The sequence below is a fragment of the Adiantum capillus-veneris genome, chromosome 24 (assembly GCF_014529385.1).
Source record: "Adiantum capillus-veneris isolate H3 chromosome 24, ASM1452938v2, whole genome shotgun sequence".
Taxonomy (NCBI): domain Eukaryota; kingdom Viridiplantae; phylum Streptophyta; class Polypodiopsida; order Polypodiales; family Pteridaceae; genus Adiantum; species Adiantum capillus-veneris.
This window is the reverse complement of record NC_140954.1, coordinates 41,709,119-41,781,207: the sequence shown is the minus strand read 5'-3', so window position 1 is coordinate 41,781,207 and position 72,089 is coordinate 41,709,119. Positions and strand designations below refer to the sequence as shown.

The 72,089-nt window shown below is 41.6% G+C and overlaps 1 protein-coding gene across 2 annotated transcripts; it reads left to right on the top strand.

The window, feature by feature from the left end:
* The first annotated feature begins 41,994 nt into the window (after positions 1-41,994).
* On the top strand, positions 41,995-69,483 carry LOC147426268 (UPF0235 protein At5g63440). 2 transcript variants are annotated; one of them, XR_015186107.1, is made up of 7 exons: positions 41,995-42,237; positions 66,486-66,600; positions 67,178-67,334; positions 67,450-67,546; positions 68,511-68,599; positions 68,669-68,730; positions 68,836-68,907. XR_015186107.1 is itself a non-coding variant. In XM_086497907.1 (7 exons), exons 1-7 carry the CDS (start codon positions 42,123-42,125, stop codon positions 68,899-68,901), a joined length of 708 nt encoding a protein of 235 aa, XP_086354033.1. In that variant the 5' UTR covers positions 42,000-42,122; the 3' UTR covers positions 68,902-69,483. The 2 variants fall into 2 exon arrangements, 1 of the variants encoding a protein (XP_086354033.1); XM_086497907.1 differs by having other exon boundaries at positions 42,000-42,237; positions 68,662-68,730; positions 68,836-69,483.
* The last annotated feature ends 2,606 nt before the right edge of the window (positions 69,484-72,089 follow it).

Genomic DNA, 72,089 nt, shown 5'->3' with positions numbered 1-72,089 from the left:
TTAGGAATCTATTCTAATGAAATGCCCACTATGTTCATGCTAATTTCCGCTACACATAAGTTTTTAGGCCATTAAATGTTACAAGACATATACTTCCCCCCTCGACCGGAACGGAGGGTGCCCATAGTACATTTTGATACATTTTCAGCCATAGCCAGAAATTGTTTGAAGCACATAAAAACTTCGGACTTCGTTTTAAGCGGAAATAGCCATGCATGCATGGAGTAATCATCAATGAAATTCACGAAGTATAGGTAATTGCCCAAGGACAAAGTTTGCATGGGCCCACAAACATCACTATGCACAAGTTGAAACTTGCATGTGGCCCTAACTGAACCATCTTTTGGAAACTTAGAACGCTACATTTTACCCAAAATACAAGTTTCACAAACATGTTTTACAGGTGCTTCAAGAGGCGGCAAAGAAGCAACTATATCAGATATCTACAAACGCAGCAAAGTGGCAAAATTCAGATGACCAAAATGTGCATGCCAGAGTTTTGTATCTGATATAGCCCTTGAATCACCAACTGCATTTGCAAAATTTTGTCCACACTTGTCATACACAGTGAGCTTATACAGCCCATGGCACAAAAGCCCAGATGTAAGAATTTCATCACCAAAATTGAGATCATGAACTGTACATCTGTCATCCACAAATTTGACTACAAGTCCAAGTCTAGCAAGTGCAGATATAGACAAAAGATTCTTCTTGATCCCACGTACATAAAGTGCATCAACAAGTGTGAAAGAACTACCATTTGCAGCAGTAAGCACAATCTTTCCAATTCCCTGAAATGGATAAGAGGTATTGTTGGCACAAGTGATTGAATTCCCATGAGGGACAGACTCGAGAGAGGTGAACAATTCACGATGTGAGGTAATGTGCTTTGTAGCACCACTATCGAAATACCACACATGTGAATGTATAGCAACTGACAAGCATGCATCATGGACAGCAAGATTGTAAGTGCACTCTATTCTAAAAGCCCATTCTGCATCAACATCAACATCACAGTCTCCTTTCATAGAAGACTCAACAATGGCTGTATTTGAGGTGGAACCAGCATTTGTAGTGGAACCACCATTTACAGTGGAACCACCCTCTTTCTTCTTAGCCTCTTTGGCCTTCAACTTAGGACACTGCTTGATCAAGTGATCATTAGCTTTACAATAATAGCAATGCATCTTCTTTTTTCCCTTATCACCATAATTTCCAGACGAATTATTGCCAGCAGAAGCATTAGGAACAAAAATTTTGCTACTCGCAGCAGAACCATAAGAAGTGGCTGCATTGTTGTTACCACCCTTTCTTTGAGAAGCAATAAAAGCATGTTCAATTGCACGCTGTCTAGTCCTGTTTTTCTGGAAAGTGACTCTTGCAACAGCAATGTGCATAATGCATCAAACTTGACAACTTCTAGATTTTCTTGGGTCATAAGTCTCCAAGTACTAGCAAAAGTCTGCTAAGAATCTGGTAAGGCATCAAGAATGGTTTGCACAAAGGAGCTGTCTGAAATTACTTCACCTGCAGAAATAAGTTGCTCATTGATATCCTTGACACCAGCAAGAAAAGTGTCCATATCATCTTCCTCATGCATAATCTTCGACTCCAGCTCTTTACGCAGCAAAGCAATTTTAGCCTCATTGCGGCTTGCATAAAGACCTGCTATAATATCCCAAGCCTATTTTGCAGATTTTGCTGAACGGATGCGAGGAACAATGGTGCGTTTCACAGACAACCCAATCGATGCATGACCCTGCGCATTCTTTACATCCCAATGAGATTGTCCTGCCATAGGCAAAACAACTCTAATAGCAGTAATCCTTGTAGCAAGCCATGCCACATCCTCAACATCGCCTACATCCTCAAAACTAGGACGTATATCAATGCCTTGCACAATATTCCAGACGCCCTTTGAAACAAGAAAATGTTGCATCATGTAAGCCCACATAGGGTAATTGTCCCCATCCAATCTGTCCTCAACAGCAAACATCTTGAACACATCTGTGTTGTTGTCAGCCATGGTAAATGTTGCACCTGATGTGAAAACTGCCCGAAAAGAGGAGAAATGAAGCGGGAACAACACGTACTATATAGCACAAACCGTAGAAAACTATAAGGCACCTGTTATGCAAAAAATGGCATTGACAGAAATTGTGCACAAAATGACGAAATAGCCTGTGCAATACTGCGTGTTGTGGAAATGGAGGCCGAAATGTGCTCGAATCAAAAATCTGAGCAGACTCAGCTCTATGAGCCCGCTTGAAATTTTTGTCGATCTGCAAACACTCGCCAAAGCTCACAAAAATCAAAGAAAGTGAGCAGGCGTGTGCTGGAGCTGTTGGCGACTGAGCCCGAGAGGATGCAACCTACTGTGATACCAATTGTTGGAATTAGGGTTGCAGAGAAACACACACAGCTTTGAGAAGACAAAGGAAGCTCAAGGCACACAATAGAGAGTGTGTTACTTAGTGTGCAATGGAAAGATAGATAGCCCTAGAGTGATGGGCATATATACATTGCACGGGGGAGAAAACCTCCTGAAGAGGGGAAAAATATCCCGGCAGTCCTAGTGTGTTCACATACATCACTACCACATATATATGGTAACAACCATTTCATTCATCCTTTTGAGCATGTCTTCTATGGTTGTAAGCGGTGTTGCAGCAGTTGTTCCCACTTGTGCTGGTTTGGTAGATGTTGTTTTCTCACTTTTATTATCCTTAGGGACATCTTCTTCATTGAAAATATCACAATTGTCTCCCAAGTCAATTTTGCATCCGATACACACTCTTCTAGGGTCATATGTTTCTTTCTATACAATATAGCATGAAGTTCTTTGTTTAGCAATCCCTCTAGAAACAATGATACTAATCTTTCTTCTGTTGCATGTATTTCTAGTTCTGGGCATCTTGCAATGTATTGCTTCATTCCAGTTGCACAATCCCTAATAGACTCACCTTGTTTCTATTTGAAGCTATATATTTGAGCTACCGTATTATGTTTGATCCCCATTTTGAAACATGAAGCTACAAATCCTTGAGCTAATGTATTTAAGTCCGTGATTGACCTCGGTGAAATGTTTTGGAACCACGTCAGTTTTTTTCCTTCTAATGTCATTCCAAATCTCTCAAATTGAGTATGGAAATCAAATATGCGTTTTGCTCTTAGCACTTGCTTAAAGCTTGTTAAGTGGTCATATGGATCCCCATATCCACTGTATTTTTTGACCCATTTTTGAAAATCAGATGGTCTGACACGTCTATTTGGTTCAACCCCTGGTCTCCTGGCAGTTGGTTTTGTCCCGAGTCCTTCAAACCAATCTATTGGAAATAGTGACTCATGTAGCCCTAGACTGACTTTAGTGTTACACGATTTTCTTTGTGATGAGGTAGGTTCAGGTTTTCTAACATTTCTCCCAAATGATCTCTCGCGGAGTTCCTCTCTTGGAATAGTTTCTGGTCCTTGGCCCAATATCCAATCTCTTACGGAGTACCCTTGGTATTTGGTTTGTTCTACCTCCTCATGACTCATCATAACAAAGTTATTGTCATAAAAATCCCTAAATAGGTAGGTTGGTAGATCTGTTGAACCCTTGTCTTTGATTTTGAAGGTATAGATGATCGTCATGAGTGTTAACTGTCCTGATTTGGCATGAGAATTCAATAGAAGATCTTTGACGTTTCTATCCTCCTAACAATAGACTCTAATCCTAGGATTATTTGTGCTAAGCCGTTTCAAAGGCTTCAAATCAACTTGATCGTATCCCTCGAATTCTAAAGTCGGTGGTCCTTCTTTTTCTGCCATATCTGAAATTATGATATTTACTTCTAACCCCCATTTGTCTATCACATCAGGGTTTTCAACTTGTAAATACAGAGTTTCGTTTTTATCCATATACATTTTTCCTTGTTTATTTGCCCTGATTTCCTCTTTAAACTCTATGTCATGGTCATCAATGCGAATGGCATACTCTTCATTAGGATCCAGGTAAACCTGAGCTCCATAGCCATTAGTCATACAAAATGTGAGTATGTGCTTATACCGCACTATTGTTCCAGTTCCTAAATGAGTCAAATAGGAAGACATTTCAGATGTTGATTAGACTTCTTCGAAGAGAGTGTCCAAGTGATCACCTTGATTCACACTCTCTTCGGTGGATACTCTACTAGCGGTCTCTCCAAATATGCCTTGGTTTGCTAGTATACGACCAGATCTAAGGTTCATATAGACTTGTGAAGCCCTGATAAAGTATTTATCGTCGGATTGACTTGTTATTAGTTTCTTCCACTTGACTTGATTGCAAATCTTGTCAAGCTTTCAATTCCTTGTCTGCAACCTGATTCCTATATCAGTGTTAATCAAATTAGCAATTCTTTCACAACGATTGTACAACTTTTTGCTAACTATTGTGACTGGTCTATGTATATCACTTCAATTTGAGCTAAGTGAGTTAGCAATTGAGACTTTCATATTCTACTTTTGCAAAAAGCCAGAGGACTAATCTGCAATCTGGAAACTGAGAGAACATGTACTAATTTGGATCCGATTGAACCCAAAATTGACCGGTGGTCTTGTATTATGTTGTTCTAACACCGTACAAGCTCAAAAGTCCAAAATTCTGTCTCTGCTATCAGAAGTAAATAATTGTGATTATTTACTTTTCTCTGTTTTTTGTACTTTTTGGCCAAGTATTCAACTTGTTAAGGTCTTTGGACACGTTTCATTGAGTTTGAACAAAATTTGTTTCAGTTATCAAACTGTTTTGTGTCCGTAGACTCATTTTTTTAGAATTTGGCTTAAGTCTCACTTTTGTGATCCAAATTCCACCAAATTTGATTTGTGTGGTCTAGTTGATATGCTTGACCTTGTGGTATACTCAAATGTGCAAAAATGTTTAATTTTGTAGCAGATGTAAATAATCGCGATTATTTACTTCTGATATTTTTGTGCAACTTTAAGCCACAATGTTGACATAGAATGGTTAAGCAACTCAACTTAAGCTTCCTAACCAAGTTTCATCAAGTTTGGATAATCCCTGTTCAAATGGTCAACAGTTTTGTGTCTTCAGACTGACTTTACATATTTGGCCACAATTTTCACTCCAATGATCCAAATCATACCAAATTTGATTTGTGGGCTTTCTATAACATGCTAAAACTAGTGATATATTGGGTTGGTCAAAAAAGTTGAAAAATGGGACAAAAGTAAATAATCGTGATTATTTACTTTTCTCAAATTTTTGCACCTTTTTGGTAAACAAATCATGCACACTTGTTCAACAGTTTAATATAAGCCTCTGGGTCAAGTTTCACTAAGTTTGAACAAAAATTTTCCAAGTCACACTCAAGTTCTCGACAATCAATACATATTTCAGTTTTTACCAAGGTTTTGGTCAATTTGGTGATCCAAATTCAATGGGCCTTTACAAAAGTTGTTTGTACACATGCATAGAGTCTCTGGTATCAACCTTGCTCACTTTTAAGCTAAAAGTAAATAATTGCGATTATTTACTTTTGGCCTAAAATGAGCACTTTTTTCAACTTTTTCAGTGGACGTTCTTTTTACGATCTATTTTAAGCCTCTGAGTCAAGTCAAAACTTAATTTTGCCTAAAATATTAAGAAAAAGTAAATAATATGAGTTTTTACAAACTCTTGAAAATTTACCTTAAATACATCCTTAAGCTTATCCACTGGTTCATACAACTTTTAAAGCATAATCTTCAGTTGAATTCAATGGTTCACAGTCTTTTGGTGTTGTTTCCAGCCATAGACCTAAAATTCTGCAGCTTCACATAAACAACTCACAATTGATTCTTCTAGAGAGCAATGTTCTAAACTCCCACCTCGGATTGTACTTACCTACTCCTAGATTCTACTACAATGGGGTTGTGGAAAGTGTCCACAAACACTTGTTTTCTTGTTTTTAACGATTTTTTGAGCCTTGGCCTTAAGACTTGTCTCGTCCATCAATCATTCTCAAAATCCAATCTAATCCTACAATCCTATAAGGTACTTAGCAAGTACACTTACTTCCAAGCTACCTTTACACAACAAAAGACAACAATCTTAAGCTATGCGATTTTAAAAAGAAAGTTTTCACTCTAGGTGATTCTAGAATAAGTTAAAGGACAACTACACAAGACGCTCGTGTTTTCCCTAGTATAGGTCTCTTCGAGCCCCCGTAGCGGCGCCAAATGTGGGACGGGTGTCTAACCTCACTCCTATCTTATTGCAGGCATAGCAAGAACCATGAATATAATTGTCAATCCATGGGACAAAGTTGACTCGACTAGTACATAGAGGCTACAAGAGAAAACAACAAACAACTCGCATCTAACTCAAGCTACACTCAAATGACCGAAATCACCAAAATCTAGTTGCTAATCGGCAAGCAAATCATAACCATTACAGCATCAAACAACATCCAAACATTATGAAACTTCTAGGACATGTTTATAAGACCTAAGCACACATGCTTATGGTCTCAAATCTTACATTAGGTCAAGTACAAAAATCGCGATTAATAACAGCAGTGAGTTTTTGACTTAGTTGTTTTCGACCCAGAATGCATCTAAATGTTTAGCAATGATGTCCCAATATCCTACCTATACTTATTTTATGATTTTTAAGCTTAAATTCCTACTTATGATAATTTTAGACCGCGGGTCGGTAACACCAAAAACTACATATTACCATGAAATGCTTACTTCAATGCGTAGAGCTCTTACTTGCGGTTGCAACGCAACAGTCGGCACTGCAATGTGACAATCGAGAAGGGAGTAGGAAGCACGAGAAGGAGAGAAGTGAGCATCATTAGCTCATGCTGTGTTCTATTATCCAAAAACTTACAAAATACTTACAAAAATTGGCTTTTATACCTTAGCCAAGGTTTTTGTGGTCAAAACTGATAATATGGGAGCTCTAACTAAAGATAGGTTGATACAATCTGGAAGCTTGTAGCCTCGGCTCATCAATTACATTATTTATTTGGAAAGTAGGAGTTACAACATTCCCAATTTATCAAAATAATAAGTGTTTTTACAATAAAAAGCTCCGAAAAATGTTATCTGAATTAGGTTGCTGCTAACACATGTGGTGGGTGTATGATGTTTGCATTTGTCTATGGGATATAGGTTGGACAAGTGGTGAACCATTGGACTTTAAGGACCTCCAAACAATGCCTTGTATACTAAATCATTCTTGGTATGTAGGTTGGACCTTGTTTGAATACAACTTGCTTTGATATTGTAGCAATTTTTAGGTGGAATAACTTGAAATCTAAAAAGACTAGTGTCAATTTAGACTCATTATTTTCAATTTGGGAGGGATAATCCAAATTCAAGCAACATAATTAAATCTAGGCGGTATTGTTTGAATTTAGGTTCAGCTATGTGATTCAAGATTAGTCACTTTGAATTTAGGCGGGATAATTTGTTTAAACATGGCTTGAATTTAGGTAGGATATTTTGGATTTGGGCGGGATAATCACATCTTATTTAGCAAACTTAAATTTGAATTTGAATTTGGGTGGAATATTTTAGGTTTAGGTGGTCAAATTAGAATTTTGGCGGGAATGTTAAATTTTGGCAAAAAAATCAATTTTAGGCGGCTAAATTTGAATTTGGACAGGATATTTTAAGTTTAGGTCGTTAGATTTGAATTTGAGTGATAAATTTTGAATTTGAACAAATATTTAGGTGGGAAAGTTTTGAATCTCAAACCCAAAATCTCCATAATACAATGTAGTGTAGGTTGAACAACTAGTGGACCTTTAGGCCAAACCATCCATGCTACTAGACATAATTGGTGGAGTGTTGTCTACATCAATGTTCAAATATAGCTTGTCTCAGCAAAAGGTGGGACTTACAACTTGGACAAGTGATTGTTGGTGAAACAAAGCTCATCATGTGTACAACATATATTTGGGTTTTCCATGTTTCCCTCAAGCTTAGCTTGAAGAAATAATGTAGCCTTCTTCTCTCTAGGTTTTCTCTCTAGGTTTACCTGCAACCTAGCTTGGCCAAGTGGTTGATCTTATCTACTCTCCATGCTTCAATGGAGTCTACTTTGGACAAGTGGTAAAGCTCGCTTCTCTCCACGTTTCAATGGAGCATGGATGGAGCAGGTTGTGGAGCTTTATATAGTCTAATAGATTGGACAAGTGGTCAATGTTAAAACCAAATTCTCCATATTTTAGTAATGTAAAGGTCAATTATATCTTGATACCAAACCACCCATGCTACAAGATACTAGGTTGGCAAGTGGTGACTTTCTATTATTTTTCCATGTCCAACTTACAAAATGCGTACACCTTTCATCTATAGATCAATGGACCTTCAACGCAAACCACATATTATCAATGTACCCTACCTTGAAAAAGTGGTTGAGAGTTGCTTCTCTCCATGCTCCAATGGATCCTAGCTTGGACAAGTGGTGGACCTTGGAACCAAATTCCAATGTAGAATAAATCCATCATGGGGCTTAGCTTGGAAAAATGGTTAAACCTACTTCTCTTTGTCTTTCAATGGAGCTTGGCTTAGACAAGTGGAGGACCTTTGCTTCTCCCCATGTTCCAATGGAGATAAGTTGAAAAAAAATAAAATCCTTGAAATTGAAAACAATTGGGGTTTTCCATGGTTAGTTGGAGCTTTCTTCTCTTCATGTTTCAATTGATCCAAGCTTAGACAAGTGGTAGAGCTTATCTTCTTTCCATGTCTTAATGATTCTTGAGACCAAACATCCCCATTCCTAGCTTAGATAACTAGCTTTCCTTGCACCTCTCTCTAGAGGTTAGGCAAGTGTTGGATCTTTGAACTAAATGAACTACTATCTATGAAGGTTGGGTTGGACAGGTGGTGAAGCTTTTCTTCACACCATGCTTCAATAGAGATTATCTTAAACAAGTGGTGGATCTTTAAACAAAACTCCCCATGAACAACATATATCTTGTTTCTCCATGTTTCAACAGATCTTAGCTTGGACAAGTGGTGGACCTTGAAACAAAACTCCACATGTACAACATATATCTAGTTTCTCCATGTTTCTATAGAGCGTAGCAGCTTGGACAAGTGGTGGACCTTGAAACAAAACTCCCCATGTACACCATATATATATGGTTTTTTCATATTTCAATAAAACTTAGATTTGAGAAGTAGTGGAGCTTTTTGTTGTCAACTTTTCAACAAATCCTAGCTTGGATGCGTGGTGGATCTCAGTTGCTCTCCATTCTTCAATAGACAAGTGGTGGACCCTGGAACCAAAATCCCATGTAGATAAAAACATCATGGACTTTTCACGTTTTTTGTTAAACTTTCGTCTCTTTGTCTTTCAATGGAGCTTGGCTTAGACAAGTGGTGGGCCTTTTGTTATCCCCATGTTCCAATGGAGCTAAGTTAAAAATAAATAAAATCCTTGATATTGAAAATAGCTAGGGTTTTCCATGGTTCAAATGGATCCCAGTTTGGACATTTAGTGGAGCTTATCTCCTCTCCATGTTTGAATGATTAATGAGACTAAAAATACCCATTCCTAGCTTAGATAACTAGATTTCCTTCCACCTCTCTCTAGAGGTTAGGAAAAGTGTAACTTGGATCTTTGAACTAAACGAACTACTATCTATGAAGATTTTGTTGGACAAGTGGTAGAGCATTTCTTCACACCATGAGTCAATAGAGATTAGCTTAGACAAGTGGTGGATCTTTAAACGAAACTCCCCACGTACAACATATATCTTATTTTTCCATGTTTCAATAGATCCTAACTTGGACAAGTGGTGGACCTTGACAATAAAACTCCCCATGTAAAACATATATCTAGTTTTTCCATATTTCAATAGAGCCTAGCTTGGACAAGTGGCGAACCTTGAAACAAAACTCTCCATGTACAACATATATATGGTTTTTTCATGTTTCAATAAAACTTAGATTTAAGAAGTGGTGGATGCATTACTTGAGGAGCTAGAAGCTTCATGGGACTCCCCCCTTCCTGAGCTAGGTGGAATAATTTGGTTTTGCCTTGGAACCCAAACTAGCTCTAGAATAGGTGTGTAGAATTCTGTGATCTTTCCCTTTCCACGGTCTGCCATTGGCTTTGGAGTTACACTGATTGACTCACATGGTTTTGTAGGTGATAGGGAAAGACACATTTTACGTTTAGGTACCCAAATTTGATCATTTCCATCGTATTAGTCTTGGGCTTCTAATAGTCATTTTGGAATCCATCGTGATTTGGTCTTGACTCTCGTAGAGCACGCTCTTGGTTTTCCATGAGAAGTTTCTCTTGAAATGGATGGAATGGTTGAGGTATTTGGAAGTAAGGCCTTGGGGACCCATTGATATATACTCTTAGGTCGTGCAGGTTGAGTACTTGCAATATTACTGCTTGCTACAACTACAAGGGTTGAAGTGCTAGGTTCATGGGCAGCTTACAAGGACGAGTTAACCACTTTTGAATCTTGGCTATCCTACAACTTCGCTAGAGTCTGCAACATGTAGGTGACTTTGCTTCAAGGATAGGGGTAAGAGTCGGTGGTCGCATCGTGACGCTACCAGTACCCCAATCAATAGTGCATTTGGTTGCCAACATCCATGTGCATTCAAGGTTTATGTTGCCCTCCATAGTTCCAGCAGGCATGACCAAAAAGTCTTGAGCTACAACCCCATTGTCATAACTGAAAAAAGTGTGCCAGATACCAAAAATTATAGTTTTTTTCTTGTTGACACCCTTGACTTGGATAATACTCTCAGATAGAAGTGGCTTCCCTAATTGACACCAAACTCCATATGACAACAGATTATATTTAGCACCCGTGTCCAATAAGGCGTTATATAGCACTTTTCCATAGGTGTTATTTAGCTCAATAGGGTATCGTAGAGGTGTGTCAAAGTCCAAGCAATCATCCTTTGTTTCAATGTGGAATGCATGTGTAACTCCAAGGTTGGCCTCTTGTTGGCATCGTATGCGTTGTTGTCGCTCTTTAGCCTCAGCTTGAGCTTGTATCTTCTTCAATTTTGTTTGTGCCTTGGCTGCCTTTTTTTTATGGATGGCATGTAGCTCTTCCTAGCTTAGAGGATCATAGTAACTTTTGAATTTACTCCCATTGAGGATCCAATGGTTTCAACTCCATCTAGAGTCTCCACATGAATGGTTCCTTGTGGGTTGATTTCACATACTCTATATGGTCCTTTTCCCACATATTTCAACTTTTTCTTTTTTTTACACACTCCATACATAAGGACTTTATCACCAACATTGATATCTTTGTTCTTTAGATGACGATCAAACCATTTCTTCCTTCTATCTTTCTCCACAAGTGCATTTTGCATAGCTAATTGCCTCTCTTCATCTAGCCTCTCAAGGATATATAATCACTCAACTAAGGGGTTACCATCCCAACCTTCTTGAGAAGCTACTCAAGGACTAAGAATGACAAACTCCCATGTCATAACTGCTTCTTGGCCATACACCATCTTAAACGGTGTGCAGTTAATGGCAACTTTGTACGCAGTACGATAAGCCCATAAAGCTGAAATTAGCTTTAAATCCCAATCTGTGTGATGAGCTTCCACCATTTTGGTCAAGATAGAGATTAAGGTCTTGTTGGTGGTCTCAGCTTGGCCATTTGCTTGTGGATAATAAGGTGTGGACTTATGGTGAGCTATGATGAAGTTGGTAGTGAGTTCTTTTATCACTCCATTTATAAAATGAGTACCATTGTCACTCACATTCCAAAGGGACAACCAAATCTTATAATAATGTTCTCAAACAGAAACTTGGCAGTTGACCTCGCATTAGCCTTACGTGTCACCCTGGCTTCCGACCACTTTGTCACATAGTCAGTGGCAATAATAATATATCAAGATTGAGTGCTACGAGCTGCCATACTATTTGGGCCTACAAAGTCCAAACCCCATTTTTCAAATGGTTGAGTCACTTTACCAGGATGTAAGGGCATCTTATCCTTTCGTTGTGTTTGTAACGTTGGCATTCATCACATACTTTTGCAAAAAGTGATGCATCCTTGAATAAGGTAGGCCACCAATAGCCAAATTGCAACACCTTTCTAGCTGTCAGTTCCCCTGAGAAATGTCCTCCAGCTATACCCATGTGGGCTTCTTGCAGTATGTATAAATACTCATCCTCACGGGCACAACATCTAAGAATATTGTCCTTCCCTACCCTATAGAGAGAACCTGCAATGAGAGAATAAGATTCACATTCTTTTAACAATTTTTGAGCTATGTCCTTACAAAGCTCTTTGGGTGAAAAACCATTAACTAGAAAGTTCACAATCTTCTCACTCTATTCAGGTATGGTCTCGACTAGGAATAGAGAAGTATCATGCAATTCATCATCTACTCCAGTAGGGGCTTCACCATTAGGTATGCGAGACAAATCCGCCATGACATGTTTTTTACCCGATTTTACTACAACGATAAAATCAAACTCAAGGAGAATTAACAACCATCGTGTAATTCTTCCCGTGGAACAAGGTTTATTTACTAGATACAACAAGGCTTGATGATCCACATAGAAAACAAACTTGTTGGCAAGAAGTTAGTAGCAGAGTTTCTTTACTCCATAAATCATGGCTAAACCTTCTCACTCTGTAGTGGTGTAGTTTCTCTCGACATCATTCAATTGACGACTTGCAAAGCTAACGGAGTAGTCCAATTTATGTTCTCCTGGTTGAGCTAGAACATACCCAATAACAAAGTTCGATGCATCAATATGCACATGGAAAATTACATTCCAATAGGACACTCGTAGAATAGGAGCACTAGTCAAGGTCTTTTTCAATGACTCATGAGCATGGTCACACTCAGCGGTCCAGTGAAACTCAACAAGAAGTTTGTACAATGGACGAGCTATCTCAGTAAAGTTTAAAATAAACCGTCGGTAATAACCAACATGGCCCATGAACCTTTGAACTCCTTTATAGTTTGTAGGTGGTGGCAATTCAGCAATGGCTTTAATTTTGCTCTCATATGTGGAAATCCCATTTTTGGACACTATATGCCCTAAAATGACCCATGTTTAACCCAAAATTGGCATTTGAAAGGGTTTAAGGAGATGCGATACAATCTACACTTCTCAAACACTTTTTGTAAGCATAATAGATGTTCTTTCCAAGAGGAATAAACATAAAGGTCATCTAAGAAAGCTTTGAAAAACTCCCTCAAATATTCTCTAAAAGCAGTGTTTATTAATATTTGAAAGGTAGCAGGGGCATTGGTTAAGCCAAAAGCCATAACACGACATGCAAACACTCCAAATTCGGTTATAAAGGTTGTTTTAGCTTTGTCCTTGTTACCATATACATGTGGTAGTGATGTGTGTGAACACACTAGGACCACCGGGGCATTTTTTCCCTCTTTAGGAGGTTTTTTCCCCCGTGCATTGTATATACGCCCATCACTCTAGGGCTATCTTCATTCCATTGCACACTAAGTAACACACTCTCTATTGTGTGCCTTGAGCTTCCTTCGTCTTCTCCAAGCTGTGTGTGTTTCTCTGCAACCCTAATTCCAACAATTGGTATCAGAGCAGGTCACGTCCTCCCGGGCTTAGTCGCCAGCTGCTCCAGCACACGCCTGCTCACTTTCTCCGATTTCAGTGAGCTTTGGTGAGCATTCACAGGTCAACAAATATTTTGGGTCAGCTCGAAGAGCTGGGTCAGCTCAGAATTTTGATTTAGGCTCATTTCGGCCTCCGTTTCCACTACAGGCAGTACTACATAGGCTATTTCGTCATTTTGTGCAGAATTTCTGTCAGTGCTGTTTTCTACATAATAGGTGCCTTATAGTCTTCTACGGTTTGTGCTATATAGCACAGGTTGTTCCCGCTCCGTTTCTCCTATTTTCGGGCAGTTTTCACATCAGGTGCAACATTTACCATGGCTGACAACAACAACACAGATGTGTTTAAGATGTTTGCTGCTGAGGACAGGTTGGATGGGGACAACTACCCTATGTGGGCTTATATGATGCAACATGTTTTTGTGTCAAAGGGTGTCTGGAACATTGTGCAGGGCATTGATGTACGTCCTGGTTATGAGGATGTAGGCGATGTTGAGGATGTTGCAGGTCTTACTGCAAGGATTGCAGCTGTTAGATTTGTTTTGCCTACGGCAGAACAAGCTCGTTGGGATGTTAAGGATGCACAGGCTCATGCATTGATTGCGTTGTCTGTGAAGCGCACCATCGTTCCTCACATCCATTCAGCAAAATCTGCAAAACAGGCTTGGGATATTTTAGCAGGTCTTTATGCAAGCCGCAATGAGGCTAAAATTGCTTTGCTGCGTAAAGAGTTGGAGTCAAAGATTATGCATGAGGAAGATGATATGGACACTTTCCTTGCTAGTGTCAAGGATATCAATGAGCAACTTATTTCTGCAGGTGAAGTCATTTCAGACAGTTCCCTTGTGCAGACTGTTCTTGATGCCTTACGAGATTCCTACCAGACTTTTGCTAGTACTTGGAGATTGATGACCCAAGGAAATCCAGAAGTTGTCAAGTTTGATGCATTATACACATTGTTGTTGCAAGAGTCACTTTCCAGAAAAAACAGGACTAGACAGCGTGCAGTTGAACAAGCTTTTATTGCTTCTCAAAGAAAGGGTGGTAACAGTAATGCAACCACTTCTTATGGTTCTGCTGCGAGTGGCAAAAATTCTATTCCTAATGCTTCTGCTGGCAGTACTTCGTCTGGCAATTATGGTGATAAGGGCAAAAAGAAGATGTGTTGCCATTATTGTAAAGCCAATGATCACTTGATCAAGTCGTGTCCTAAGTTGAAGGCCAAAGAGGCTGAGTACAGGGCAGTCTTCACAGCTACGGTTGAGTGTGTATGGCTCAGACGCCTTATGGCTGATTTGGGTGTTAGACAGGACACTGCCAACACTATCTACACTGACAGTCAAAGCGCATTGGCAGTTGCGAGGAACCCAGTTTTTCATGCTCGCACAAAGCACATTGAGGTGCATTACCACTATGTCAGGGAGAGGCTCTCAGCAGGAGAGATCAGCTTGGCTTATGTGCCAACACAGGACAACCTTGCAGATCTTTTCACAAAGGCATTGTCTCGTGAGAAGCTTGAAGCTTCCCGCAAAGCTTTGGGCTTACTCCCCTTTGTGGACTGATCCATTCCTCAGGGCATGGCACTTCCCTTTACTCATGTGCCAGCTCTCATTCACCGCATCACTCCAGGGGGGATTTGTTACCAGATACATGTGGTAGTGATGTGTGTGAACACACTAGGACCGCCGGGGCATTTTTCCCCTCTTTAGGAGGGTTTTTTCCCCGTGCATTGTATATACGCCCATCACTCTAGGGCTATCTTCATTCCATTGCACACTAAGTAACACACTCTCTATTGTGTGCCTTGAGCTTCCTTTGTCTTCTCCAAGCTGTGTGTGTTTCTCTGCAACCCTAATTCCAATAGTCCTCTAGTGCAATTGTGATTTGATTGTAGCCAGAGTACCCATCTAAATAGCTATAAGCTTCCTTCTCTGCAACTCTTTCAAGCACATTTTTTAATATGGCAAGGGGTAATGGTCCCTCCTAGTGGCGGCATTGACCTTCTTGAGATCCATGCACACCCTGAGTTTCCCATTCTTTTTTGGCACAATCACTATTGGAGACACCCATTCTGAGTGCTCAATAGGGTATATGAATCTGCATTTCACAAGGTTTTCAATCTCTTCTTGAACGATCTTTTCTTATTTAGGATTCATTGGGTATGGTCGTTGCTGAACTGGTTTAGCCATGCTATTCATGGGGATTGTGTGTTGCACCATAGAAGATGGAACACCTTTCATATCATGATATGTCCAAGCAAATATCCCTGAATTCCTTGAGAAGTTCTTTAAGTACTCACTCCTCAGTCTCTATCAGATCTTGGGCAATGAAAACAAGTTTGGACTCTTCTCCTGGGTCTAATAACTCTATTTTCTTAACTATTGTTGGACGGTCATAGACTCAATTGCTTACATCGATAGGTTTTCTTTGAGCCTTTGTATACACAACCAAACATTCCTCTGTGGTATAGGATTTGAAATGTTCAGGTGCAGGGTGTAAGTCTGTGGGGTCTTGTTGTTCTATGGACTGTGATTTCACTTCCAATTCCTTTTGTTGTTGAGCTAACTCTCAATTTTGTCATTTTCTTATGGTACGGCTCAACTTTGGCTTCTCTATAGCCTCTAGTTGTGCGACGTCAATGGGTTGTGGACTACACCACATAACAATTTGAAGGTATTCACCTTAGTTATCTACCAACTTTTGATGAACATCACATGCCCCTATATAATTCTACGGTAGATTTTTTTTCATTTATTCTAGCACGCACATTTGCTCGATATCGTTGCCTCCTATATCTCTTACTCTTCTTGTCTAATTTTTGCTTACGGCCGATCTCTAATGATGAGTCACTACATGAATTGCTACTTGTGTCTTCTGCTCCCTTGGATAGATTGTCATCTAGGGTACCACTGGGCCCTGAATGGTTTGTCCCCACATTTGCACTAAGAATTAACTCAGATTCTTCATCCTCAGTGTCAGTTTCAATTGATGATTCTGACCCCAAATCGTGTGGGCTATAGTCTTGTGAGACGCTATTAGTTCTAATGCCAGTCAAACCTTCATTTTGTAGATCATCAGAAGCTATATGCATTGCCTCTAGCATATTGAAGGGTACGAGTGGTGGCATTTCATTCCGCTCAGGTGTTACCCAGGTCGTCCCCCTATTTCCCCAAGTGTCTATGGTTGTTGCTAGGTGGACCCAATCCACATTGTCTAAGTCAGTCATCCCAGGTAGTACATCCATATAAGGAGAATCTTCCCCAACATTAATGTACGCTTTACACATGTAACAATACTGTAATGGGGCCGAGTGAACTGTGGTGTTAGATCTATGATCAATTATAAACCTATTTCCTAGAGGATGTGCTCGACCAGTTACAAGATCCACTCGAATGACAGAATCTTGGAACTGCAAGTAGACATGGTTTTTAAACCAGTCATGCACCAGTTTTGCTTCCCTCATGAAAGGACGTCCTAAGATCATCTCCGATGCCATAGTGTGTTTGGAGAAATCCATAACAATGAAGGTAATTCTTATTTTATGTCCAAAGATCTTGATCTTGAGATCTTATAGCATCCCAATAGGTTTAACAATAGACCCATTGGCCATCTTTACTACTATGGTTGTGGTTCCAAGGTGAGGTCTTCCCATAGTTTCCTAGCAGTTTTTAGTCACAATGCTAACCCCAGCGCCACCATCAAGGGTTCCCTTCACAGTTAATCCCTTGGTAGTGATTGGTATGGCTGCATTGGATTCATCTCCCTCAAAGTATTGTCCCAACTTGTTAACAGGTATTTCTACAATAGGGTTCTCATCTAGGTTGGGTTGTGGATCTAAGTGTTCCTCCTCTATTGGCATCTCCCTAAGTGCATCCATCTATGAAAATTGTGGTAGTCCGACCTTCAGTTCTCCATTGAGGAAAGCTCAAAGAGCTAAGAATAGCTTAGGGTCTCCATATATTTTGGACATGATGGTGGTTCTAACTTCGAAAGCCATGAAATCCATCAATTTGGCAATATTTAACGGCACCTTATCCATTTATGCAAATTGTGGTAGTCCGACCTTCAGTTCTCCATTGAGGAAAGCTCAAAGAGCTAAGAATAGCTTAGGGTCTCCATATATTTTGGACATGATAGTGGTTCTAACTTCGGAAGCCATGAAATCCATCAATTTGGCAATATTTAACGGCACCTTTTGGGCTTCAGTCCCTTGACATGGGGAATATGGGATCTTCCTTTCTTTGATAGGGTCAAGTAGTCCCTCTGTAAACATTCTTTCCAACAAGACGTGAGTATGCCCACTTTCCCATGACTTTAAATCACTTTCTTCTTGGATGACACTAGGTATGGCTAAGGTCTATGGACTTTTTGAGGTTGTTGTAGCGTAGGGAACACTGTGTCTGTAATCTGGATCTGCCTAGGTGCTGGCTCTAGATCCCTTTGGGTATCTTCTACCAAACTCCTTAATTGCTTGACCCGCTTGATCTCCTCTACAGGGTTTAGATAGGTTCCTATCTTCTTCTTGGACCCTTTGACCCTGGCCATTGCGGCTCATGAAGATCTTCCTTGTTGGTTTCTTTCCTAGCGGTCGTTTTGATCTCCATGGTCTCACCTGAATTAAACTCCTCTTCAACATCGTTCATATATACGGGGTCATCACCAGTCCCTATGTTGGTCTTTGAACTAGGGTCTGACTTCGCTGCTTTTTGTGATCTCTTCCTTCGTGTTTTCTTATTCTTCTCAGATTGGGCAATTGATGCCGTGTCTCTTTCTTCCAAAATATAATTTTATTTTTGGAGCATCAATCGTGTGAGTATGTTTACTGGTACCACATGTGTACTTTGTGATGGCTCCTCAATAACCTCAATCAAGTTTAATGGCGTGATCTTTGATGCATTTGGATTATATGGACATTGGGCAATCAAATGATCTATGCCACATTGATTACACATGAGTATCGGCATTGTAGACGTGCTCGCTTGATCGGTTTGCATTAGTGCGGCGTTCTTTTGTAGCCTAATAGGATACTCGGCCACACGATGTGGACCTCCACACTCATAGCATTGAAGAGGTGGTCTCTTAGCAGTGTAATTGATATTTTGGCCTCTTGCAGCAAGAGTAGATACTTGATAGACAGGTTTGACTTGTCCCTAATAGTCCTCCATGTAGTATTGTGGGCTTTCTTCAAGCGCATCAATCCCATAGGCAATATTAAAGTCTATATCTTCCTCACAGCCTTCCAAACAAGCAATAGATGACTCACAACCCACTTGATTCAGAGAAGTGATTCTCGGATGTGGTGGTTGCGGTCCTAGCACTGGAGGTGGTAAGGGTGTTGTTTGAACAACATTTTGGGCCCTAGGGACCATGTGTTGTGACGTTTGTTCAAGAGGTGGGGCCGACATCAATGCAGGCACTCGAGGTGTGTCTGTCCATGCTAAGGTTGGTCTAGGCCATCGCGTGCTTAAATACTATGCAATCCTTAGCTTGATGACCATACCTCCCATAGGCATTGCAATTCCCATTGAATTTTACTCTAAAAGTAGGGCATTCATTGGTATTATGCGGACCATAGCATACTGAGCACCATTGTTGCTCCCTTCTTGGATACATATGATTGTTTTGCGGAGCACGATTGTCTCTAAGACTCCCTTGAATGGCCTTGGTGAGATCTGCTAAAGTCATCTCAGATATCTTTGGCTCCTTAGCAATAGGCTTTAGGGTCATTGGCCGATGCCCGATGCTTGCGAGCTAATAGATTTAATCTCAACAGACACTCTTTCTCCGTGAATCATTAAATTATCCTCCAATTGGATCGCATTGGTGGTGACTGCTTCCCAAGTGGTGATACCTCTAATGACTAGGCCATTGTAGATATCCTCATGTCGTAATCCCCTAATGAATCTATCAAGCAATTGATTATTATTGAAGCACTCATTTGGATTACAACGAGAATTCAAATGCTTTAAGCAACTAATAAAGTCTCTCACCGATTCTCCTTCCTCTCGTTGGGCTTTTTGGAGCTGAGAGGCTACACCCCAAAGCACTCCCACTTGTATGTATTTTTTCAAGAACAGTCTCCTAACAGTACGGTAAATCGTTTTTTCTTCCACCCTTAGGATTCTATACCAATCCCCAGCCTTCCCACTTAAGGTTAGGCTTAAAGCATTATTCTTATGCACGTCATTGTGTTCTCCTAGAAAATTGCACATTTGTTTGAACACTTCGATATGATTTCTCACATCCCCGTCTCCACTAAATTTTTGTGTGAGCTTGGCTATTTGTACTGCCTTACTTCTAGGTTCTCTATCAGGCATGTTACGCATATTCTCAGCAATAGATTGACCGATAGCTTGAGCAAATGTTGCCAAGTCACCTAAGTGAGCAAGCACTATGGGTGAAGGCACTCTAGAGACTACATGTGCAGTAGGTATTGGCATTGGGCTTGGCGCATAGTAAGCCCTTGGGTTCCACGTTTGGTACGGTGTTGTGCCATGTGGCGGCCCAAAGTTCATATGTGGGGCCCTAGGCATAGCAGACATCGGATGTGACATGCTAATGCTAGCCGATATGGTACCATGTAAATAAGAGCTTGAGTGTTGTGGTTGTGGAGCATACGTTGTTGAAACAATGGGAGGGGTAGGAACTACATGAGTATGAGGACCTATAGGTGTATACAATTGGTACACACTTGTAGGTATTGTTGTAGGCATTGAGCTACCATGTAGCGGTGCTTTACTAACAAATGAGGTCCATGGCGTGTTTCTTGGCATGCCCACCATTGGGGTAGGCATGGTAGCCGTGGTGTCATCAAGGGAAAGATGAGCTAGACTTGGAAAGGTAAAGCTATCACTTGTGGGCTCAGATTGCACTAAGACCCCTGGCAAAACAATAGATGGAGGATCCATTGGACTTACCGAGGGAGTTTCCATTTGCAATAAGTTCTGTTGTTCAGCCTTTCCTGTATCCAAGAATCTCATGACACCCGTTGAAGGCATGTGGATCACCTTGTTCTCTCTCTCTAGCTCAATAACCCTATGGAAGACCTCACAAACTCTTTGTTGTTGATCCTCTACACTAGTAGCACCCGTTGTGGATTGTAGGACATCGAACCAACCCACGTGATAGGTGTGACCTGTGTATAGGTCAGTTAGAGTTTTCGTTTGTAGTTCGTACTCCCAGTTCTCATTTAGGAACGCTCCATCTAGGCTTGAGGTGCTAGGGGTGTCCTTTGAACTAGATGCAATGTGGCTCTCTATGGGTTGACCCTTAGTGGTCCCTAATTCAGGAGCACTTGATTGCTCTCCTAGCAATGATATTGACATAGGAGTTTTTGCTTTTTAACTCTGTTCGTTGCTCCGCCTTGCGTAAGCTCTCGATTTCCTTTTCCATAGCCGCAATGATATACTGTTCAACTTCTTGTACTTCGGCAAGGCTTCTACCATCAGGTAATATAACCTCAGAGGGGAATAGCTCTGAAGAGTCAGGGGGTGCAGTGAATGGAGTATTCACGTGCACACTCTCTAAGGGCATAGGGTCTACGTTGGTCATGAATGGAGAATTTACTTCCCCACCCCTCTCATTTACATCGTTAGCTCCATGTTCGGAGCGAGTGGCTCTACTAAAGGTTTCCTTCTTGATGGGCAACATTCAGTCTATGCTGCAAAAGTATTGCTCCACATTCAAAAAAAAATAAAGAGATATTTCAAAGGTTGATTGACGTTGGAGAGGGGGAATGGGGAACATGCCTATCACACAAAGGGAGCTACCTCCTATAGCTCAGGGCATACACAGCACGCCAATCCACTTAGTGAGCACCTTCGACTCACACAATTCTCGATATTGCCCACACGATCAACCACCACTCGATGCACCTGCGCTCGAACAGACCATCAATCAATCCGCACCCACAAAACAGCTGCAATTTACCATCTACCCTTTCACACAAACACCTCTCTCTCTCTCTCTCTCTCTCTCTCTCTCTCTCTCTCTCTCTCTCTCTCTCTCTCTCTCTCTCTCTCTCTCTCTCTCTCTCTCTCTCTCTCTCTCTCTCTCTCTGCGCACACACTCTTCAGAGGGGCACACAAAAGAGCGGGGGAAGGGGGGGGGGGGGGGGGGGGGTAACTGCCTTAAAAAAAAAAAGGGAGCCCTCATGGGCGTGGGAGCGGCCGCCCGCGGGGCGCATGCCATGTCAACACACCAGCGTCCTCCATCGTTAGCGTGCGCCATCGGGCAGGGCCACCTTCACTGGGAAAAATGCCGCTGCGCCACCCCATGCGCCGCCTTGCACGCTACCAAGCACAACCATCACAGTGTTGAGCCACGCCCGCCATCTCCACGGGGTGAGGGAGCTCTGCTCATATACCCCAGGTGCTCGGCATCCTTCAACTCATGTGGGAGGACTTGTGCGCCACATGGCATGCTTATAGGGCTCCACCCTTTGACCTCCTTTGAATTCACCATACAAGCCTCTCAAAAACCTCCCTTTTTGCCACTTTCAAGCAAGTGTAACTTGTTGCTCCAAGGTCTAATACCCGAGCCGTAAGACCCAGCTGACAGAGTTGGTCTTTGCCTTAAAACTCCCCATGCTTATTGCCCTTTGATTTTTTCTTGGACCCTCTTCCCGAGGCCGTCCAAACTGCTAACATCAAACTAATACCATGGCATTGGGAACAAACGCCATCTTCGAACTACAATATCTCCTTGGTCCAGACTCCGATTGGGATTCTGCCAATTCCTACTAGCTCCAATTCCTACTAGCTCCACATGATGCATACTATCACTGAGAACCTTGGCAGCTCCAAAAAATCACCACAAGCACACTTTCCAATGCGGCCAAACCGCCCCAGAACTGGCCCCCGTCCCAACTTTATCGGCTCATATCTTGCAATCCGTAGCTCTGATCAATCGATCTGAAAAGACCGACATACTCCATAAATTGAGTACTTCAGCACTATCATCTCACATCAACTTCCCTGGCCTAACCGCACATGTCCATCCCGTCGAGAATCTGCAACCACCTCTGCCTTCAAACTAGCATATCTCTCTCTACATAACTCCGTTTGACGAGCCATCTGGACCATCGTGGAAAGCACATTGGAGACCACATTCTAGCACAAAACATCAACATCTGGGGAAGAGAAGGCCATCACCCTACTTAGCTCTTTGCAGCAATGTCCTCAAGCTAGTTTTGAGAAACTCAAAGAAGCTTTGGTGAATGCTCCAATATTGCAGCTTCCGCACTTCTCAAAAAGACATTCATTTTGCTCACTGATACAAGTGGACAAGCAGTCGATGGCATCCTGTCTCAAGAAGGAAGGCCAATAGCTTATGAATCTTGTAAGTTACATACACATGAGTTGAATTATCCTACACATGACTTGGAATTATTGGTCGTTATGCATGCTCTTAAAGTATGGCGACATTATCTTCTTGGAAGGAGATTTGAACTACATACAATCATAAAAGCTTGAAGTAGATCTACACCCAACCTGACCTTAATATGCGGCAACAAAGATGGATGGAGTTATTATGCAAATATGACTCAAGCACCAAGTGGCCTAAGCAACTGCTTTGGAATGGTGTTTAGTATAATAGGTGGATCCAATGCAATAAGTTATTTTTCTCCTTTTTTACATTGATGACTCTTATATAAGAGTGGGATAATGTCACCAAATTTAACTTTTGATAAGTATAAAACTACTATGAAAACAATAAAAATTCATTTTGATTACTTAAAAAAGTTTAGGAGCAATCAGAACAAAAATCTTAGGATAAACGAGTAATTTTGTCTCTCTAGAGTTGAGAGAGAAAATGTTTGCATAGAGAATGCTTACACTCTTTGGCCATGCTTACACTCATTAAAGCCCTCTCTAAATTGAATATGAGTTCTAAATGGTTTACATACCAAATGGCATGATCAAACCACATGATACTTGACTCACATAGAGCCTTGTTGAACTTATAGGCACACTTGATATATGCCTGATAGATATTTTGTAGCTTTAGAGACCACCATTACCCATGTCATAAAGTCTAATGGTTGAAGAGAATTTTGATGTATTCAAAAGAATAAAGATAGATGAAGCTTTGACCAACTCGCCTTTGTCCAAGAATTGTACACCTTTTAACATCTTAAGACGACATTCGAGTCTAGGAATACAATACGGAGACTAGTAAGGAATAACCTGGTTTTCATTTGGATTGGAGCTAAGAAGCCTTTGTTGGGTAATTTCCATAGCTTGTGTTCAACTTCCATAGATTTACCTCAAAAAATTTTATGGGTAGGAATGGGAACATATTTGAAACCTTAGGGACAAGGCCTAATAGCGTGCCTTCACTCATAGCACAAAGATGTGTATGAAATCCTTTGATAGCTTCCAACACAATAGGATTGTGAGAGAAGATATTGCCACCAATAGGAAAATTAGGGATTGAAAGGGCAATAACAAAGGAAGGGATGAGACCACAAAATTTTCTAAGATTTAAGTTAAGAAAGATTTGATTCGATGGAAGAGAAGGAAGCCAGTTTCTCAATGTGTGATTTGGCGAGAATAGGGTGTTGAGAGATATATTTCATTAGAAATTTGTTACCCTTTGTAGAACTCTTATCTAGAGCGGTCAGTGGCTGTTACCATATATTTGTGGTAGTGATGTGTGTGAACACATGTATTATTAACTTTAAACATTCATACTTCCAACACCATACACTCATGACAAACTGCCTGACAACCTCTCAGATACATTTATAGAAATCCGCTATCACCACAAACTTCAGTTACTCTCACAGACATACTCTGCGAACAATCATTGCTTCATCTATGTATCAGAGCACCAGGTTGACAAGAATGTAGAAATGAAAGAAGAGAATAGTGTATGACAAAATTGTATTCACTTCCTTGACACAGATAGAATCCACTATTACATCTGCTGCATCAGCGTATCTCTCTTGCTATGCCTGAACACCCTTTTCATCAAACATCACATCCCTTCACTAAGGTCCCAAAAGACACATTATCCTATTAAGGTCCATTACATAAGTTGGAACCCCAAAAAGACTTATCTGCCGTGGTGCAGCCTTAACACTTGGCATAGCCCGATGGCTTGAGCCATAGGCTGCCCTCGGACCCACTATTCCTTGATCTGCCTTCATCCACTGTGATTTTCTTCATTTACTCCCAAATTTTGCTCCTCTTTATCAATTGCCCAACCATAGGTGACTCCCCAACCATGGGTTCAGCATTAACATCCACAACGAGGATTGAACCTTCTGCAGCTACATCCACACCGCCCTCAGGAATTTCCTTTAACTAAGCACCTTGTGCTCCCAACTGGACTTCAGACTGCCACACTATCAACTGCTTCCGGATTGCCTCTAGCTGCATCTTAAATCAACATTACAAGCTTGTAGCTCTGCATTCTCTTCTCGAACCTTGTACCCCCTAGCAGCTTCAAACCATGATTTGTATTTGACAATTGGTTTTTCCATATGCTCCTGGAAAAAGTCCAGCTACCTGATGCCATAACTCCTTGGTGTAGTCAAACACCTCCCTCTTCAAAGTGTCCACATCAGCATCAACAATTAAAACTCCAGTGACTCCTTGGCCATCCGAAGTGGCTTTCTCAAGATCCACTAATGGAGTCAATCAGTTCATCAAGAAATTATTATCAGTAATCAGATGTATTATTTTATCTTCAACATCCTGGAAGTGTTTCTGAGTAGCATCCTTGAGTCCATCCACCCACAGTTGAAATTCTTGCGCAGTTCCTGTCATATCTGAAATCCTATTCCACATGTCCGCACTCAATCGAACCAACTCTTCTTGCAATGATGTCTTCTCCTTCAACACTTCATCCACTCTGCTCTACAAATGACTGACTTCGCATTCCAGACTATCTATTCTTTCCCCTTCAGCCCCATCAAGCACTTATTTTCTTGGTTAAGAAGCCCAAGTTGGAGGGCAGACTTGCCAGATGGATGCTTTTATTGCAGGACTTTGACTATACAGTGTTGCATACACCAGGGAATCAACATGCAGTGGCGGATTATCTTAGTAGATTGGAGCATTTTGAAGATCCACCAGGAGTGTCAGATCCGTTGCCAGATGCGGATTTGTTTCATGTGCAGGGGCATAATTTTGACAATTGGTATGACCAAATGTTGTAGTTTTTGACAAATGGAGTGTTGCGTGTCATTTGATCAGAGGAAGAAGTTTGCATTGAGAAGTAGGCCATTTTTTATTATTGCTGGAGCATTGTATAGAAAAGGAGCAGATCAGATCATCAGGAGATGTGATCCTAATGAGGAACAACAGGCAATGTTACAAGAGGCCCATTATGGAACAACAAGAGGACATTTTTCAGGAGAGATAACAGGCAGGAAAATCATGCAAGTTGGTTTGTGGTGGCCATTGTTGCTCAAGGATGCACATCAATTTGCAAGAGAATTTTTGCAATGTCAAAAGATTGGATAGCCCACTTCAATGGATAGGATGCAGGATCACCTAGTGTTGCCACTTGAACCATTTCAGAAGTGGGGATTGGATTTTGTTGTGCCAATATCACCAAAAGCTAGCAGAACAGGAGCAAGGTATATTTTGGTTGCAATAGATTATGCTACCAAATGGATGGAAGCAGTATCTTTGAAGGATAATAAAGCAGCTAGTGTGGCTAGATTCTTGTATAAAAACATGATGACAAGATTTGGATGTCCCATTGAGTTAGTATCAGATCATGGTGAGCATTTTCTGAGTTCAGTAATTGCAGAGTTGACATCAATACATATGATTTTGCACAAGAAGTCAATCCCATATCATCCGCAGGCAAACGGTCAAGCTGAGAGTACTAATAAGGTTCTAGTGAGGATCCTAAAGAAGATTGTCTCAGAAAATAGAAAGGATTGGGATGACAAATTGGATTCAAGTTTATGGTCATTTCGTACAACATACAAGGTTGCCACAGGGATGACACCTTTTAAATTGGTTTACGGGATTGAGGCTGTTGTTCCCATGGACTATGTAATTCCAAGTCTGAGGTTGGCAGTTCAACATAGGCAAAGCCCTGAGGATTCTATGTTGCGTAGACAAAGAGACTTGTTGAAGCTGGATGAGGACCGAATTCAAAGTGCCTATGCAGTGGATTTAGGACAGAAGAGGAGACAGGCTTGGATGACAAGGCAGGTTAAATTCAAAAAAATTCAGAAGGGTGATTGGGTGATGTTGTATAATTCAAAAATTGGGTCCACACCCAGGGAAATTGAAGCTAAGATATTTTGGGCCTTATCAAATTGGGGAAGAGTTGGGCCAAGGCACGTTCAGATTGAGAGATGTTTTTGGTACACCTGTTTTGAAACCAGTCAATGGCTTTAGGTTGAAAAATTTTTATGGCAGGATTCCTGAAGTTCCAGAATGGATGGTGAATAAAGATGAGGAGATTGCAGTGAAATTGGTGCAAGCAGTGCCAGAGTTCAAGGAGGAATCTTTTGAGGATACTGGGGAATGTGAGGTGTCTGGCATTGAGTTAGTGCTGCAAAATGTTATCAGATTTTGTTTTGACAGGGGAATTGTTTTGGGAATAAACCGCAGTGGAAATGTATTATGCGGCACATTACCGAGGGTATGTCATCCATGGTGTCATCAGTTCGCGGGGCGGAATATCTTAAAGGGAGATTCCCTTGAAGTGAGGGGTCTCATCACTACACGTGTGCATTGTCTTAACATGCAATCTTAGATTAAGGGCCATCATGGGTTAGGCAGCACACATTTTGAAGTGAAAGGTCATTATTATTTTGCATGCAAGCGTCCCATGCTTTTAGCCAAAGGTAGCTTTGCCACTGCACGTCAATTCAGCATTACCGCATAATCCCTGTCTTTTGATAGCTTAAGGAAGCCCACGGCTGCTAAACAGCAAGAGCTTAGTGGTGAAGAGATGCCGCAGATGTGTTCTATGAAGATGGCTATGGTAGAGCTTTTGCGCCACCACAGAGAGAGCATACAGAGTGTGGAGGAGAGCGAGGGGTGCAGAGTCGGGATGTGAAGATGTATTGGAGGAGATAGACGTTGATGGAAAGTTTGATGTACATGATAGAGACAATGCAGTTTGGCTGCACCGGGTTGGTCTTTACGAGTATGCGTGCCTACCTTGGTGCTCTAGGAGAAAAATGATTGTGCAGAACAACAACTCTACCACCTTAGGGAAAACGTTGGGTACATTCTAGAAGCGAAAGATGTTTCCCCAAAGTTGGTGGCGGAAGTCTTCCAGGTTTCATAATCCTTTGCATAAAATGAAGAAGGTGACAGACGTCGGCCAGCCAGAAGGTAGCAGGGCATCTTACATGGTATAGAATTGTGGGAAACTCCGTAGTATTCACCTGTTCTGATATCTGGATAAGGTTTGCTTGTTGGCTAAAACAACCTACATGTACAAAGAAGCATTTGCCCCTATTTACTATGTTGAGCGGGGCCAAAAGGTGGATTGGGCGTCATTCATATATGACATACTGTAGTTGGTAGAGCCACGGGATAAGCCCAGGTCACCTTCTGTTACAAAAGTTGCACCCTACCTGCAAGCTATCTTTTCCCATGTGTTGCAGGTACCCTTAACTCCACCACTGCCTAGTTTTGTCAAAAGTTTGGATGTGCAGAGTATTAGTGAAGCTAAACGGCGGAAGTTGGATTGGGGGATGCCTTTTGGGGATAAGTCTAAAGCTACAATGGGTCAAGGGATTAAATCTGGAGCATACACTGATGAGAAATTGCAATCTGTTGGGAAGGTGCCACTTTTTCCTTCGATGATAGACGTGTCTAAAATTGACACCAAGAGTCGTACCATTACTTTGTTTCCGTGGAAGGCTCGGGAAAGCTCAGAGGATCGGGCTCCGGTTACACAGGCTCTTAAGGCCACTCCTTTTTCTCAGACCCCAAGAGAAAAGTCGCAGGGTGTGTTTTCAGTGCAGGATGCGGTCCAAAGTTTGTCAGATTTGAATCAATTCATATGCAACCAAGAGGCCATGGTTCTGACTTTGGATAATGAAGCTGATGCGGAGAGTGACAAAGAAGTAGGGTTTGATGACGAAGATGCAGAAGTACAGATCGAGATAGACATCTTTGGTACATCAGATCTCATAGAAGATGAGAGATTAACTAAATGATTTTTGTTGGGAACTCTTTTGTAAAACTCTTTTTATTAGTCTACAATACACTTTAGATTCATTCATTTGTGTTGGAGATTCATTTATTAGTTATTTGTATTATTAAGCGTTTCTTCTATAAACTAACGTATTTTGTGGGTGTTATTTGTGTATCTGTAGTCATGGTCGATGACGATGAGCCATACTCTCCTAGTTTTAGTTTTCCTGTCACTCCGACTGGCATGTCACCCGAGCAGATGGGTCTCTTTTTGACACAGTTTACACCAGAGCAGATCGCGATGGCACAGAACCTTTGTGCAACAAGTTATTTTGGACCTACTACGACCGACCCTACGCCTAGGACTAGTGGTCGCTACATCGACCAGGCCCACATGAGTGTGGCCTCTACACCTAGGACTAGTGTTCCCCCTACACCGACGGGTGGTTCATCCTCGAGACGAGGTAGGCATCGTTCTGGAGGTGGTGGTTGTTGTGGTAGCGATTCTACCGATACGTCCACACCACCGAGAGTGCATCCCCCACTCTCTTCACTAGATAGTTCACCGATTGGTACACCATGTACACCTTGGGGATCACACGAGCATGATCCTAGCAAGGTGTACAAGAGCAGGGATGGGGCTATTGTGGTGGATAGGGTCGGAAAGGCCATGCGATAGAGGATTTGACAGCTCTGTACAGTTCACTTTGGTCACTCTGTGATGGAGGTTTGGGATAATCTCGACGATGAAAGAAAGTGTTACATCATCGAGGCCATTCACAGAGAGTACAAGTCGGCAGAGGGGTACGATCCAGTCTCAAATAACTGGATTTTGGGCGTGGCGAAGGCCACAATATCACATCGTCGGTCAGCAGCAAAGAGATGCAGCCAGAGCACGTTTGGAGTCTGCTAGAGCATCACATCTTGGGAGTGGAGGCTACGACACACTTCGACATGAGTTTGTAAGTATTATACGTATGCTTTGCATTGTTGAAAATATATGTGAAGTTTGAAGATTTATCTCATGATTAAACCATAATTTTATTGGAAGTTGCCGTGAAGCGCCTTCCGACACACCGAGAGGAGAAGTATGGGTACAAGCATGGACTTGTGACCCTTTTGACCCAGCTGTAGGAGGAGGGAGAGGACATCGACTAGGAGGCATTACCATGACGGTCTTCTTGATACAGCCTTACTCAGTCATCTTCATACTTCTTTGTACAATCTTTTTTGTAGCTGTGGTCTTCTTGATACAATCTTACTCAGTGATTGTTTGCATGTACAATATTGTAGTGCTTATGTTTACGGTTTTGCATTCTGTTTGTGATTATGATTTGTTTCCCAATTATGGTATGGCACGGAGGTTATGGTTATGGTATGGCACAAAGGTTTTGGTCATGGTTTGGCAATCAAGTTATGGTTATGGTTTTGCAATGATGGTATGGCAATCATGGTATGGTTAGAGTTTGGCAATCAAGTTATGGTTATGGTTTTCAGTGATGGTATGGCAATCATGTGATGGTTATGGTTGGCAATCAGATTATGGTTATGGTTATGGTTTTGCAATGATGGTATGGATGTTATGGTATGACAAGCAAGTTATGGTAATGGTTATGGTATGGGAAGTGGGTTATATTTATGGTTTTGCAGCTTTTGAATCATGTTTTAATTATGGCCATAAAATCTTTATGCAATTGTGCCTATGGTTTGGGAGTCAACATTATGGTTATGCTTTTGAGAACTTGTCATGATTAAGCTTTTGATTTTGTGGTTTTGTTCTTTTTACAGTTTTGCTAATCTGTATACAGCCGCTCTTTAGCGTCAACTTGTAGGTGGAGTGCGGTTGCTTGTGCACTCTTCCTTTGGGTAGAGAGGGCTATTTTCTATTGCTGCAGTACATGTAGCATCAGTTCCCAGTCCTCTCTGCCCAAAAAAAAAAAAATGCAGGTTTGATCGTTGAAATAGAGTTCGGCGGTATAGGCATCGAAACAACTGTCGGTATTAAATAAAATTTTTGACGCTAATAACTGCGTGTATACAGGCGTAGATAGCTGTGTGTATTCCAACGATATTAACTGCATGTATTCCGGTGGTTGTTACCGGTATATATACCGACGCTACAATACCGGGGCTTGTTACAATGCTTATTCCAACGTATTTTACTTTTAAAAGAAACGTTGTCTTGCCGGTATCTGCGTCGATTTTTGTGCGACGTGTTATAGTGGGGGAGGATTGAGCAGGGCCAAAGAGTTCTAAAAATAGATCATGAATTATCCTTTCACCAATCTCTTCTCTTTTTAAAGGGTCATAAATCACTCGCGTGGGAGCATATTTTGAAGTTACTATCAACTGACAAAATCAAAGGTAATAAGTAAAAAAACCAAATTAGTATAAATGGTTGTCCCATCGTCCTTTCCATTGGCATCAGGAGAGGGGAGCCCAACTTTTGGGATTTCCTAAAGCCATTAAGACCTAGGGCTAGAATTAGTCAAAGGGAATAATGCTTGAGGGACGATCCAAAAAACTAAAATGGTTTGAGCAAGCACCATGGTAACTGCCAAGGCAGAGTACCCTGTGTATACCGTGTGTGTTCTTGTTGAATTTAAACTAATAATAACCTTAGCTAAACAAAAAAAAATGTTAATAAATGATAAATAAAAATAGACAATAAAAGGGTTTGTACTAAAGTCTAAATAGTTTCTAGATTTTGTACAAGAGTGATATGATGAATTCTCATTCAAAGGAAAATGTGTTTATCTATAATTGAAGATCTGTAATCTTCTTTTGAATAGCAACCATCCAGAGGAGAGAGAGAGAGAGAGAGAGAGAGAGAGAGAGAGAGAGAGAGAGAGAGAGAGAGAGAGAGAGAGAGATACTCATGTACATCCATACAACAAAAGACAACTATTTCTTTAGGCCTTTATGTGTTTTCTAGGCCTCAATAGACTCTCTACTTATTATCGATGTCACTCACATTCTTAGAACTAACTTATGGTCTAGTACCACCAACAAGACAAATAATTAGTAGGAACTTCAAACCGAACCAAGTTCCAATGACATAATATCAACTCCACTCCTTCCAAGTAAAGCACGAAATAGTGTTCCGTACGGTACACTTGTGTAGTATATTTCATGAAAAGTTATAGTTTGGGATGCAAGACAGTTCAATTAAGTGCCCAACAATGCAAAAATACCAACAATCACCAAGCTAAGATAAGAAGCATTCCATGCTCTGAAGGGTTCTCATAGCCTAGCAACCCTTTGGATCAAAACAAGAATAAGCATGTTGGAGCTACAAAAAAATTATTTAAAAAAAAACCCTCAATTCAAGAGAAAGAGCAGACCCATCAAGCATAAAGCACCATGCTTCACAACAAGACAAGAAACCCAATAGGGTTCAAAACATATACTAGCCTTATACAACATATTTAACCAAGGTTTTAAACAGTCACAATACCCTTTGGGCTTGCTTCCTTGCAAAACAAAAGTTTAATCCCCAAAAGACTTTGGATGGTATTTGGCACAGTTTTCTTTTTCAACGGAATCAAGCAAGATCCTTTTACAGGTTTACTGGATGAAAGCAAACGGAAGTGAAAATAAAAGGAAAAAGGAAGGAGGAAGACCCCTTTTAGAAGGGGGGGGGGGGGGGGGGGGGGGGGGGGGGGGGGGGGGGGGGGGGAAGGGGACCCTGTGTTCCAGGTCCATGCTCCATTGCCCTACAAGGAAGACATGTTTCGTTTGAGAGAGAAAACCCATGACAGGTTCATGGCAAAACGAGTGAAAAAGGGGGAGGATAGGCTTGCATTGACGGCATGCTATGAGGGAATCTGTGTGTGTGTGTGTGTGTGTGTGTGTGTGTGTGTGTGTGTGTGTGTGTGTGTGTGTGTGTGTGTGTGTGTAGGAGCACAACAACAAATGAGGCAGAGCTCTCTTTGTGGGACCTACATCGCCTGCTCAATGAGTAAGGTAGAGCTATCTCTCTATTGGGGGGCCCTGCATTGGCTATTGTTGTTCTTGACCGGGTTCCAAGGGAGAAACAACGAGAGGACGAGAGAAATGCAAGGCCCTTGTAGTGGAACCAGCCTCTTTCTTCTTAGCCTCTTTTGCCTTCAATTTCGAACACTGCTTGATCAAGTGATCATTAGCTTTACAATAATGTCAATGCATCTTCTTTTTGCCCATTTCACCAAAATTCCCAGACGAAGTGTTGCCAGCAGAAGCATTAGGAACATGTGCCTTTCCACTCGCAAAAGAACCATGAGAAGTGGCTGCATTGTTGTTACCACTTTTTCTTTGAGCAATAATAAATGCATGTTCAACTGCACACTTTTATCCCTGTTTTTTTGGAAAGTGACTCTTGCAATAGCAATGTGAATAATGCATCAAATTTGACTTCTTCAGGATTTCCTTGGGTCATAAGTCTCCAAGTACTAGCAAAAGTCTGGTAAGATCCATCACGTTGGCTCTTTGCTACAATAGGCTATAAGGATGTTCTGTATGACTTGAGTTGCTATCTCGGTTTGACCGTCAATCTCTAGATGGTATACAGAACTGAAATTCAGCTAAATCCCAATGCCTTCAAAGAGCCTTTTCCAAAATCTTAAGTGAATTTGGTGTCTCAAGCACTTACTGTCCTCTTAAGAAGTTCATGAAGTTGAAACTTTTATTTGGTGAAGATCCTAGCAATACCGGATGCTAAAAAAGTCTCTTTTATAGTGATCAAATGTGCTACTTTGGTTAGTCAATCCACCATCTCCATGATGGAATCATAACCACCTTGGACAATAGGTAGGCTTGTTACAAAATCCATTATGATACATTCCCATTTCATTTTGTGAGATGTCTAGTGGTTGTAACTAACCACATATCTTGACCCTTTTAGCTTTAGTTTTCTAGCAAATATAGCCGAGGTGACCTACTGATGGAGCATTTTCGGCTTCAAAGATTATTTTTTGCTTAATCTCCTTAAAATTGGGAATACACATTCAAGATTGGTAGTGTAAGCAGGCCTCTAAGTGTGAGTATCCATGAATGATCCTCTTCTCCTTTTCTAAATGGCTTGGTTGAAAGATGGTTTGGATGATCCACTTGAAATATTCATCCCTTCGGAGCTGGTTTTTGACTTCTTAAAGTAGCATCTCATATGGCATGGAGATGGCCCCAAGAGAGGATCTCTTACTTAGGGCATCTGTTACTACATTATCCTTCCCTTTTGTGTACTTAATTTTGAAGTCATATTCTACCTGTGTGACCATCCATCTCCTTTGCCTCATGTTGAGGTCGGGGTGGGTTAATCCATTTCAAGCTTTAGGACATGGATGAAAACTACTAATTCAAAGTCATGTGTGGTGCAATTATTTTCATAGTCCTTTAACTTCCTAAAAGTATAGGCTATAGTTCTCAATTCTTATCATAGCACTCCTCCAATGGCTAATCCACTCACATTTGTGACTACGTCAAATTTTGGCTCAAAAGTCATGTAATTTGAGAATTGGTATAGTTGTCAGTGCTACCTTGAGCTCTCAAAGATTTAACTTTTTTCTTCAACCCAAGTCACCTTGTTGTTCACTTTTAGGATTTTAGTTAGGGGTGCAACAAGCTTAGCATAATCTTTGATAAATATCCTATACCAATTGGTTGTTCTAAGAAATCCATTGATCTCCTTGACATTTTTTCTTGAGGCCAATCCACCACGTTCTTGGCTTTTACTTACTGTGTCAACAAATATCCCTCATTGGACACAATGAATCCAAGGTAGCCAATTTTTTGGACAAAGAATGTACATTCACCCCTCTTGGCCAAGAACTAGTGCTCTCGCGGAAGCTCTAAGACTTGTCTAAAATAGTGTTCATGCTCTACTTCCTCCTTGGAGTCATATAAGGATGTCATCAAAGAATACCAAAACATATTTGTCAAGCTACTTCCTAAAAATATCTTGCATTAATTGATAAAGGTAGCAGGAGCATTTGTTGTCCCAAAAGACAGTATTGTAAAACTCATAATGTCCATATGTAGAGTTGAATGCTATCTTGGGTATATCTTCTTTATTTACCCTAATATGATAATATCTAGATTTAACATCAATCTTTGTGAAGATTTTTGAGCCATGTAGACAATCTAGCCGTCCACGATGTCGTCCTCGAGACATTGTAAGCTTCTTAGTAGGGAAAGAGAGGATTTGAGGGATTTTGTTGCCCTTGACTACAAACAAAACAAGGATTATAAAGTGTGACGGCAATGATGTATTATATATGGAATATTAACTCGAGTAGACTAATAATAATGTAGTTAGGGTCAAGGAATTAGAGGTGTTTAAGTAGAGAGAGAGAGAGAGTATCCTTGAGACCAAGGCATGATTAGCAAGAGAGAGAGAGAGTGAGTAGAGGTGGTGCCCAAAGCTTCATGATGCTCACCAATGGAGGTAGCAATGGGGAGAGAGTGGTAGAGGAGGATTCTCATCAAGCTTGGGAGCTCTCAACATGCTACCGGTTTAAGACAAAAAGTCCTAAGCAAGGCTTAATTGGGCAAGGCCATACACAGACAACATGCATAGGGGCTCTCCCTAAGCCAAAGGCTATAAGTATATGGAGGGGTTGGTTGGGAGCGGTCTCGGTCATCACCCTTAGGAGTCTGAGGCCTTTGGCCTTCACCCGGTAACGTTTAAGCAATTGTGATCCCAAGATGGGCAAGTTGTATTCAGACGATGGATATGTACTCAATTGAGTACCATTGATCGATTATAGACTGATAATCAAATTAGATCTAAAAAACGTTTTGGATTGATGGTCAAATTGGATATAGGAAACCTTGTGCTTGAAGATATGGTTATGTTGAAGATGATGAAACAGGAAACAGAAGGAAGACATCAACTCAGAGTAGGAAGAAGATGGAGAAGGAGAAGACACAGAGCTTGCGTACGAGATCTCTGTAGTCTCTCTCTGTATTAGAATAATAGTGTATATACAAACTCAAAGCTACAAAGCTTATATGAAACCCTAAGAGACAAGGTGTCCTTTCACACCAGATGTCCAGGGGGAAAAACCGAGTGGGAGAAAAGTGCCCCTGGTGAAGCGCGTATACACACTAACACTACTACATGTCTACAAATCCCCCCCTTAGTGATAGTGTGAATCCGTACAAGGTAGCAGATCATCATGTGTATGAGAGTAAGCCCAAAGCTTTTCGGAAAGCTTCAAACTTTTCTCGTGATAACGCCTTCGTAAATAGATCTGCAATGTTATCCTGTGTAGGACAGTAAGTTAGTGTGATCTCCCCTGCATGTAGCCTTTCCCTGACATAGTGGTAGTGAACCTCTATGTGCTTTGTTCTTGCATGAAATATTGGATTCCTTGCAACTGCCATAGCACTCTGACTGTCAGTGAAAATGGTAGTGGGTGCCTGTTGACACTCACAAAGATCTGCCAATAACCTGCGTATCCATACACAATCAACTGTTGCCGTGAAAGCTGCCCTGTACTCAGCTTCACAAGTTGATGTAGCCACTGTGGGTTGCTTCTTGCTTAGCCAAGATATACATGCATTTCCCAAGAAAAAACAATTGCCACTTGTGGAATGTCGTGTGTCAAAATCACCAACCCAATCTGAATCGCTGTAACCAAGAAGCTGCATAGAACTGTGCTTTCCATACATATCCCCCCTTGGAAAGAACATGGCAAGATTAGGGGTACCTGAAAGGTAACGAAGTATGCGCTTCACAGCCTGCCAATGATGCATACCTGGGATGTGCATAAATCTGCTTGCTTGTGAAACCCCAAATTGAATGTCTGGACGAGTGTTGCCTGCCAAATATATCAAGCAACCAACCGCTGTTGCATAAGTATGTACATCAAAAGGTTCTCCAGCATTGTGCATGCTCAACTTTGATCCAGTTTCTACGGGTGTAGAGATTGGTTTACAATTTTGCATACCAAACTTGTTCAAAATTTTATGCAAATATTTTGCCTGCAGCATGTATATGCCATCCTCTGATTGCACAAACTGAATACCCAAGTAATAATGTAGCAAACCAAGATCAGACATCTTAAAGGTTTTTCTCAAAGCATCTTTAAACGCTTCAATTTCATCTGCACTATTGCCTGTAAGAAGCATATCATCCACATAAAGTGTTAGCATAATGAGAACTCCATCTCTCTTTTTGACATACAAAGTACTTTCTGTTGGACTATTCTGAAATCCCTGGCCAATCAAATAAGTATGTATCTTCTCATACCATGCTCTTGGAGCCTGTTTGAGACCATACAAAGCTTTACGCAATCTACATACCTTTTGCTCTTGACCTTTTACAATAAAACCACTTGGTTGACTTACATAAACTTCTTCCTGCAAATCACCATTCAAAAAAGCAGTTTTGATATCCAACTGATGCACTTTCCAACCATGATGAGCAGCAATTGCAACTAGTGATCTAACTGTGGACACACGAGAAGTGGGAGCAAAGGTTTCATCATAATCTATGCCTTTCTGTTGCGCATAGCCTTTTGCCACAAGCCTTGCTTTGTACCTGTCAACAGTACCATCTTCTTTCCTTTTTACCTTAAAAACCCACTTTGTACCAATAGGCTTTTTACCTGTAGGCAAGTCCACTAGATCCCATGTATGATTCTTATGAATAGAATCAATTTCTTGCTGCATAGCATCTTTCCACTGAACACACTCTAAAGCTTGTTCAAATGAATCAGGCTCATCTGCATCACAAAGAGTGCTAAAGCAAGCCAAATCTACTTGCTCTCTCCCAAAAGTAGTACCAGCACGTGTTTTTCGTGGCAAGGTGCATCCAACTTGCTATCCTGCAAAGTTTTCTGAACCCATTTAGGCAAGGTTCTTTCTTCCCTGAGAACTTCTTGCTCTTCACGCACAATTTCCTCTACATCATGAGGTGTCACATGTTGATCAAAAGATTGATCAAGGTTATCAACTTGTTGTGATTCTTGATTCTCCACAAAAGAAGGAAGCAAACCTTCAAATACATCATGTGTCTGCATATGAGGTACATCAAAAGCAACCATAGGTTGAGCAGTAGTTTCTGCAAAAATTACATCACGACTTTAAAAAATCTTGTTTGTAGCAGGATTGTAAAGTCTATAACCTTTACTTTCACTACTGTACCCCACAAATATACATTTGATTGCCTTATCATCAAGCTTCCCACGTAACTGCTGAGGGATGTGAGCATAAGAAAGACAACCAAAAACACGAAGATAACTGACTGAAGGTTTTCTGTCATACCAAGCTTCATATGGAGTAATGGTCTTCAAGGCACGAGTAGGACACCTGTTCAAAACACGTGCTGCACAAGCAACTGCCTTCATCCATAGCTTATGAGGCAAACTCTTAGCCTTGAGCATACATCTAGCCGTCTCCATTAAAGACCTGTTCTTCCTTTCTGCAACACCATTCTGTTGTGGTGTGTATGGCATAGTGCATTGGTGTTTAATGCCTTTCTTTCCCAAAAAATCCTTAAATGCACCTGACATGTATTCACCTCCTCGATCGGTACGAAGAGTCTGTACTTTGCAACCTGTTTCATTTTCAACCATGGCGACATAATGTTGAAAAACTGCAAACACGTCTGGCTTTGCTTTGAGTGGATACACCCAACAAAACCTGGAAAAGTCATCAATGAAGGTCACAAAATAAAGGTTGTTTCCCAAAGATGGCGTCCTCATAGGACCACATACATCACTGTGTACAGGCTGCAACTTTCGTGTCGCTCTAACTGAACCATCCTACGAAAATGCAAATCTGTGCATCTTTCCAAGAACGCAACCTTCACATACATGTCTTGGTGGCATCTCCAATAAAGACAAATCATGCACCATATTATGACGTTGTAAAGTCATCAAACTTCCATAACTAACATGCCCGAATCTAGCATGCCACAACTCAGCATCCTGCATGGCCTGAGTCTTTGTTTCTGCAATACATACCTGAATCTGCTTTTCATAACTATCTAGCACAAATAGTCCATTTTCCAGCGTACCTGTAGTGATAAGAGAATAACCATTCTCTCGATCTCGTACAACACATATTTCATCCTCAAAAATGACCCGAAGACCATTTTTTGCAAGAGAGGATACAAACAACAAATTCTTCTTGATCCCTGGAACATATAAGACATCTGGCAAGCATAAATTTGAACCATCTGAAATGGTAATCAAAATCTTACCAACGCCTTTGATTGGATAAGAAGCATTATTTGCACATGTCACCTTCTTTCTTGCTGGAGCTGCATCCAATGAACAAAACAAATCCTTCCTTGAAGTAATATGCCTGGATGCACCACTATCAAAGTACCAAATCATTTGTGTCTTGTCAACACTGTAAGCAGAAAAATCCGAACATACTACAAAAGCATAAGAATCCTGCACAAAGTTTGCAGACTCTTCTTTAGCTGTAGAAGAATCACCAAAAGTTGAAACAACCAAACTTGACTCTTTCTTCTTTTCTTTAGCAATTCGCTTTTTACACTCACTAATGTAGTGACCAGGTTTCTTGCAGTAGTGACATTTACCTTTCTTCTTGGACTTGTCGGAATCACCTTTAGACTTCTATGAAGATTGTCCTGCACTAGACTTGGAGTAATGAGCACTCTCTTTACCCTTGTTTTTGTTCTGTACAACAAGAGCATGATCCATACCATGCACCTGTAAAGACTTGTTCTTACGTGATTGATCCTCCTGCAATAGCAAAGCCACTAACTCTTCAAAATGAAGAGGCTCAGGATTAGCTCGCAAAGACAGAGTCAAAGAAGTCTGAAAAGTCAAATAAGATGGTGGTAGTGAATTGAGTGTTTTGGAAACCAAGTCCTTCTCTGGAATCACTTCATCAATGCTAAGCAATTGCTCTTTAAGATCCCTGATTTTTGTAAGATGCTCGACGATATCGTCACCTTTGTCCATCTGTATTTTGTCAAGTTGTTTCTTCAAAAACTCTATTCTGGCAGCGTTTCTTCCTCCAAACATAGCTTATAGAGTGTTCCAAGCATCCTCAGAAGTTCTGCAAGATCTGATATGTGGTGTGATTGTCCTCTTTATGGTTAAGGCAATCACAGCCATAGCTTGTGCATCTTTAGTATCCCATCTCTTTTGCTCTGGAGTGACTGGTGAGGGTCCTGCACCAACAGCTGCACCACGACCAGGCGTGGCAGGTGCAATGCTACTTGGACGAACTTTATCTCCGGATACATAATCCCACAATCCTTTACCAACCAAACATTTTTGGCCATAAAAGACCAAAGAGAATAGTTGGTACCATCCAATTTGTCTTCGGATGTAAACGCACCAAAAATCTCTTTCTCCATAGATTGAGCCATACTGTGGATGCACACAAGAGAGCAAAATAACCTCAAGAGATTCACAAATCTCCTCTCCAATGCAAGCAAAACTCTACACAAAATCTCAGCACAAAGCTAAGACAAGCTGCTTCCCAAAAGAACTGTTTACCTGAAGAAAATCTGTCAAAAAGCACACCCTCTTGATCTAAACGCCTCCGAAAAGTAACTTCTGCTACGCTGCTCAGGACAAAATTCTGAGGGCTCGAATGGCTTCAAAAGGGGGCTAAAGCCACAGGTCACCTGACCAGAATACTCCCGGAACGTCGAGGATGCTCCCACGAGCAAATTTTCCGAAAACTGCCTGAAAACTGCAATTGCGTGCGCGGACGCGAAAACGCAAGTAGAGGCTCTGGAAATCACCTTGCTCTGATACCAATTGTTGAAGATGATGAAACAGGAAACAAAAGGAAGACAACAACTCAGAGTAGGAAGAAGATGGAGAAGGAGAAGACACAGAGCTTGCGTACGAGATCTCTGTAGTCTCTCTCTGTATTAGAATAATAGTGTATATACAAACTCAGAGCTACAAAGCTTATATGAAACCCTAAGAGATAAGGTGTCCTTTCACACCAGATGTCCAGGGGGAAAAACTGAGTGGGAGAAAAGTGCCCCTGGTGAAGCGCGTATACACACTAACACTACTACATGTCTACAGGTTAGAGCATATGTAAGCTATCAAAATACTAATTGACAAGAGTAATAGTATTCGTACAACAATTCTCAGCATGTAACACCATACTTCAATCCATTCATGCTGATGTATGGCTTTCAAATGAGGCCACCTACCAAGGTGGGTAGATAGTTAGAGCTCATGTTAAGGATTTTCTCCATGACCATGTGGGTATGTTACGATCACGAGTTTGTTACAAAATGTATTGCAAATGAAAAGAGGAGACAAAGTACCATTGAGAAAGATCATCAAGTCTTTCGAGAGCATTTATAAGATTTGAAGACTAGAGACCGGGGTAGAGATTTACCCAAGTTGTCTCCCAAGTATTTGTGAACCTTTCATATTACCAAAGAAGGTTGGTGAAGCTACCTACAAGTTGGAGTTACTGACTAGCTTGTATACACATCTAATGTTTCATGTGAGTTGTTCAAGAGAATCACTTGGCTTTATGGATAATGTGGCTAACAAAGGTGTGTTAGTAGAATTTTTGAAAATCTGAAAATGTGGCTAACACAGGTGTGTTAGTAGACTTTTTGAAAATCTGATTCAGCCTCACGAGTCATAATTCATTTTGGATTAAAATGGACAATGTAAGTGACATCATGTTAGAAAACAAGTACTCGTCAAGTGGAAAGATCAATCTAAAGAGGGTTCCACTTGTGAAAACATTAGCGCCATGAAAAAGGAACTAATGAAAACTCTTCCAAAAAGCAGGGAGTAGTGTTAGGACATGGATCCTATGAGAGTCAACACTCGGGAGGAGATCTAGTAGAAAAAAGATTACATATATGCTCGACTTTTGTAGAGAATGGTTGGGGGTGGTGGTTCTCCATACTTTAACCTCTTGAAGTCTAGGGAAAGAGGTTGAGATAGCTACTTAAAAGTGATGGCTATGGAGTGTAATGGTCGTCGACCTTTCAAGGTAGGTTCAAAAACAATCCCATTCTATTTGGGCATCCCTCTCCACAAACATGGATGCATGCACTCTGTTGCTCCCAACGTAAATTGTAAGAGGCTGCGTCACAATTCATACTAGCGGGGTTAGTGGGGATGAAAAGAAGAAATCTATTGCGTGAAAGTAGAAACCCACCAAGAAAAAGTGAAGTATTAGGCTATAATTTTGGAAAAGATAGTATGTCCCCGTTTGTAACACAGCCCTCCTAACAGAAGCCGAACTTTTCTCCATAAAAGTCTCTTCTTGCGCCTTTGCTTGTTGGTGCGACCTCTATGCTTCCTCCCACTCACCAAAGGTGCGATTCACCTCTGATAGAGAAGGCAAATCAATGCGCACGTGGCAAAATCGAGGCCAAATAAAGTAGAGAACAATTGAACATCTTGCTACTAGGCTAGCTTGCACTTCTTGAACGCTGGTGCAGAGAAAGGGTGGAGAATGCCAAAACGAACGACGCACACCTACTCCAGCGAGGATGCAGCCCCAGATGGCCCCGAGTCTGATCTCTATGTCTACTACTGCAAGCATTGTGGATCACACGTGCTCATCACAGGTTCATCTCCACTTCTTATACGCGCGCGCACGCACACTACTCGACTTAAAGCGTTGTAATTTGAACGCCCAACATTGCTATATCTTCACGCCATCCCCCCACATGATGACTGCAGGCATTTGGTTTGGAAGTGCTCATCATTGGAAGTTCTTGTCTCACACACACACACACACACACAGAGGAGGTGCTCATCATTGGAAGTTCTTGTCCCAGACCACACCCACACCCACACCCACACAGACACACACACACACACACATTGGAGGTGCTCATCATTGGAAGTTCTTGTCCCAGACCACACACACACACACACACACACACACACACACACACACACACAGTTTTTGCACTCGGAAAATGGTAGGGAAGGATTTTTTGTGATGGTTATAAAGCATTTGTAACAATGAAAGAGATCTACAACTCTTATGTATTTTTTTGAAAGATACGCACCATATATATTATAGTAGTAGACCTATAAGGTCTTTCAACCTGACGCCAAGCATGACAAGATAGGAATCGTTATATATTTGATAAGGGGTCCCAAACTTTAAATGGTCACTTTACCTTGCTCTAAACAATGCTTACACTCCTTCCCGATTGAAAAATTCATTATGAATAACAACACTAGCACATTCACAATGCCTTTGACGGTTTTCCACTTCAGGCAAGGTTGCATATCATAGGATTCGAGGTTTGAAGATGCCTTATGGATTATACTAGGTTATTTGGATTATTTTTCGAGAGTATGCAGATGGCGCATTGCTCTATGCCCCGTTTGTAACATTTACTCTTGATGCTTGGTGACCTTCTCCCGGTGTCGTTTGGCTGGCACTTCTTTTGGTAATTGGTGAGTGTGTATGTACTATGATTGCCATTGCGGAGTTTCAAATGGTTTTACCTTGTTGGCCTTGGGTTAAAACATGTAGATACTTGGGTATTCATATCAGAGTTGATGTAGTGCTTTTACATCAGTTTGCTCCAACTATGCAATTGATACGCCACAAGCTTTGCCGTTGGTCTTCGTTGCAGTTATCCTTGGAAGTTGGTAGGCAAGGCCTTGGTGGTCATTCAGGATACAACATGGGACTCTACACCTTGCTGTGTCTTGCCAGACGCTTTCACTTGAGAGTGCCTTTGTCAGCAAATTGAACGAGCAAGTTAGAGAGAGAGAGAGAGAGAGAGAGAGAGAGAGAGAGAGAGAGAGAGAGAGAGAGAGAGAGAGAGAGAGAGAGAGAGAGAGAGAGATTCTTTGGTTGTAGGTCATAAGTGTCTTGACTTTGGTCATCATCAACTAGTACCAAGTTGTCAAAATCTTTGGTTCGTACTTTGGTGTCAACCATAAAGAAGAAAATAGTCTCTTGAACCCCACCCATGTTCAGGGTGCCTGTCCATGCAAAAGTAGAGTTGACCACCAAGTCTGCGCATCCCTTATACATGAGAGTTGTTCGTTCCTGATGGCTTTTAATAATTCTAGTAGATCTACAGTTTCTAACCTTACGGTTCAAGTGCACACAATCAGTATCCTAATTCATTAAATTGAAATTACTCAGCAAAATAAGAAAATAGTCTTTTTAGCAACATCCCTCTGGCTTCTAAACAGTTGTCAATGCTTGTATATATCCTTCCAGAATCTCAGGATAAGATGCTAATTCCTTCTCGGTCATCCACTGAGCGTCTAAACTAGAATAAATATTGAACTTTACCAATTACTTTCGTGTAATCTTCCCGGACTTGAGTGGCCGCTTCTAATGACGAACGATCTGCTTCGGTTGGAGTATTTCTTCCGTTTCTTCAACTTCAGGAGGTTCCTCAGCAATAGGCTAACTTGAAGGTGGTCCCACATATAGCCAGAGTAAACTAACATGGAAAGCTTTGTGGATCTTCCAATTAGATGGTAGCTCTAATCAGAACGTCACATTGTTTACTTGGTCAATTATTGTCACAAGTCAATTGGAAACAAATCTTGTATCCTTTTTGTGATAATGCTTATTTTTGCATTTGAGAATTGTTTTTCTCTTTGAATTCAAGATAAGTAGAATAGTGTATTTAAGATGGCCATCGATGAGTAGTCACAAATTAAGGTGGATCACCGTAGTGGGTTAGAACATTGATAATACACACTCCTACCGAGATAACTTGAATTGACGTTTGTGACATGTAGCTCATGCATATCGGGATCATACTTGCACACAGAAAGGATTAATGCTTTGGAGTGTGAGCTAGATCCGCTAGAAAAGACGGTTACAATCAATAAGATGGCATGATCATGAAGATTGCTCATTATGCATGTGTGGGCAGAATACATTGAATGCTTTTATCTCCTCATAGGAGTGTTGAATTCATGTTTTGAAGCAAAAGTCATAGAGCTTTCATTTGATACCCATATTGACATATGTTTTTAGTAGTTTTTAAGTTTGAAGCTTCTAGAAGATTCTAGAAGGGAGATTCTAGAAGGAAGGTTTCAAAAGGAGGACACATGGCGGGACACTTGTCACAACTTTCCAAAAGATGAGACACTTGTCAAAAAGCTTTCAAAGGAAGAGACAAGTATGTGGACACTTCTCAAAAAGCTTTCAAAGGAAGAGACAAGTGTGTGGACACTTGTCACACCAACTTTATTTGATACTAAACACTTGTCACAATCCTTTTCAGCTTTTCCCTTTTCTTCTTGAGGCAACTTCCCTATAAATAAAGCCTCTTTCCCTCTCATTTCCCAATCTCTTAGATGTTGAATTTTCCTCTACTATCAGCCCACGAAGCCCCTTCACTACCATCACCATCCCTCTACACATCAACTATTCCCTCATCCTCAAGAAACCATCTCTCTCTCTCTCTCTCTCTCTCTCTCTCTCTCTCTCTCTCTCTCTCGCGAGGATGTGGCAAGTGCAAACCTTAGTTGTTGGTTTCTTTTCAATGATTTTTATTTAATTTTTGGGACAGTGTTTTTGAAGTCACAAATGACCGGACATCGTGTGGCCAGTGTTAAACGGCCGATGGTCGAGAGTTTCACACGCGGTTAGGAAGGGTAGGTCGTCTCGAGATGGTTGGGCCAATCGGCATTGGAATCCGAGCAGTAAAAGGTTGTTTAGGCTCAATTCAAAGTCATTTAGGTCCCCCTCGTTACACTTATAAGTCGGTGGGTACTAGGAAAATTAAGTCAAAGAGGCATAGTGGACACTTGGCAGTAACAGAGCCTACAGAAAGTCAAACTCAGCCACCTCACCCAAGATTTGGCGCAAAAAGCAATTTGGGGCTGCCTTTCTCTCTCACTATGACTTATAGTGTGTGTGTGATTAGTTGAAGCTTTAATGGAAAGCTTGCCTTCTCCCTTGCACTATGTAGCGTGATGATTCTGCTCTCACACCCCTCTCCCCCCTTTTGAATACAGAAACGTGATGCCCCGCTCGAGGGCTTTTCATTTGTATGTACAGTTGTGTGGGTTCATGCACGATTGCCGAGGCAAGAGTCTTCTGTACAGGAATCGGATTAGCTAATTGCTAATCCCCTTCAGGTACGCACAGTTCCATAGCGAAGGAATGCGAATACGGAGAGTTTCCTCGCATGAAAACTCGTCCGATTTAGAGGGAAACTGTCCCATTGAGTGCGGGAGCGACTAAGACACGCGTAGACATACTCGCTCTGCCCAAAACAATTCAAAACAGAGAATTACAACCTGTTGTGGTTTTCTGTAGGTTTAGGGTTTCGTACCTTAACTGTGGGGCAATGCCAAGGGAGTCTTGAAAAAGCCTCGAGATGCGTAAACAAGGCTTTGGGCACCTTACAGTGACAAAACAAGGAATTACGGCATACTGAAATTGACCTGCAGCTCACTGGAAAGCTTTCAAACAGCAAGGGAAAGTGTCCTTGATGTGTACTTTTGACCTACAGGGATTTTTGCGCCGTTATGTTGGTGAAATTGGGTCAAAAACCTGCAATTACAGCCATGGACAGCTTGGTGAGAGCTAGGTGAAAGTGTTCATATGGTTATGGAAAGTCACTGTTTACTTGGGATTTTGTCCGTGGTGACTTCTACTGTGGTTATGCTATCGAAATTGGGTTAGTAGGGGAATTTCAGCTCGATGAAAGTGGGTCAGCTTATAGAAGTTTACAAGTTTTTCTCAGGTGAATTCAGAGAGATTTCACGCGAGAAATCTCATCCGATTCAAAGGGCAAGTAGCCCTATAGGTGCGGGAGGTCGAGGACTTGCTACAGATGCGACCGGCTCGCGAGACGGAGCCCAAAACAGGGAAACACAGCCTGTTGTGTATTTTTGCAGGTTAAGGGTTTCGGCTCTAAACGGTCCCTAATACCCTAGGAGGTGCGGGGATGCGAGGGGACTGCTGTGCGGGTGATCTGGCGCATTTTCAAGGCAGAAAACAGAGAATTCAGTGTGCTACAGATTCTCGCCATGTTTTGCAAAAGTGTCCAGGTTTTGCAAAGTGCCTAGATCATAGATCGGGACAGCTCGTAGGAGATCATAGGTTTTATTCCCTCTTGAATATAATAAAGAAATACCGAAAGGGGCGCTAGTCTTTGGGGCCAACAGGTGTCGGCGTCTGCTTGGTAACACTGTTCCAAGCAGTGGGTGTTTGAAGTGTCAATTCCCGTTACAGGTTTTTATTTACAAAGTTTCACTGTGTCTTAAAGTCTGAAGTAAAGTTTTGGGTGAAAGCCAAAGTCTACCGCCCTACGGCCCGGTCTCTCTCTCTCTCTCTCTCTAGCTTGCTATTTTCAAGGCAGCACACTTGTAAATCTGAAATTTCAGCTTTCATGTTGAATTTCTAAGCTCTTTTTCCTCACCATTTGCTATTAGGAAGCCAATCTATAAATTTCAAAATTCAGCTTTTCCTCTTCAATTTTGCGCTCTTCTATTCATCCTCCAAGCAACCAAGACGCTGGATCTCTTCGCTATCATACACAGTAGCTGGATATTGTCTTTGTATATATGTTTGAGAAGTCTACTTATGTTTGCTTTTATGCATGTGCACATGGCTTCTTGCATGATCTACGAGTGTGAGTCTACTTAAACTCACTCTCGGGTTGATTGTAACTGAGCTCAATCCTAAGGTACTTAAATTGAGTAGAAATCTATTTCCTTCCGGGGGGGGGCATCTTCAACCCTCATTTTGCCTCTTGTCTCTTTGTAGTGTGTGATAAATATTTTGTCAAGTCTTTTAAGTATTGAATCACGAATAGGCACTCTTAGTTGCACGGGGCTCTTACAGTGGTATCAGAGCTTTGGCTTGATCCTCACCCCTGTTGCTAATTGGACTATTTTCTTATGATTAATCTTTTCTTTTTTATGATATTTTATTATGTGCACTAAGAACTGTTAAAAGATTGTAGCTACAGGAACTGCCATCAGGAACGAACAACTCTGATGTGTCATTTGATGGGTGATGGTAAACATTGCGAAGGAGTTTCCGTAAGTTCGGTGGAAAGGGCCGGGTTACGAGTGCCCCTGATGCGTCACATGATGGGTGACGGGTGCATCAGTAAGGGGGCATCCCGTAGGCTAAGGAGGAAATCCGAACTGAGTAAGAAAATACGTGTAAGAACGCAAGCACAAGAATAAAGATGGGTTCAATGACGCTTTTTACGAAAAGCAGGAACAGTCGCGAGAGGACGGATGTTTTCCCGCGAGGAGTCTGTGTCTGCATTGCATCTGTGTTGTGTCCTGCACTCGGGGACGCCTGGAATGTGTCCGTGTAGCATTGTTTTCACGAATTGAGTGAGTTTTTAAAGTTTGAACAGGTTCACACTTTATTTTATAAAGTGACCGGCCCCTTTATTAATAAAATAAAGCAGGCAAGGCTCTTAAAAAAAAAAGCCAGTGCTAAAACCAAGGCAGGGGGGCTGAATTGCGATCTCTCTCTCCTCTCTCTAAAAAACGCAATTTTCTCTCTCCTCTCTCTAGGAGCGCCAAGCTTTGCTCTTGGACCCCTATTCCTGCCGGGTGTCAAACCCTATAAAAGGGTAGCCAGCGTTTCAGTGCGCAGCCGCCGAGAGCAGCAGAAAGTGGTAGCGTTGGGATTCTGGAGCAAAGTCTAGCGACGGAACTTGCAAGTGTTCGCGTGACGACTAAGTACGGAGGTCGATTCTCCGAGCAAGGAGCGACAGGTATAATGTGTTGATACGCATTGAGAATTATTGCTTTGTGTGGTTTGTTTTGCAGGAATCTCCCGTCTTACGGGAAGGCCCTTCACGGGAAGTACGGCTTCACGCCTAAGTCCCTTACGGGAAAGTACGGCTTCACGCCTAAGTCCCTTATGGGAAAGTACGGCTTCGCGCCTAAGTCCCTTACGGGAAGGAACGGCCTTGTGCCCAAGCCCTTTACGGGAAAGCACGACCTTCGAGTCTAAGACTACAGAACGGAGGGGTTTCCTCGGGTTCTCGTGCTTGTATAAGAATTCTCCCTGAATAAAAGAATACTCTTAACGGGGGGGGACCAGCCCATCTTCTGGTCCCCAATACTGTGTCGATCTTCTCCCTTCTCTCATGTTTTCAAGGAATTATAATTTTCAGATTTTCTAAGTGCTCGTGTATGCTCCCGTTTTGTGATAGTGGTATCAGAGCTCGGACTCCTCTCTTTCTCTGCAAAGAAGGACGATTCCGGGAAGAACGGGAAGAACCATGTCGAGCCAAGGGAGAAGCGTTGAAGAGGAGCTTCAACAAGTGCAAGCTCAGCTTGCGGAGTTGCAACAAATCTTACTGTTGCCAGACGTCCAAAAGCTTTTGGGCGGAATGAAGAAAACGAATGGAACTGATGCAGCCAAGCATCCAGATAACACTGTTGGCGTGAGACCACAAGAGGAAAGAGCAGAAGAACGTGCCGAGGTGCACAAAGGATCTTCGGATCGGAATGAACGGCCTACTTCAAGGAAAGGCCAGGAAAAAGCGCTCTCTCTGCTAGACGAGAGCAAGGACATCTCTATCTCATCTGCATCTTACTCTCCTGATTATACTTCTACTTCTCGATCATCTCGTCAGAAGAAGGAAGCAGCTACTACTGCCACTACCCTACATCAACCTAAAGATAAGCCTCGATTCAAGAAGCATGGTCGCAAGTCTCAACATCGCATGAGAGTCTTCAAATCGGGCGACAAGGACATCAAGTTCGAAACCTACAACGGACGGAGAGACATCTCCAAAGCACTGTCCTTCATCAGACAGTTTGAAGTCGCCTTTACCAATGGGCACTTCACAGAAAAATCCAAATTACGCCATGTGGGGATGCACCTCAAGGAAACGGCAAGTAATTGGTGGTTAGCCAAGATTTTGGAAGGTTCTCAGGCCAGAACTTGGGAGAGCTTCAAATCTGAATTTTATGAACAATTTCTTCCACCTGACTTCGAGCAGGACATATGGAAGGAATGGGACTGGCTTGCCCAAAAGGAACATGAAAGAGTAACGACTTATGTGGACAAGTATTGGTCGGTTCTTCTGAAGGTCACTCCCTTCATGAAGATTGCCGACGAGGAAAAGAAAAGAAAGTTCGAAGCGGGTCTCCAACCTCAGCTTCGAAAGAGTATGAAGGTGTATCCGCATGATACTCTTCAAAGGATGATGGAGTCAGCAATCATTGCTGAGGATTTGCACTCAACTGGGACGCCCAGAAAGATGGAGCATAGCACTTACCGTGCAAGACAAAGAGGGGTCTACGATTACCATGGGAGCCAAGGAAGAAAACGTCCTCCATCGAGAGACGATGATCATTCTAAGAAGCCAGAGGGCATTGGCAAGCGAACTTAGTATCTTTCTCCTACTCAACTTCAAACTTTCAGAGAGGAAGGAAGATGCTTCTACTGTGGCGAGAAAGGACATATGAAACCGGATTGCCCGCTAAAGCAGCAACGGCAAGAGCAAGCCTCTACGAGGCAAGAGAAAGCAAGGAAGGAACCCGCACCACCAAGCTCGAACTCAATTCCAGATGTTCAAGGAAACACAGAAACGGAGAAAGGGAAGCGTCAACTTCTGAAGGGATGGGGGTCTTTGAACAACCAGCGAGTATTGATTCTTTATGATCCAGGATCCACGGATAACTTCATCTCCCTGGATACTGCAAAACGTTTGTGCCTTACACCGGCTCAGCTTGGCACACCAATTACATCCGGATCGGCATTCGAGGGGTTGACAACCAATGCAACTCCCGTGCAAGGACAACTCAATCTTCGGATTGGCGAGTACAAGGACCGCGAATCATTTTTGATGGCACCCATCAAGGGATGTGATATCATCTTGGGTATGCCATGGCACTTTCACATGACACCTATTCCCGACTATGTGGAAAAGACCCTCACTTTTGATCATGGGGGTAAGAAAATAAAGATTCAAGCTGATGCAGGAGATTGGCAGTTCCCAATTGTAAGCCATATCTCCATCAAGAAAGAAATGAAGAAGTGTGTTTCTGCTTACTTGATTTTTGCAAAGGATAAAACTAGTAGGGACTCTCTCTCTAGTTTCGGAATTAAGCGTCTTCAATTTATTGAAAAGTACAAGGATTGTTTCACGGAAACACTTCCTGATGAACTCCCTCCGGTACGCCTGGAAGATCACCGCATAGATCTCATACCGGGTAGCTCGCCTCCCAATCAACCCCCTTATCGGGTAAGTCTTGCTCAGCAAGAGGAAATTTTGAAGCAAGTCAACGAGCTTCTAGAGAAAGGGTTAGTACGGCCCAGTGCTTCACCCTACTGCTCTCCAGTTCTACTGGTGCAGAAGAAAGATGGCACGTTTCGAATGTACATAGACTATAGGTCTTTAAACAAGATCACGATCAAGAATCGCTTTCCAATCCCTCGGATTGATGATATACTTGATAAGTTGCAGGGTGCAAGTATCTTTAGTCGCATAGACTTAAAGAGTGGGTATCATCAGATACGGATCGCCCCTGAGGATGTCTATAAGACTGCTTTCCGCACAACCTTTGGACTATATGAATTTTTGGTAATGCCTTTCGGCTTGATCGATGCTCCTGCGACGTTCAATCGCATGATGGACCGCATTTTCAGCCCGTATCGAGCTTTTACGGGAGTATTCTTCGATGACATACTCATCTTCTCTAAGTCAGAAGAGGAACATCGGAAGCACTTGGACTTAGTGTTTCAAGAATTGCGAAAGCATGAGTTGCATGTGAATGCAAAGAAGAGCGAGTTCTTTCTCTCAGAGATACACTATCTCGGCCATATAGTCTCTCACAATCAAGTGAGTATGGATCCTACCAAGATCCGAGTGGTAGAAGATTGGCCAATTCCCACTACGGTACATGATGTACGTAGCTTTCTGGGATTATGTTCATATTATCGAAGGTTTGTCCGAGGATTTGCTCATGTAGCAGGACCACTTCATGATTTGACAAAGAAGAAGATTCCTTTCAGATGGGGATCGAGACAACAAGGAGGTTTTGATCGGCTCAAGTACTTGCTAAGCCATGGACCTATTTTGATAGTGCCTGACTTAAGGAAACCCTTTGAGGTTCACTGCGATGCTTCAGGCGATTGCATCGGAGCAGTGTTAAACCAAGAAGGCCATGTAGTGGCATACGAAAGCAGACGGCTTAAGGATGCAGAGTTGCATGCATCAATCTACGAAAAGGAACTCACGGCTGTGATTCACGCCTTATCCAACTGGAAGCACTATCTTCTGGGAGCGGATTTTGTGATCAAGACTGATCACCAGAGTTTGCGGTATTTTCTTACGCAAAGGAAACTATCTGAGAAGCAGATGAGGTGGGCAAACTTTTTGTCTATGTTCCACTTCCAGATCCTTCACACGGCTGGGAGTAAGAATGTAGTTGCAGACGCATTGTCTAGGCGGCCAAGGGTGAACGCTATCACTTCGGTGTATCACCAAGAATTAGAAGCACTACTGGATTTGTATCCGAATGATCCAGACTTCTCCACCATCTGGGGAAAGCTACATCGTGGAGAGAATGAGTTTCCCTATTCCATCCGGGACGGTTATCTCTACCACCATCAGGCCATATGTGTGGCGGAACCATTAAGAAAGAAGATCATGGATTCCCTACAACCTTAGCAATGGAAAGATATTTCTTTTGGCCAAGCCTTAAAGCAGACATTGATAAGTATGTCAGGGAATGCTTGGTTTGCCAAAAGTGAAGTATGATCGGCATAAGACGCCTGGGTTGCTACAACCTTTGCCTGTGCCTAATGAACCTTGGGAAAGTATTGCCATGGACTTCATCATGGACCTCCCTAGAACTCAGACTGGAAATGACGCGATCTGGACCATTGTGGACAGGTTTAGCAAGCAAGCACACTTTATACCAGTCAAGAAAACGATCAAAGCAGATCATATGGCTAGGCTCTTTCTAGCACAGATCTTTAAGCATCATGGAATGCCTAAGTCTATTGTGAGTGATCGAGATCCTCGCATGACAGGAAATTTTTGGCGTGCCTTGATGGATAATCTTGGTACAAAGCTGAATTTTTCATCTGCCTACCATCCTCAAACGGACGGGCAAAGTGAGATAGCCAATTCCACAGTATTGGATATGTTAAAAGCTTATGTGTCAGACCGACAATCTGACTGGGAGAAATATTTGCCTCTTGTCGAGTATGCGTATAACAATACCATACACTCATCGACGGGGAAAGCACCTTTTGAGATTCTCTATGGTAAGCCTTTGCTTCCACCCATCCTTTTAACTAAGGATAAGATCTTTGCAGCAGATGAATTTGTCCGGGATTTGGACACCGCCTACGGGCAAGTTAGAAGAGCTATTCTACGCTCTCAGGAAAAGCATAAGAAAGCTGCAGACAAGCACAGAAGGAATCTAGACTTAACAATCGGACAATTAGTCTTACTCAAGTTTGAGGAGGCAAGACTTAAGAAACAAGCGTCTCATAAGGGGAAAGTGGTAAAACTTTCTACCCGTTATTATGGGCCGTTTAAGATTACTGAGCGAGTGAATGATGTCGCTTTCCGATTAGAGCTACCGCCTAATTGGAAGATCCATAATGCTTTCCATGTCAGTTTACTCCGGCCGTATGTGGGACCGCCTCCAAGCCAACCTAGTGGTGAGGAACCTCCTGAGGTTGAGGAAACAGAAGAAATACTCCAACCGTAGCAGATAGTAAGTCATCAGGAGCGGTCTCTCAAATCCGGATAGATAACACGGAAGTATTTTGTTAAGTTTAAGAACTATTCGAATCTAGATGCTCAGTGGATGACGCAGGAGGAATTAGCAGCTTATCCCGAGATACTGGAGGTATATGTCCAAGCACTACAGTTGAGGTCAACTGTTTAGAAGCCAGAGGGATGTTGCTAATTGGACTATTTTCTTATGATTAATCTTTTCTTTTTTATGATATTTTATTATGTGCACTAAGAACTGTTAAAAGATTGTAGCTACAGGAATTGCCATCAGGAACGGACAACTCTGATGTGTCATTTGATGGGTGACGGTAAACATTGCGAAGGAGTTTCCGTAAGTTCGGTGGAAAGGGCCGGGTTACGAGTGCCCTTGATGCGTCACATGATGGGTGACGGGTGCATCAGTAAGGGGGCATCCCGTAGGCTAAGGAGGAAATCCGAACTGAGCAAGAAAATACTCGTAAGAATGCAAGCACAAGAATAAAGATGGGTTCCATGACGCTTTTTACGAAAAGCAGGAACAGTCGCGGGAGGACAGATGTTTTCCCGCGAGGAGTCTGTGTCTGCATTGCATCTGTGTCGTGTCCTGCACCCGTGGACGCCTGGAATGTGTCCGTGTAGCATTGTTTTCACTAACTGAGTGAGTTTTTAAAGTTTGAACATGTTCACACTTTATTTTATAAAGTGACCGGCCCCTTTATTAATAAAATAAAGCAGGCAAGGCTCTTAAAAAAAAAAGCCAGCGCTAAAACCAAGGCAGGGGGGCTGAATTGCGATCTCTCTCTCCTCTCTCTAGAAAACACGATTTTCTCTCTCCTCTCTCTAGGAGCGCCAAGCTCTGCTTTTGGACCCCTATTCCTACCGGGTGTCAAACCCTATAAAAGGGTAGACAGCGTTTCAGTGTGCAGACGCCGGGAGCAGTAGAAAGTGGTAGCGCTGGGATTCTGGAGCAAAGTCTGGCGACGGAACTTGCAAGTGTTCGCATGACGACTAAGTACGGAGGTCAATTCTCCGAGCAAGGAGCGACAGGTATAATGTGTTGATACGCATTGAGAATTATTGCTTTGTGTGGTTTGTTTTGCTGGAATCTCCCGTCTTACGGGAAGGCCCTTCACGGGAAGTACGGCTTCACGCCTAAGTCCCTTACGGGAAAGTACGGCTTCACGCCTAAGTCCCTTACGGGAAAGTACGGCTTCGCGCCTAAGTCCCTTACGGGAAGGAACGGCCTTGTGCCCAAGCTCTTTACGGGAAAGCACGACCTTCGGGTCTAAGACTACAGAACAGAGGGGTTTCCTCGGGTTCTCGTGCTTGTATAAGAATTCTCCCTGAATAAAAGAATACTCTTAACGGGGGGGGACCAGCCCATCTTCTGGTCCCCAATATTGTGTCGATCTTCTCCCTTCTCTCATGTTTTCAAGGAATTATAATTTTCAGATTTTTAAGTGCTCGTGTACGCTCCCGTTTCGTGACAACCCCTAAGCTACTAGTGCTTATAGTTGCTTGTGTGCACCTTTGCCTGAGCATCTCTTATTTTACTAATAGAAGATACAAGCACTGCTATCTTACAAGCTCTTCAAAGTTTGCAAGAGGAGAACCGCTCCATTCGAGGACAACTTCTCAAACTCGACAAGGGCGAGAAGCCCAATGAAGCCAAGAAAGAGCAGCCAGCAAAGCAACACGATCCTAATGGAAGAGCCGATCATGAAGCCCGTTAGCCTTGAAGAAGGAGAATGGACAAGGCAAAAGAGGATGCTCTATCTTAAAGAAGAGAAGCCATCGAAGCCGAAGTACATCCTCTTCGTCATATTCATCTGGTGAATCTTCAGAAGGGTCATTATCAAGTGACAAGAAGACATCTCATTCATACAAAAAATCTCATCAAAGGCAAAGACATTGATTCTCTTTACCCTCTTCGTCATCTTGGGAGACAAGTTCGTTCTCCTCTACTTCGAGATCTAGGTATGGAAGAAGGCACAAGAAGAAGACCAAGTCACTCTCACAACTTGAGAAGAAGATCAAGTTTAGTACGGATATTGATTCACGAAATCCTAATCTTTTAAATTTGTTTGTCAATTTTAAATATTGTATGGTCGTAGAAGTATAAAGAGAAGGAGAAGATTAAGTTTGCAGCTTTACATTTGACCGATCTAGCTCACACTTGGTGGACGGGATTGGAGTATGATGGTGCTGCCCCAAGATCGTGGAGAAGTTTTGTCCGCATGTTGCAGATCCAATTTCTTCCTGTCTATTTTAGGAGGGATGTGAAGATGGAGTGGGACCGCTTGTGGCAAATGAAAAATGAATCTTTGGAAGACTACATCAAGAGGTTTTGGGAGCTACTTTTGAAAGTCAAACATTTCAAGAAGATCGGCAACTCTGAAAAAATTAAAAAAGGATGTAGGGAGGTTTGCATTTTAAACTTCGCACTCCTCTAAATCATTACTCTTGCTCTAATATTAGGGAACTCATAGACCATGCTGCGACATTTGAGTTGGAGCACAATAGTGGAGATTCTCTTTTGAAGAGAAATAAGAAGAGGCCAACCAATTGGGAGGCAAATTCAGTCTCTCAAGAGGGACAAAATCAGCACCAAATCCAAAGAAGGTGAAACCCTACTCATCTTCTGGTGCTCCCCAGTTTCGCTCAACCTTGTATCCTCAAAGGAAGTAGTTTACCGAGAAAGAGAAACAATAATTTATGAAAGAAGGAAATTGCTTCAAATGTGGTCAAGCAAGACACATAGCAAAACAATGTGCAGACAAAGGAAACAACAAAGTTTCTTCTAAAGACAAAGCCAAGCCAATGGTCACAATCAACGCTATAGGAGATGTGGTTGGCAATACAAACCATACTCTAGCAATGCGCCAATTACTTAAAGCTTGGGGACATTTTCAAGGAAAGCAAGCTTTGTTTTTAATCGATCCAACAGCAAATGAGAATCTCATCTCTTGGAATTTAGCTAAAGCACTTGGCTTGAAGAATGATGACATGGAGACACCCATAGAGATTCACCAAGCTCTAAATGCCGATGACAAAGATACGTTGAAGACAGTTATACTCCATATCGGCAAGCTTAAATTTGAGCTTCAAGGTGTCAAAAATCAAGACACCTTTTGTATTGCAGATCTTGATGGCGTAGATGTCATACTTGGCATGCCTTGGAACCATAGAGTGGACTGAGTCATCTACTCTCAAAAGACCATCGAGCTCACCCATAAAGGCAAAAAGTATGAGATCAAAGTAGACGTAAGCGGAGGCTTGAAGATCATAAATAGATATCATCCATGGCAGCTCTCCTCCCAACATTGCGCCTTATCGAGTGAGGTGTCCTCAACAAGAGGAAATCAGGAAGCAAGTGGAAGACCTACTTAGTCGTGGGTTGATTAAACCTAGTAGCTCACCCTTTTGTTCTCCGGTTCTTCTTGTTTGAAAAAAGGATGGCACCTTCAAAATGTGTATCGACTATCGGGCACTCAACAAAATAACTGTGAAGAACAGGTTTCCCATTCCACAAAGCGATGATATTTTGGATTGCCTTGTTGGCTCCAAGATTTTTAGTAGAATTGATCTAAAGAGCGGCTATCACCAAATCAGAGTAATTGCACAAGACACCCACAAGATTGGTTTCCACACTTCTTTTGGCTTATATGTATTCTTGGTGATTCCTTTTGGATTACCTAATGCACCAACAACTTTCAACCGCATGATAGAACGTATCTTTAGAGGTCACCGCCAATATGTTGGCACTTTCTTTGATGATATTCTTGTGTTTAGCATGAAGAAGAGCATCGGCAACATCTGGAAATTGTTTTGCAACTTTTTCATGAGAACCAGCTTCTTATCAATGGTAAGAAAAGTGAGTTCATGCATAAAATAAATTATCTTGGGCATGTGATCTCTTCAGAAGGCATTCAAATGGATCCAAAGAAGATCACAATACTCCAAGAATGGCCAGATCTTCGTGATGTGCACGAGGTGCGATCTTTTCTAGGGTTATGCTCTCAGTATCGCCGCTTCATCAAGCATTTTGCCCACATTGCTTCTCCTCTACATGACCTAACCAAGAAGAGTAGCTCTTTTCAATGAAAGGAGAAAGAGAGGGCATCTTTTCAAAAGCTGAAAATCGCACTCACTTCAAGCCCAGTTCTCATCATCCCCGACTTGGCAAAACCATGCGTGGTTGAAGTAGATGCTTGTGGCAATTGCATTGGTGCTGTGCTGAATCAAGAAGGCCATGCAATAGCTTTTGAAAGCCGACGCCTAAATGATGCAAAGAAGAGGTATGATCTTTATGAGAAAGAGCTTTTGACTGTGGTTCATGCTTTGAAGATATGGAAACATTCTCTCTTAGGCAATGATTTCATTGTAAGAACTGATCACCAAAGCTTGAAGTATTTCAATACTCAAAAGCACTTATAGGAAAGGCATGCAAAGTGGGAAAACTTTTTGTATATGTTTCATCTTCAAATCTTATATACTCCTGGTAAGCACAATGTGGTCGCAAACGCACTTTCAAGGGTCCCCTGAATTTCAACCATCGTAGTGGCTCATCATGAAGACTTTCATGGTATGAAAAATACTTATGAGAGGGATGCTGATTTTCAAACAATATGGTTGAAGCTACAAGAAAGAGGGCCTTATGCAAATTACTCCATCAAAGATGGATACCTCATATTGGATAATCGGCTATTCATCACTCTCTCTCTTTGTCAAAAAGTACTTACAGAAAGTCATGAACCGCCTTATGCAGGACATAGAGGATAGGCAACCACTCTAAGTGCTTTAGAGCGCTTTTTTTCTATTAGCCAACACTTTGAAAGGATACACACAACTACATCGAAAAATGTCTGGTTTGTCAAAAATCAAAGTTTGAAAGACAAAAGGCTCCAGGATTATTATAACCTTTGCCAGTACCAGATGGTCCTTGGGAGTCCATCACCATGGATTTCATCACAGGAATTCCAAGGACACCACAAGGGAATGACATGATTTCGGTCATCATAGATAGATTCAGTAAGCAAGCTCATTTTATTCCTTGTCATAAAACACTAAAGTCTACACAAGCTACACTGTCACGTGACACATCCAACCCTGTGTCTGTGGACATGCTACAGCATGATCAGGGTTCAGTCAGTCCAATCAGTCTAGATTAGAAGTGATCTGGCACTTCTGTGAGTCTTCGTAGACCGTGCATGCCCAATCACTTAGTGTAGATGCATATCCTCTGGTTGCACACAGCATGGTCATCATCAGTCCCATGCATTCAGTTTGTACCAGATTGTGCAATTAATAAGTAGACCACTCTTGCCGAGGAGAGTGGGGCCTTCGGAGGAGGGTTTCACGTCTCTGGTGTCATATCTCTCTTCTCTCTATCTCTAAGTCTCATACACTTGCACGCACAGCGTCCATTCACTTTGTTTGTGATCATAGCATTCTCTCATTAAGAACGGAAGGCTCTACCTTCCATAAGAACAAAAGGAACCTTGAGCACAGTTCGGAGCACTCATCTTGAGCAAAGCGCAAACAATCATTCCGTTGTACCTAACATTGGTATCAGAGCTTTGGTAGTGTTCTGTATCACTCAAGGAAAGAACCACAAGAATCACAATAAATTTTTTTGCTTGTTGCGGTCGCACAAACCCAAGTTCTCTTGGGCGTGTCGATTCCTAATTGTGTTTTTTGAAGAGTGACAGGAATCCCAAGAAAGAAGGGCTTGTCCAGCCTCCCCTTGTGTCTCTTTTCACTCATTTAGAGCGGACCGTGCACTTAGCAGCCGGCCAATCGTCGTGAGGTGGGAAAAAGCAACCTTGGTGTGAGCGCAAGGCCCCAAGGGGTGCGCCCGTAGAAAGGAGTCGAACTTGGGTGAAGAGAAGATCCTTCTCAAACATAGATTGCAAGCGAAAGAAAATCTCAAGAACCTCAAGAACCAAGACCCCCAAGAACCCAAGTTCCTTGTGAACTTAAGAACCCAAGACCACAAGAACCCACGACTTCAGAATGGTCATCACTTGAAGCGAAATGGATACTTCGCTTGGAGGTGATGAGCATGAGAGAGGCGAAGAAGAATTTTCCCCATTAGGAGGTTTTTCCGACCCTCCCTCTTCCCCATCTACGACAACGATTGCACTACCTCCAATGGAGGAGTTGGAGTTGTTGTTTATGGAACAGAATTTACAACGCGAAGCAAGAAATGCTGCAAGAATGGCAGTTATAGCGCGAGCGCGAGCAAGCACGCTTGGAAGCCAAAGAACGACAAACCAAATTGGATCGTGAATTCAGAGAAAGAAAAGCAGAAATGGAATGCAGACACGTAGAAGACAAAGCAGAAAGACAAGCAGAGAACAATGCAAGACAAGCAGAATTTGATCGCGAGATCAAAGCAAGAAGGGAAGAGTTATTGCGACTCTTTTCTCAAGCTCAGACACATATGCAAGAGATTCGGGAAAAGGAGACTCTCAGTCTCTTCTTCTCCAAAGCATGACACACAAGATGTGCATGATTCTGAGAAGCATGATGAATTGAATGATAATGATGAGCATGATGATTTGAATGCCAATGATTTGCATGATGATTTGGTTGACAATGATAAGCATGATGATTTGCATGATAAAGATGTGAATTCTCATAAGCATGATGATTTGCATGATCAAGATGTGATTTCTCACAAGCATGATGAGTTGCATGAAGATGATGTGATTGTTCACAAGGATGATGTGTTAGTGGATGCTTTTTCTAGCGAAGCTAACCTCGTTGTAGATTCGACCAATTACGAAGAACCGATCTTGGCTTTCGAGTCGAGGTCCAAAGAACCCCTACAGGACGATTCGATCCTTCAGGAAGAACCGATCTTGGCTCTCGAGCCTAGGTTCAAGGAACCCTCACAGGAATTATTATGTGTTCGCATGATTGATACGCATGCATTGTTCGAATGTTTCATTCGTGATCGTTTCCTGTATTTTAGTCAGCATCGTTATGTGATCCCTTTTCCTAGGCATGACATATTGTATGTTGAGCACGTTTCACTCATGAATGAGCACGAATGTATGCGGATTGTTCATGAAAAGCTGAAATGTATGCATTCAAGGAAGGCACATTTCATGTCTCTTCCTTGGCTTGACACATTTTCCGAAAGAGCACAAGAAAGATTGAGCATCAAGCATAGGCATTTCCATTGTGTTTTGCCACAGTTGATTGATTTAGATCAGAAAGAAAAGATTCAATCTCATTGTTTGCATGTGTTTGATGAACGGGTTGTCACTCCGTCTCTATGTTCATCTACATTGCATGCACAGTCTTTGAGGAAGATACAATTTTTTCCACTCACTTTATATGGAATAGGTATGTTCATGGTTTTGTGTTGGAAATGGTTTCAGGAATTTTCAGCCATGGAGATTCTTGAAGAAGAAAGAAGCATGAATCTCGACAAAGTTGAAGCATTGAAGGAGCCACAAAAGACTTTGTGTCGCTTTCGGCGCGGCCCAAAGAAGCAAGCGTTGCAGACCTTTATGAAGTTCAAGTACCGCATGACCCACACATCAGAGTCCCTTCCAGGATTTCGGATGCTATTGGCGATCTCTCTCGACGCCATATAGTTCGGTACCAGTACCTCACTTTGAAAAGGAGGGGATGTCACGTGACACATCCAACCCTATGTGTCCGTGGACAAGCTACAGCATGATCAGGGTTCAGTCAGATCAGTCAATCTAGATTAGAAGTGATCTGGCACTTTTGTGAGTCTATTCGTAGACCGTGCATGCCCAGTCACTTGGTATATATGCATATCCTCTGGTTGCACACAACATGATCATTGGTATTCCCATCAGAATCCATTAGAATCAATTATGGGATTTTTTCAGTGCATTTAGCCTATTTTTCCTATTTTTGACATTTTTCACTTATTAATTTAAGTGACTTTCCAACAAAAGTATCATACACTTGCACGCACAGTGTCCATTCACTTTGTTTGTGATCATAGCATTCTCTCATTAAGAACGGAAGGCTCTACCTTCCATAAGAACAAAAGGAACCTTGAGCACAGTTCGGAGTACTTATCTTGAGCAAAGCGCAAACAATCATTCCGCTGCACCTAACAAGTTTGTCTACAACAATACGATACACTCGTCAACAAGAATGCCCCAAATAAATCAAGGAAGAGTAATACCTCCACCTATCATTCGCACAAAGGATAAAATTTTTGCAATTGATAAATTTGTCATTTGAAGACAGCCATGAATCAAGCGAAAGCTACTATCAAGGTAGCTCAAGAACGACAAAAGAAGCAAGCAGACAAGCGAGGAAGACATTTGGTCTTTAAAGAAGGTGACAATGTCCTACTAAAGTTTGATAAAAACAGGTTGAAGCAAAGCTCAAGGCAAACAAAGATTTTTCCAAAGCTCTCCAAAAGATACCCTTCAAAGTGATTGAGAAAATCAATGAAGTATGTTACAGACCCGGCCTTCCAACTCATTGGAGGATACATAATGCATTTCATGTAAGCTTGATAAAACCTTACGTGGAAGCAATACTAGAAGAACCCATCATTGAAGACCCTCCAAAAGTCGAAGAAACAGAGCAAATTATTGAACCTGAACAGATTCTATTTCATAAGGATCAAACTACAAGAAGCGGTCTTGTAGTCTGTAAGTTTTTGCTCAAATTCAAAAATTTACCCACGATAGATGCAAAGTGGGTGGATAAAGAATTCATGAAGCAATATCCTGACATCCTTCGACATTATGAAGAAGCTTTTCAATTGAATAAGAGCTGGTGAGTTGTCACAACTGAATTGAAAACAAACCTTGTATCCTTTTTGTGATAATGCTTATTTTTGCCTTTGAAAATTGTTTTCCTCTTTGAATTCAAGGTACGTCGAATAGTGCATTTAGGATGGCCACCGATGAGTAGTCACAAGTTAAGGTGGACCCCGCAGTGGGTTAGAACATTGATAATGCACACTCCCACCGAGATAACTTGAAATGACGCCTGTGACATGTAGCTCATGCATATCAGGGTCATACTTGCACACAGAAAGGATTGATGCCTTGGAGTGTGGGCTAGATCCGCTAGAAAAGACAAATACAATCAATAAGACATGAAGATTGCGCATTATGCATGTGTGGGGCTGATTACATTGAATGCTTTTATCTCCTCATAGAAGTGTTATATGTATGTTTTGAACCAAGTCATATTGTACTTAGAAAGAGCTTTCATTTGATATCCATATTGACGTATGTTTTTAGCAGTTTCAAGATAGAAGCTTCTAGAAGATTCTAAGAGGTTCTAGAAGATAGATTCTAGAAGGAAGGTTTCAAAAGGAGGATACGTGACGGGACACTTGTCACAACTTCCAAAAGATGACACTTGTCAAAAAGCTTTCAAAGGAAGAGACAAGTGTGTAGACACTTGTCACACCAACTGTATCTCTTACTAAACACTCGTCACAATCATCTTCAACTTTTCCCTTTTCTTCTTGAGGCAACTTCCCTATAAATAAAGCTTCTTTCTCTCTCATTTCATCATCTCCTAAATGCTGAATTTTCCTCTACCATCAGCCTACGAAGCCCCTTCTCTCTACGTCTACTATTCCCTCATCCTCAAGAAACCATCTCTCTCTCTCTCTCTCTCTCTCTCTCTCTCTCTCTCTCTCTAGCTTGCTATTTTCAAGGCAACAAACTTGTAAATCTGAAATTTCAGCTTTCGTCTTGAATTTCTAAGCTCTTTTCCCTCACCATTTGCTACCGGACAGCCAATCTATAAATCTGAAAATTCAGCTTTTTCTCTTCAATTTTGCGCTCTTTTATTCATCCTCCAAGCAACCAAGACACTGGATCTCTTCTCTATTATATGCAATAGCTGGATTTTATCTTTGTACATATGTTTGAGAAGTCTAGTTATGTTTGCATTTATGGATGTGCACATTGCATCTTGCATGATCTACCAGTGTGAGTCTACTTAAACTCACTCTCGGGTTGATTGTAAGTGAGCTCATTCCTAAGGTACTTGGATTGAGTAGAAATCTATTTCCTTCGGAGGGAGAAGAGGAGTTTGCCCACCATCTTCAACCCTCATTTTGTCTTTCGTCACTTTGAAGTGCGTGATTAATATTTTATCAAGTTCTTGAAGTATTGAATCACGAATAGACACTCTTACTTGCGCAGGGCTCTTACAATTATCTTAAAACGGCCCATATAACGATTGGAAAGTTTTACCTTTTCCTAAGAGCGCAAAATTGCTCTCTTAACTTGCCCGCAGGCCGTGTCCATATCTCGGACAAACTCATCCGCTGCAAAAATCTTATCCTTAGTTACAAGGATCGGTGGAAGCAAAGGTTTATCATAAAGAATCTCAAAGGGTGCTTTCCTTGCAGATGAATGTATCGTATTGTTATACGGACAAGAGGCAAATACTTCTCCCAATCAGACTATCTGTTTGACACACAAGATTTCAACATATCCAACACTGTGGAATTAGCAATCTTACTTTGTCCATCCGTTTTAAGATGATATGCAGAAGAAAAATTTAACTTCGTACCAAGATTATTAAACAAAGCACGCCAAAAAATTCGTATCATGGGATCTCTATCACTCACAACAGACTTGGGTATCCCATGATGCTTAAAGATCTGTGCTAGAAAAATCCTAGCCATATGATCTGCTTTGATCGTTTGCATGATTAGAATAAAGTGTGCTTGCTTGCTAAATTTGTCCACAATGGTTCAGATCGCATTATTTCTAGTTTGAGTCTTTAGGAGATCCGTAATGAAATCCATGGCAATACTCTCCTATGGTTGATCAGGTATAGACAAAGGTTGGAGTAACCCAGGCATCTGATGTTGATCGTACTTTACCTTTTGGCAAACCAAACATTTCCTAACATTTTGATCAATGTCCGCTTTAAGGCTCGACCAAAAAAAATATATGTCCAATGCTAAAGTCATAGGGAGAATACCCCGATGACTCGCATAAGGCGAAGCATGTGCTTCTTTCATGATTTTCTTCCTCAATGGTATTGCCACACAAACTGCTTGGTGGTGGTAGAGGTAACCATCCCGAATGGAATAGAGATATTTATTCTTTGTGTTCTATAACTTCCTCCAAAAGGAAGAGAAGTCTGGGTCATTCTGGTACAAATCTAGAAGTGATTCCAGTTCCTGGTGAAATACAGAAGTAACTGCATTCACCATAGGTTGTCTAGACAATGCGTCCGCAGCCACATTCTTACTCCCAACCGTATGAAGGATTTGGAAGTGCAAAAAGTTGACCCATCTTATGTGCTTCTCAGATAATTTCCGTTGCTTAAGGAAATACGGCAAACTTTGATGATCGGTTTTGATCACAAAATCCGCTCCTAGAAGATACTGCTTTCAGGTAGACAAGCGTGAATCACAACCGTAAGTTCCTTCTCGTAGATCCAGGCATGCAATTCTGTATTCTTAAGCCGTCTACTTTCACAATCCACTGCTAAATCAATACTTTAGCCTATCAAAGGTTCCTCGTTGTCTCGATCCCCAATGAAAGGGAACCTTCTTCCTTGTTAGGTCATGGAGTTGTCGTGCTACTTGAGCAAAGCCTCGGATAAACCTTCGATAATAGGAACACAATCCCAAAAAGCTACGTACATCATGTACCGTAGTGGGAGTTGGCCAATCTTGTATGTCACGAGGACGTGGCAACTGCTAACCTTAGTTGTTGGTTTCTTTCCAATGATTTTTGTTTAATTTTTGAGACCCTCCTTTTGAAGTTGCAAATGGTCGGACATTGTATAGCCAATGTGAACGGTAGTTTCACCCGCAGACGGGAAGTTGGTCGGCATTGGAACTCGTAAAGTAAAAGGATGTCTAGGTTCAGTTCAAGATCATGTAGGTCCCCCCGTCGCACTTAGCAAGCTGGTGGATACTAGGAAGTGGACTCAATGTAGGAAAGAATCCCAAGAGACCTTAAATATCTAGTGACGAGGAGAGTTGAACTCAAGACCTATTATTCAAGAGGGAAATGGCATAACCAATCCACCACACTTGGATGATAGAAAGGTTATACCATTTTCCTCTTTTTATTAGCGTGCACACACCCGAGAAGAAGATTGTTTTAACGTCGTAGGAAACAATCCCAAGAGACCTTAAAGATCGATCCGAGGAGGACAGTTGAAATCAAGACCTGTAATATAAGAGGGAAATTGCATAACCAATCTACCACACTTGGGTGATAGAAAGGTTATACCATTTTCCTCTTTTTATTAGCGCGCGCACACACAAACACACACATATTCACACGAGAAAAAGATTGTTTTAACGTTGTAGGAAACAATCCCAAAAGACCTTAAAGATCTATCCGACGAGGAGAGTTGAACTCAAGACCTGTTATTAAAGAGGGAAATGGCATAACCAATCTACCACACTTTGGTGATAGAAAGGTTATACCATTTTCCTCTTCTTATTAGCGCACATTACACACACACACACCCGAGAAGAAGATTGTTTTAACGTCGTAGGAAACAATCCCAAGGGACCTTAAAGATCTATCCGATGAGGAGAGTTGAACTCAAGACCTGTTATTCAAGAGGGAAATGACATAACCAATCTACTACACTTGGGTGATAGAAAGGTTATACCATTTTCCTCTTTTTATTAGCGCGCGCGCACACACACCGGAGAAGAAGATTGTTTTAACGTTGTAGGAAACAATCCCAAGAGACTTTAAAGATCTATCCGACGAGGAGAGTTGAACTCAAGACCTGTTATTAAAGAGGGAAATGGCATAACCAATCTACCGGTGATAGAAAGGTTATACCATTTTCCTCTTTTTATTAGAGAGAGAGAGAGAGAGAGAGAGAGAGAGAGCATGCTCTTACTGCGAAACGTTTCTGGATATGGAATATTGACAAGTGACCCGTCTCTCTTGCTACTTGTATAATTTATGTCATTTGGAGTATTTTTTCTGGCTCACCCAGAAGCTAGAGCGCAATTATTCAGATCATTTGTCATTTCTTCTATAGGCATCATAATGCAGTACTGTTATTTGATCTGCGTACCATGCTGTAAAAGATTCGCTGTAATTGTTTCTGAGGTGTTTAGCTTGTGCAAAGGTGTTGCCGTCAGCTAGATACAGAGATCTGAGATTGTGGTGATTGTTGAACAGACACTCAATTGCAGAAGATGCCAAGACGGAAGACTGACAGAGCATATGTATTAGACAAGCAGAAACACCTTGCAAGGCTTAATGCTGCTCAAGCTGGCAAACAATTTTTGAAGAGGTCAGATCGATCAGTCTTTTGTAGCCTTGAACTAGTCTTACTCAAAGCTTATTGAGACAATTTTGCATCAAAAAAGTTTTCACCTTGTTCCCCTAGTATCGTATAGCATGTCAATAAGGCAGTTCTGGAGTAAGTAATTTCAGTGTGTTAAATCCGAGGTCAGCTACTCGTTAGCAGCATTGTTGCACACCAGCTGGGGTTTTCATGTTTGTTTCTTGGCAATGCTGTGCATTCCATAATGCTTGAACTGAAGTCTTTAAATTTTGGAATTGGTTGTCTCTTTCGTGGTTGATTGTGTGCTTTTAGATACAACACGTGACATGATTACAGCATTGATTGGCTTTCCCATAGATCCACTAAGGTGCTCAGGTTCAACTTAAGACATATTCCATATGGAGATTATTGTTGAAAACAAAGTAAGCAAGAGTCGGTTGATCATAAAAACATAGAATGTCAGTGACTACTGACCGATAATTACCAGCATAGAAGTTTGCAGTTTTGGGAACTATAGGATTATGTCTCTGCATGCTAAGCAGGTAGTAGGGTATTGTAGACCCTCATTTATTGATTCTCTCAGGGGAGGAGAAGGAAAAGTTGAAAGGCAGTTTCGCTTGAAGTGTACAGGCTGTGAATTATTTGTTTGCTATTATTCGGAGGAAGATCTGGATACAGCACCCTTTCTCTATGTTGTTGACGGTGCTTTGAGTTCAGTGGCAGCAGAGACTAATCCCCAGGTTGTGCTATGCTTTCATGTCAAATTTGCATGTTAACCCCTACATAGATTTGTCTGCAATGATGCCTCAAGTTACTAACATTGTCCTTTTGTCTTTATTATCTTTGACATGACAGGATGCTCCTGTACCCCCATGTATATCACAGCTGGAAGGGGGCTTAGTTCAAGTTGCCATTGAAGTTGAAGACCGTGCACAACGTGCTGCAATCACAAGTATGTATTCCGTTATTATTTTTTCGCTAGACTGTTGATTTTTAAAAACTAGTTGTTCTTAAACTTTTGGTCAGCGGGATGTGCATCTCCTGGATGAGCCTCTGTGTGTCTGTCTGCATGCACAAGGAGATTGACCGGCAATTGTAGGGTTGGCTCATCCAGGAGATGCACTTCCCGATTTGGGGTGGGTGGTGACTCTTCATATTTATCACAGATGCACCCTTTTTGATGATGTGGGTTGTGTTGGCATTATTATGATGCCGACTGGGTGTACAATAGACTCGGGAACTTGGGAGGCCTCTTCTAGAAAAGAGAATCACAGTAGGGGTATTATTTGAAACCTAATTAAATAACCTTATTTCTAATGGAACCTTGGATTACTAACCTGTAGCTCTGATACAAGTTGAACTGATCATGTCTATCGAGGGTGATAGCGGTGGGGCTTCATAGCTAGGGCAAGGATGCGATAAATGTTGAGATATCAAGCTCAACACTTTGTTTGCTTGGATGATTTCTCATCTACGTACCAGAAACTTACAGCCATTCATCTTAGTTTTATCAGCAGCAATATGGTGAGCCACATTACCTGCATTGAGCTGTCCAAATAGAGGGACTGAAGCAAGGCAATGCTGGATGAGCCTGGGCAAGATAAAGTGTGCCCAATTTCACTGTCATGAGGATGGAAAGGGTGGGAGAGGAATACTTTGCAGAAAATACATCAAAAAATGCATAAAATGATTGGCAATTCTACATCAGAATACAGTATATTGGGATGTCATGTAATGAATGTGGAAACAATCGTCAGCTGTTAATATCAACAGTAATTTATTTTCTTAAAGACTGAACAGTAAGTGTCTTTTTGTGCCCATTTTGTGTTTGCCTGTTTATTTCAATTTTTAGTGCGTCTCATGCTATCGGATTGGCTGTTTATTAATATTTTGATTTCTGACATCGTGTTTAACAGGAGTAAATGCAGATGATGTCCGAGTTACTGTAACGGCACCAGCAGCACGTGGTGAAGCCAACAATGAACTGCTTGAATACATGGGAAAGGTAAGAATGGATGGCCTTATTTTTAAATTGAATTCTTCAGTGTATATTAATATCATGTATAGGTGCTAGGATTGAGGCTTACTCAGATGACTCTCCAACGAGGATGGAACAACAAATCCAAGCTACTAGTGGTAAGTCTTTTGCATTGAAGCTTCAAAGTCACCAGTACTTCGTGAAAGCAGGTGCACAATAACAAACTGTTGACACTGTGTGGTTTTTGGGAAATCAATCATCAGGTTGAAGATCTGACCGTGCGAGAGGTGTATGAGAAACTTCTAATCGCCGTACAGCTGGCAGTCTGATCCTGCAAGCGAAGGTGAAGGGTTTCTACATTAATCAGACCTTTTGGTGGGTCCATGTGATGCTGAAAGAAAGCTCTTGCGTTGCCGAGAAGCCAATTTGCCGGAAGTTCAAGTGGAAGGCAGTTTGATGGGTGGCAGATGCCGTTTCAGCACGCATGCTTGAGGATGTAAAACAGCTTTTGGGCTCTCTTCTACTTAGTCATTAGTACACCACTACAGGTCAGTGATGGTTCCATCACCAATTACTCAGCCCAAGACTTGGTTGCATTATCTTAGCAGGCAAAGGACTCCGTACAGTTTTGCTTTCTCCTTTGAGGAACAGAAGTTTGCTGTGTATTTGGGTGCTGAGAAGTGCTTCCTCAATGAAGCTGAGCAAGAATCAGGCTTGAGGAGTCCCATGCATTTCTGTGAGAGGACAGCCTGGTACCCATTTTTAATATCGTATGTGGACATTGAATGCCCGTCGAGACATTCTCGTGTATGAAGCATCCCCATTTTTTTCTGACAATTATACCTTCAGATTCTCAAATTGTATTGAAAGAACTATACATAGTGATATGCAGGCTTCAGTAGGTTTTGAAAGAGCAACATGTTTAGGTGTGGTAAAGTAATATATTCACATGCAAATGCACCAATACCTTCTTTACCTTGTCTGTGGTTTGGTGCACTTGGGTTTGAAGGAATACACCAGGGGTGCCATTTTATTATGCTAAGCTTGAGCAAATGGGTGCTTCAATACCTCAGCATGAAGATCCCTCCCACCCCCAACACCCACACACACACAGTGGGTAATTCTATACAGAAGTAGTGGTTTTACATTGAAACCAGCACGCAGGAGATGTAAATGCTGAGCAATTTGGGCGAGTGCTGTTTACCTTATCACATGGGCAGAACATTGGATTGACATGTTCCATTGGAAGGAAGATAGCAGAAAATGGAAACCTTGCTTCCTATGTAATAGCCTAACTAACAAATTCCATTCAAGGTGTTTTACCTTGCTGCTCAAATCTACTCTTTTTTGGTCCATGTGCCTTCCTTTGGAATCGATTTGACTCCAGGAAATGTGCCATGCATCAGTGTGATTTGAGTGGCAGCACATACTTTCTTGGGCCCGGACAGGTCTATATTCTGAAGCAAAGGCAGAAAACCTACTCTTTTCTCTTTGCCTTTTGTTGGGGCAGAAGCTGAATTATTATTCTCTATAAATCTGGTTCGGATTGAATTAATTCTTGTCTTTAATAATTATTCATACAAGGCTACATGATACATGATGATTCATTGTTTTTTCAAAAAAGGCTAGCTAGTGAAAGTTACCTTCTCATCATTATGTTATTACAATGGACAAATGCAACATCCTCTCACATCAGACATATTCGGACCAATGAAGATGTTGCAAAAAATTGAAACTCATCAACAAATTCAATGACCAATGAAGACAATCAGCCCATCAACAACCAATCAAAACATTCCCTTGCCTCCACGGACACCTTTCAACAGTGTTCGAGGACGTGCACTAGAATCAGAAGGGGGGGATGTTAACTGAGTCAACGTCAGTTAACAGAAGCTGCTAAAGACCAAAGACGTACGAATGCACATCGAAGATCAAAGCAAAGAAGTAGTTGTACCATTGCACTGGCTACTCAAAAGGAAAAGGCCAATTGCCACAATCAGCGATTCCAACCTACTACATTAGTATTTTGGCTTCATGTGGACATCAATGCATGATGCCAGCATAGCTCATTGGAGGCGTATTTTAAATGGAGGGTTGGGCATGGCCAATTTTCCAAGGGCCATGCACTTGGGGAACCACCCCATGTGATTTGAGGGCTTGAAAGTATTGATGGTGGTCTTGGAGGGTTGGGCATGGCCAATTTTCCAAGGGCCATGCACTTGGGGAACCACCCCATGTGATTTGAGGGCTTGAAAGTATTGATGGTGGTCTTGCACACAACCTCCTTGGCTCACAAAGCAATTTGTGCTTCAATATCTAAATTCACACAATTATTCATTCAGGGCACAACCTAATGGGTCTGAGATAGGCTCACAACGCTAAAATTTGTGTGTGTGTGTGTGTGTGTGTGTGTGTGTGTGTGTGAGAGAGAGAGAGAGAGAGAGAGAGAGAGAGAGAGAGAGAATAAGAAGAGGAAACATAATAACCTTTCCATCACCAAGTGTGGTAAGATTGGTTATTCCGTTTCTCTTTAGAGTAGCAAGTCTTGAGTTTAAAAACTAGCTGATTTAGATCTACGAGTGCTCTTAGGAATACTCCTACGACAATAAATATTCCCCTTATGGATGGGTGGGTGGGTTGTAAGAAGAGAAAAACCAAGTAACCTTTCTATTACCCACCAATTGTGGTATATTGGTTATTCCATTTCCCTCTTTAAGTAAAAGTTCTTTAGTTCAAGACTTCTCCAATCGATCTATGAGGCCTCTTGGGAATGGGAATGTTCCTACGATGTTTAAAATTCTCTTCTTCTTCTTCTAACCTAGAAGCTTTTGGATGTATTAGAAATTTTGCAATGACAACAATAGATTTTCTTCATCATTATGAGCTAGTTTTAGTGACAAACTTTGTAGATGCATCGTAATGCTCATTTGAAACAACTCCTAAACTTGCAAAATTAATACTTTATTGAAAAGATGCGAAACAATTGTCCATCTTCAAAACAAACAATTGCCCAAAATAGCTTTTCCCCTTCTTCAAAATTTTGATCAAATTGGTGCCACAAACCAAATCTTCTAGATGAGGGGAAAACATGTGGAAGTTCTGATTAAGCTTGGGATGAAGGTTTTTAGTATAGAGATTGGATTGTTATGAACTCTAATAACATAGCTAATTGATTATGACATAAAATAAAAGAAATTCTATGCTCGAGATTTTTGTAACAAAAAATGAGAATAGATAGGAAAATATAATACAGTAAGGGGCCAAAAGTATATCTTTTGTAGCTTTGCTTTGATGGAGGTTTTGCCTTCTATGTTGGATGGTAATAGGAGATAAAACCTTGGTTACCTAATCAGGATCCTCTTAAAGTCTTCCTTGTGGAGTGTCAACAACACAATTGTTCTTGAGAAAGCGTACATGTGCAATGATGTGGTTTCAAGAGTTTCTTTGCTTCCATAAACTTAAAGTATATATGTAACAAAACGTGGTTTTCTTTTGGGTTAAACTCCTAGAATAATAA

Excerpts from the sequence above, each read along its gene's own strand:
- LOC147426268 (XM_086497907.1), top strand. The coding sequence starts at position 42,123 with ATGCCAAAACGAACGACGCACACCTACTCCAGCGAGGATGCAGCCCCA. Across the intron at positions 66,601-67,177 it reads GGCAAACAATTTTTGAAGAG|GGGAGGAGAAGGAAAAGTTG; the intron begins GTCAGATCGATC and ends TGATTCTCTCAG. Across the intron at positions 68,600-68,661 it reads TGCTTGAATACATGGGAAAG|GTGCTAGGATTGAGGCTTAC; the intron begins GTAAGAATGGAT and ends TATCATGTATAG.